This window comes from Cornus florida, unplaced genomic scaffold (assembly GCF_030987335.1).
Source record: "Cornus florida cultivar Cherokee Brave unplaced genomic scaffold, ASM3098733v1 CherokeeBrave_3.0.0_Hap2_Chr04, whole genome shotgun sequence".
NCBI lineage: Eukaryota > Viridiplantae > Streptophyta > Magnoliopsida > Cornales > Cornaceae > Cornus > Cornus florida.
This window is the reverse complement of record NW_026775574.1, coordinates 100479871-100539333: the sequence shown is the minus strand read 5'-3', so window position 1 is coordinate 100539333 and position 59463 is coordinate 100479871. Positions and strand designations below refer to the sequence as shown.

At 35.5% G+C, this 59463-nt stretch overlaps 6 protein-coding genes across 11 annotated transcripts; 5 read left to right on the top strand and 1 right to left on the bottom strand.

Annotated features, from left to right (window-relative positions):
- Positions 1 to 1536: 1536 nt before the first annotated feature.
- On the bottom strand, positions 1537 to 14746 carry LOC132304216 (uncharacterized). 6 transcript variants are annotated; one of them, XR_009481544.1, is made up of 10 exons: positions 14454 to 14746; positions 14198 to 14341; positions 6224 to 6282; positions 5817 to 6092; positions 5197 to 5257; positions 4346 to 4470; positions 3989 to 4051; positions 3657 to 3781; positions 2999 to 3055; positions 1537 to 2093 (listed from the first exon to the last, which is right to left on the bottom strand). XR_009481544.1 is itself a non-coding variant. In XM_059801791.1 (10 exons), the coding sequence occupies exons 2-9, from the start codon at positions 14286 to 14288 to the stop codon at positions 3000 to 3002; spliced, it is 936 nt and encodes a 311-aa protein (XP_059657774.1). In that variant the 5' UTR covers positions 14289 to 14353; positions 14454 to 14743; the 3' UTR covers positions 1537 to 2093; position 2999. The 6 variants fall into 6 exon arrangements, 5 of the variants coding, with proteins under 5 accessions (XP_059657774.1, XP_059657775.1, XP_059657772.1 ...); XM_059801791.1 differs by having other exon boundaries at positions 2999 to 3135; positions 14198 to 14353; positions 14454 to 14743; XM_059801792.1 differs by having other exon boundaries at positions 2999 to 3135; positions 14464 to 14743.
- A 2231-nt stretch (positions 14747 to 16977) lies between these two features.
- On the top strand, positions 16978 to 19001 carry LOC132302377 (GDSL esterase/lipase At3g48460-like). The gene is made up of 2 exons (XM_059799212.1): positions 16978 to 18149; positions 18241 to 19001. The coding sequence occupies exons 1-2, from the start codon at positions 17007 to 17009 to the stop codon at positions 18742 to 18744; spliced, it is 1647 nt and encodes a 548-aa protein (XP_059655195.1). The 5' UTR covers positions 16978 to 17006; the 3' UTR covers positions 18745 to 19001.
- A 3048-nt stretch (positions 19002 to 22049) lies between these two features.
- On the top strand, positions 22050 to 23974 carry LOC132305470 (GDSL esterase/lipase At3g48460-like). The gene is made up of 2 exons (XM_059803110.1): positions 22050 to 23120; positions 23223 to 23974. The coding sequence occupies exons 1-2, from the start codon at positions 22050 to 22052 to the stop codon at positions 23724 to 23726; spliced, it is 1575 nt and encodes a 524-aa protein (XP_059659093.1). The 3' UTR covers positions 23727 to 23974.
- A 4232-nt stretch (positions 23975 to 28206) lies between these two features.
- Positions 28207 to 30324, top strand: LOC132302375 (GDSL esterase/lipase At3g48460-like). The gene is made up of 2 exons (XM_059799211.1): positions 28207 to 29256; positions 29509 to 30324. The coding sequence occupies exons 1-2, from the start codon at positions 28228 to 28230 to the stop codon at positions 30013 to 30015; spliced, it is 1536 nt and encodes a 511-aa protein (XP_059655194.1). The 5' UTR covers positions 28207 to 28227; the 3' UTR covers positions 30016 to 30324.
- A 3681-nt stretch (positions 30325 to 34005) lies between these two features.
- LOC132305469 (GDSL esterase/lipase At3g48460-like) lies at positions 34006 to 36163 on the top strand. The gene is made up of 2 exons (XM_059803109.1): positions 34006 to 35040; positions 35215 to 36163. Exons 1-2 carry the CDS (start codon positions 34006 to 34008, stop codon positions 35719 to 35721), a joined length of 1542 nt encoding a protein of 513 aa, XP_059659092.1. The 3' UTR covers positions 35722 to 36163.
- A 6606-nt stretch (positions 36164 to 42769) lies between these two features.
- LOC132304215 (E3 ubiquitin-protein ligase AIRP2-like) lies at positions 42770 to 45378 on the top strand. Its single transcript, XM_059801788.1, has 5 exons — positions 42770 to 43042; positions 43612 to 43774; positions 44064 to 44130; positions 44226 to 44460; positions 44743 to 45378. The coding sequence occupies exons 1-5, from the start codon at positions 42960 to 42962 to the stop codon at positions 44948 to 44950; spliced, it is 756 nt and encodes a 251-aa protein (XP_059657771.1). The 5' UTR covers positions 42770 to 42959; the 3' UTR covers positions 44951 to 45378.
- The last annotated feature ends 14085 nt before the right edge of the window (positions 45379 to 59463 follow it).

The following is a 59463-nucleotide window of genomic DNA, read 5'->3' as shown; positions in this document are numbered from 1 at the left end:
CACGGGAGACTTTGCAGTGTAATGACATTCCTTTATCACCCAAAATATATTATGAGTTTGAATTTTTAAATAAGTAAATGAGTGCCTGAGTGATGTGTGTGTTCTTTTTGTCAATTAAAAAATAAATATAAATTGTGTTTGTTGTTCGAAATCTTTTGCAAATAAAAAAATTAAAAAATTGTTTTTGTTGTCGGCAATTGTATACTTTTCGAAATAAATGTCTTTTGAAAAAGTGAGTGTCTAGAGAGAGAGAGAGAGAGGTGTAGATTGTTATAATTCTATAAATTACCTATTTTTTTAATTACACGTAATTTTTTTTAAATATGAGAATTATACCCTCAAAATCACAAATTTTATATTCTCATATATATATATAAATTGAACTATCACATTTGAGTAACCAAAATAATTTTATTTTAGAACATTTTGATATGTTTTTTTTCCATATAATCCTTGCTTTACGGAGTTTTTCATACTCAAAACATGTTAACTTAAAAGGAAAGCTCATAACAATTGTCATGAGTTGCACCTCATGACACCTTGCTTAAAGGATAAAAATTTTCTATGTTTTCTTTATGTTTTGAAAACTTTTTCAAAAATATGTTTGGTTTATTTTTCTTTTTTTCCTTTTCTATATTTGGTTTGGTTTAACCTTATAAGCAACTTTTAAGAAATTTTAAATGGTAAAAAACTTTCTAGCCAACTACACTACAAAAATGAAGATTACGTCTTTTTTGAGGTGAAAATTGTCTTGTAAATGAGTTCTTCTCAAATCTCAAACTATTTATGTTTTTCAACTTTATATATTAAAAAATTATTTTGAAAATTGAACGTCCACTAATATTTTTTTAACTTCAAATAATAAGTTTCCTGAGCAGCAAAACTTTTTAGTTGCTTAGCAATAAGATTCAATTATAGGAAGAACATTTAAGTTGTGTGTGACAGCATGGACTTGGAATTGAAATTGAAGAAAATTTTGATTCAATTTTATAAGTTTTTTTTTTACCAATTCCAAAGCTCCAAATCCAAACATAGCATTAGAGTTTCATAATCCTTGTAGTTGTTTATTTAAAAATATATATATAAAGTTGAAGATTCAAGTATCCGTCGGGACAAAATTTAAAAGAAAATACCGGGAAAAACATGTATTATCATCAGTGTCCTGATATGCAAGGTCCAGGTGTATTATTGTAAATTTGTAACTATACTTTGCAATAAAGATCATGAACTTTTAACCCACTAAGATTAACATTAATTAAAATTACTCGTTCAACTCCAAAATAAAAGGTCCACGGTTTAAATCTCCATTCATGTAACTCCAAAATAAAAAGGTCCGGGGTTTAAATCGCATAATAGTGTGATTTTCCTGCCTAGAATATATATCACATTTCCCAAATTCATAGCCAATGATTTACTATTTTGTTCATGATTTTTAGGAATACTATTATACTAATGAAGCCATGATTAGTAGTCTACTTTGGTCAGAGGCGTAATTATCAAGTCTCACGAGACTCAAAAGACTTTAGTCCCATAAAATACTTAACAAAACTCATAAGATTTATTTCACAATATTTATCCAAATAATATCTAAAAAATACATATGTATTCATATCAATTCTGCTAGTACCATAATGAAAAGCAGAACATTAGCATTGGAAACAAAATTCAGAAACAAATACACATAACAAAGCCTTGAAAAACAATATAAAAGTTGTCAACTTATATAAAACAGTAAATCTGGGACTCCAATATTACAAAAGTCACAGAAAACTCGAGAGCTTTGGTCAGGCTTGTGGTCACATTGGTTCAAATGTGAACTTAAGTGGGTTAGTATTGGTTTGGGTTGGGTCATCTCCAGCCGAGGATTGCATTACATCTCTGCACTACGCACATTCAAGATAATATTGATTTCAACATCATCATCTAGATAATGAATATATATATATATATATATATATTGGCTCCATTCATGAATCTGCAGTGAGCACCAAGCACAAATTCCATCAATTTTCACCGCATTCCTCAATCGTGGACTCGTGGAATTTTATGTATGTTGCAGTAACAGCAAGACATCTTGCATTTGCTGGTGCATGCTGCTCATTCAAATAAATATACAGTTGTCAATCCACAAGTTCATCAAGAATCAAGAAAACAATAACATCACTATAAAGTATAAACTAACAGTAACTACAAAATGGTAACGTGGAGATCGATCCCTATTCGATGTAATTTTTCATTCTAAGAGCTGGTCAAAAAAATTTCTTTATCAGCATTATCATCCTTGCCTTTATCTCGTGTGGATGGGGTTGGCTACAACAGGTCAAACTAGAGAATAAAAATCGTCTGATCAAAACAGCTATCGAATGCACCTATGAGTTTGCTTAGGTTGTAGCTGAGGAGCATGGTTTTGTAGGAAAGGGCATTGATGAATTCTGATTGCATGCACTCTCTATTTGGAATTGCAATGAACTAAAGGAAAAACGAACCATCAGCTGTTTCATGGACTCGAGGATTTATGATTAATGGAAGGGGATCATCGGCAGAATCTACCTTGCTTAAGGCCAGAGAGACCACAAACACTAGCGTAGAGATTAATGCCAATGACTTCATCTTGATAGAGAGCGATAATTTCATTCCTCTGGCAGCTTTGTTTCATGAAGTAAAAAAAAAATTGACGTAGTTCAGAAATGATTCAATGAAGGGGTAGTCTCTGTCTAGTAAACCCCACCCCGAATCCTTTAAGTGCCAACGCAATATTTTCTCAACAGTTAGAATGGACATATTAGAATATGTTGAGATGCTTGACAAACAATCCATATTTTAAGGTTGGTATGCTCAGGAAATTCAGTTGGAGTTAGTGCAGGATTTAGCTTCATCTAACTTGCAATGCTAATGAAAATAAGGGATCAAAATTCTTGTATATATGTTTACCAATTCATAATCGTATTAGTGATTGACAAAATACGTGTCTATACCGCATTAGTCTAGGATTACATACTCTATTTTGATGATTTTGATGTGTAGCTCCATACAACCCCTCCAACAAGATTATTTGCTGCATGAGAAACCATAGGAACAATGATGCTTGAGGATACAATTGTCGCATAAGCATAAGCAAATCCAACAAATGTTGCCCTGAAAATAGATTCATCAATTAATTGTTAACCAAAAAATAAAAAAGAGAGATTAAAATATTAATATTAGATGTTCTAAGGGTTATTAAATAAATTCTAAAATACTTTTACATAGGGGTGGTTGTTTGGTGCAAATGGTACAAGTTCAGGCTGATGCAGACAGCATCTTTCTACTAATGCAGAAGGTAGGTTATCTTAAATCACCTACTCCCCACACCCCACATAGGTGGGACATACCCTGTGCAATGCACTTTTTAAGCATTCATACATCTACATGTTCTGAAACAAAGTTAACCAAAATATTATTGACTTCCATGACTGGCTACTTTACATGAATTCTTCTGGGGTTGCGCTGAGAAGACTACATCTGAAAGCGGGACCACACGGAAGTGCATTTGGAAACAAATGGATTTCAAACAATATTATGGCATGACATAGAAGCTCCTCAATGCCTTAATATTTGAATTAAAAATTTCCTGCATTTAGTAAAAGTTTCTCTATTAAGTCAATGAAGAAGAGTACCAGATCGCAAAGGAAGTTTTTCGGCCATTTCCCAGATGCAAAACACCAAAAAGAGCAGCAACTACCAAGGCACCTTTCCAATCGAGTCCAAAAAGTGGTAATAATGCACCACGAAAAAGGAGTTCCTAATCAACCATCACATCCATGTCAGAATGTAATATTATTATTTTTTTCGTTCTTCTCTCTACCAGTCAAAACCTTGACCTGGAACTTGAGAGTTAAGACCCAAAGCCACCAGTCAGAAAAGAAAAGAAACAAAAATAAGCGGGGTGGGGGAAGCAAAAGAAGCTAGGACAACATAAGAAAAGGAAAATAAACAAATTTATGCTTACTTCACTAACTCCAGGCAGAAATGCTACAACCATATAATCCAGAGGTTGTAATGGAGTAAGGATCTGAATCACAGAAAAATAAATAAAAATGAGAACAGCACAGAAGATAAGTAAAGAAACCAGGGAACAACAGAGACTTGCAGCCATATGGATGGTAAGCAAACAAGCAGATGTAAGTATCGTCCTGACTGAATGAACCTAAATATTCTGTAATGTTCACCAAAACAACCATCTTATGAATTTAATAACTTTTATCATAGAAAAGACACTAAATCGTAAACAACAAACTTGTACGAGTTCTTTCCATCTTTCCCTTTTTTCCCTTTTAGGTTTGGGCATAAAGTCGAGTAGAGCTACCTGTTGATTAGCAGCCTCACTAGACTCTGAGAAATCTGGCCATGTCTTCAATAGTAAGTACCGGCATGATGATATCAGTATAACTAATCCTGTAATCAACTGAAGATGCCACATCTCAAAACTAACTGTATGCACACACAAACAGACACAAATGGTCTCTTTAGAGAAATGAGACGGATTTCATCAACATAATGAGAAGAATAAAGGAAAATTAAGTAGCCAATTTACACACTTATTTTCTATTATGCTATACCTAAGGCCATTTTTTCATATTGTAGATAGCACACATGGATGACAAGATAGGAAGTCAGACAAAATGGCTTTATCACACGCAATAGAGATCAACAACTGCATAGACCGTGGAGTACGAATGAGCAATGGCATAACTAGGGCAAAGAGCTCTCTTCTTGGCTTGTGTAACTTAAGTGGCTAGCAGAAAACAGCTAGAGGGTACTCATCATCAATGCTTTGCAGTGATGTGAATGATGAGACAGCTAGCAACTTGATTGTATTCTTCTCAAAATCCAATGAAAATGAACCATCCAATTAAGTAGGTACAACTTTAAAACAAATGAATAATACTACATAAGATAGATGTGCCGATTTAGTGTGTATATATGATATACAGAGAAATAATTTGTATATAATTTTATTCGCACTCATTTTTTTGATAAATACACCTTCTTCCTTAATGTAAATGATAAAAATACCCTAATACTTGATCCTCTAATTCATTAGTTATGTTATTTGCATAAAATAAAGGAGTATATGTTTCTCTAATCCAAAGTCAACAAGTATTAAAACAACCAATTTGTGTAAAAGAATACGAGAACTGGAGTTATATAATATACATGATACTTCCTTTGAGCAGTCAAGGATTGGTAATCCTTCCATTGATGCAGTGTGAGAAACCTGCAAGTATCAATCAGGACATAAACAATTAAAATGAATATTATCAGCAGCAAAATTTTATACAGGAATTCTTGGTTTTGCTCTTATTGCATACAAGAAATAATAACATAACAGGGTGATAAGTCAGAACTAGAAACTAGAACTGGGCCTTCAAGGAAAACATTTCATTCATGCTTCACTTTCTTGCGACTGCAGAGAAGCACCTACCCCCTCTCCTTTCCCGTGACAAAAGAAACAAAAAATAAAAAAAATAAAAATAAGTAATAAGTACATTATGTATTTGATATGTAAGAATATGAGAAAGAGGGATGATTTGTTGTTTTATAATGTAATTTATTTTAAATTAGGGTGACAACAATTGACTCAAGTTAAGTAACAGCAAGCTTGGATCATAATTGCATAGGCTTAACATAACAACATACATATAATGAAAATAAAGGGAGGACATGATTTGCACAGACAATCAAAAATCAGAAGGACAAAGGCTTAAACATGAAAAGGTGGACATTCATTTTCCAATAGAACCAACTCTTTGCAAAATACAGAAAATAATGCATACCTGTCGGATGGTAACACCTAAAGCAGTTATCAATCCAGAAGTGACAGTGCATGCCTGAAGCACAGCACTCCTGGATGGGATGGTTATTGAACTCTGCCCATCCAAATTCTCAACAGAGGACATCTTATTGTCGTCCTGAGCATAATCATCTCCAGAGGGAGACCCACCTTCCAGTCTATTAGGCGGTGGATTTGCATTTTTTCGTGCTTCACTTCGTCTTTTCAATTTCTTAACTGAATTCCTACTTGCAAAAGCCCTTACTTTAGCTCCAAATCCCTACATAAAGAAGAATGAAAGAAAAGGAAGAGAGAGAGAGAGAGAGAGAGAGAGTTAGTCCTAGAAGCAACAAGATATAATACGAGAAGTTGATTTTGTTTGGTGGGAAGACAATGAAATTTAAAACTCACACTGCATAACTTAGTGACTACGAACTTTGGAGAATCATATGGGCCACTAAACTTCCTACCTAATCAAATGAGATGACTTTTGTACAGTCAAAACACATAGCAGACTATAACAAACAATTACTTAAACATTGCAAAAAAGATAAAAACATAAAATCAAAATCAATAAGCAATAGGTTTTCTAAGCGTGGAAAACGGGTACAATGTAACTTTTGTTCAGCAGAAGACCCAATCCAGGAAATAAGCAACAACGGAATTACCAATAATGTAATGCAAGGTTATCATGAGCCATCAATGGAAAGAAGTGCAGCAAATTGCTACATACACCCAACTGAGAAAATGCACCAATTTATGCCAATATTCATAATAGCCATATTATCTATTAAGCATTAGAAAGAGTACCTAGAGAAAGCTTATAATAGAGTACCTTAATATCTAATATAGAGAGTTTTAAGAAAGAAAAGAGTCGTATAGATAAAGGATATTGACATGATAAAGGATATGTACGATGAATTAGACTGATTGGAAGGAAACAAGTGAATCTCCAAATCTTGTAAGCTTATTTGAAGTGTTAGCATTAAACCCATACGTTTTTACTTTAATTATAGATGAACTGACGAGATGTATCCAGGATGAGATTCAATGGTATATGTTATTTGCTGATGAGATTGTTTTAATTAATGAAACTAGAGAAGGAGTAAGTGTTAAATTAAAGGCTTGAGAGGGAACTCTAGATTTAAAAGGATTTAAGTTAAGTATGAATAAATCAACATATGAAATGTATCTTTAGTAAATCTAAAAATACAAATAGGGATGCAGATTAAAGATCAAGAGATATCAAAAGGTGAACATTTTCACTAGTTAGTCTGAAATAGGAGCACTCGCCCATTGAAACATTGTCTTGAGTGCGTCTGAAATATTGTGAGATCAGCGTCTCTCTCTAAAGATATAAAGGAAAGTTCTATAAAACAATTATTAGACCCAGCAATTCTTTATTGAACATAATGTTGGGCAGCTAAGACAACACAAGCACAAAGTAAGAGTGATGGAAATGCAAATATTAAGATGAATGTGTGGCAAGACAAGACATGATAGAATTAGAAATATCCACAATCCTGTGATGGTTGGAGTAACACCAATTTTATATAAAATAAGAGAAATTTGATTAAGATGGTTTGGACATGTAAAAAGAAAACCATTAAATGCATCAGTTAGAACAGAGAATCGGTACCCATTGAAGATAATGTTAAGGAAAGTTGTTGTCATTATCATCATCATCATCATCATTACCTTGCTCCCATATGAACGGGGTTAGCCACATGAATTCTCTAGTCTCTATCTTTTCTACTACATGCCATTTCGCCTACTATATTTAACTTTTTAAAGTTATTTTTAATATCTTCATCCCATGTTATATGTGGTTGTCCTCTCTGTCTCTTATCTTCTATGATAACTAATTTTCACTTGATTGGCGCATCACTAGGTGTCCGATGTATGTGTCCAAACCATCTAAATCTACTCTCTCTAATTTTCTCGATCACTTCACGAACAATCTATCCCATTCGTAGTGACCCCCTTCCTTTCAAAAGTATAAAGATATAAGGAAGAAATCTGCTACTCTGATCGAAATGAGTAAACAGATGTTGTAACTGATGTTGTCTCTGAAAAATGAAGAGCATCACCCTAAAACACTCACGTGTATGTGTGTGCTTTTTTTTTTTCTTTTTTTTTTATAAGTAAAATTTTATAAAAGCGCTCAAAAGGGGAGCGAATCCCAAGAGAAAAACAAAAGGCCACAAAGGACCTCTAAGCCTTCAAAGAGGCCAAAAAATCTACAATTTCCTCTATAGAACTATGATCTCTCCGTGAAACCCAACAAAAAAGAGTGGAAAGAATAGAGAGTTTGAGAGTAGAAATCGACATTTCCTTCCCCTCAAAATATCTCCTATTCCTCTCGAGCCAAATACACCACCACACACAAAGAGGCGTAGCCCGCCAAGCATCCTGAATGTGAGCCCCCACAAGGCAACCTCTCTAAGACTCAATCAATCCTCCAATGGATCCAGGCATAACCCAATGAAACCCAAACAAGCCAAACATCAAATCGCAGCAGTCTCTGGCCATGGTGCAATGGAGGAGAAGACGATCCACAATTTCCTCATCCCGAAGGCACATATAGCAACGATTGACCACCACCTGATTCTTCCTCCTCAAGTTATCCTGGGTTAAGATCCTTCCCAGAACAGAGGTCCAAGCAAAGAAGCCCACCTTGAGAGGAGCCTTAGAGCGCAAAACAGCCTTCCAAGGAAAGCAAACTCCAGGATCATCTATGCAACATCTGAAAAAGGACCTAACCTCGAAACGCCACTGAGAGTTGGCTACCCAAGCCCAAGCTGCCCAACTATCTGAATCCCCAACCACAATCCTCTGGCGATACAACAATTCCAAAAAGCGAATGGCCTCCTTAATCTCCTAATCCAGAAAAAATCGCTTGAATCGAACATCCCAAACCAGTCTCCTGCTATCAAGATGATAACAGTTAACCACCAAGGCCTGCCTATCTGTAGCAATCCTGAAAAGTTGAGAAAAAGTGAGAACGAGAGGAGAATCCCCACACCAAACATCCTCCAAAACACTGACCTCCTACCATCCCTGATTCGAAAACGAACGTGTTTGGCAAAGTCATCCCATCCCTTTCGAATGACTTTCCATACCCCCACACCTCGAGGGCCATGCACCTCCAGAGAACACCACCCTCCTCTAGCCTCTCCAAAACGACTCGCAACGACCCTCCTCCAAAGCCAATGCCTCTCTACACCAAACCTCCATAACCATTTCCCAAGGAGAGCCTTATTGAAAGGCACCAGTTTTCTAAAACCCAAACCTCCATACCGAATCGGACTGCAAACCAGATTCCAACGAACCAAATGAAACTTGAACTCTTCACCTCTTCCCCCCTAAAGAAAATTTCACTGCAATCTCTCAATCCTCACCGCAACTGAAGAGGGAATCTGAAACAGAGAGATAAAATAAGTGGAAAGGCTAGAAAAGGTGTTCTTCATCAGAGTGACCCGACCTCCCTTGGAGAGATATTGCTTCTTTCAACCTGCCAGCCTCCTCTCAAACCTATCCACCACAGGGTCCCAAACCCCCACACATCTCAAAGGAGCCCCCAGAGGGGGTCTTAAGTAAGAGATGGGAAAGGACTAGTACGACAACCAAGAATATCAACAAATGACTCAATCTCAGGGACCTCTCCCACCGGCACCAAAACACTATTTCCAACATTCACCTTAAGACCAGAGACAACTTGGAACCAGATCAGAACACACCTCAGATATCTAAGCTGGGCCACATTCGCGTCACAAAGAACTAAAGTGTCATCCGCAAACATCAAATGGGAAACCTCCAACTGGGGAGCAGCATCCCTGACCACCCGGAAACCTCTCAAAAACCCCAACTCAACAATGTGCTAAGGGCCTCCATCACAAATAGGAACAAGAAAGGGGAGAGCGGATCCCCCTGTCTCAAGCCCCTCGAGTTACAGAAAAAAAAAAAACCCGTAGGAGCTCCATTCACAAGAATCGAAAAGCGAGCACTGGAAATACAAAAAAAAATCCATCTCATCCACCGATCACCAAACCCTATCCTCTCCACCAGGTAAATAAGGAAGCTCCAACTCACGTGGTCGTACGTCTTCTCCAAGTCAAGCTTACACAGAACTCTCGGGACCTCACTACACAAACGGAAATCCACACACTCACTAGCAATAAGAACTGAGTCCAAAATCTGACGGCTCCCACAAAAGCATTCTGAGAGTTAGACTGACGCCATCCAGGACTTTTCTTAACCTTGAAGCAAGGATTTTGGCAATCAACTTGTAGAGACACCCCACTAAACTAATAGGGCGAAAATCCCTAATATCCCCTTCCCCTCCCTTCGGAATGAGAACAATGAAAGTGGCATTCAAGCTCTTCTCAAAAGAGCCCTGAACATGGAAAGCATGAAAAGTACCCATCACTTCCCCTCTAACCACCTCCCAGCACTCCAGAAGGAATCTCATGGTAAAACCATCTGGCCTTGGGGCTTTATCCATATTACAGTTCTTCAAAGCAATCAAAACTTCCTCTTCAGAAAAAGGCTCCTCCAAACCCGAGCCCTCCTCACCAGAAATAGAGGCAAACTGAAGCCCTTAAGTAAAGGTCTCCAACCAACAGACTCAGTGAACAACTTCACATAAAACTCTGAAATGCCTTTGCAGACCTCCTCCTCCTTACAAAAAAGCTCCCCCTCCACCCGAATCCTCCCAATATGGTTGCCCCTTTTATGGGCATTAGCCAATCGATTAAAAAAATTCGTGTTACTATCCCCCTCCTTAAGCTACAAAGCTCTAGACTTTTGCCTCCACGAGATCTCCTCCATGATCGCAATCTCAACAAACTCTGCCTTACAATCCACCCTCCTAGCCTTCAAGGAGTCCACCAAATCCCCTTGACCCTCCATCCTGTCAATATCATCAATCTTAGCAAGGACCCGATTTTTCCTCCACACAAGATTCCCGAATACCTCTTTGTTCCAAATCTTGATACTTTCCTTCAAGAGACCAATTTTCCTGCAAGCGAATGACTTGGGGTGTCAACCACCCCAAATCCCTCCCACCAGAGTCGGACCTTTTCCAGAAAACCTTCAGCTCGAAGCCACATATTTTCAAATCTAAAAGGAGAACGCCTACTCCACAACCCACCACAATCCAACATCAACGGAACATGATCAGAGATAGGACGAGCCAAATAACCTGCATTACATCAGAAAACATCTCCTCCCACTCCCTGGACACAAGGAACCTGTCAAGTCGCGAAAGAGTAGGGGGAGAACGGCCGCTAGACCAAGTAAAAAGCCCTCCATCCAAAGGCAGATCAATCAACCTAAACTCATCAATAAACTCCGAGAAGGACTCCATATCTGAAGTCCACCTACCTCCCGTCGACCTCTCAAAAGGAGAACAAACAACATCAAAATCCCCTCCAACACACCAAGGAAACATCCAACATCATCGAACCTCCCCCAACTCCTCCCAAAGCAAATGATGCACACTGTCCTCTGTAGGCCCATAAACACCAGAAAAAACCCAAGGAACACCATCCTCCACCAAAGAAAGAACACATGAAACAGAGAAACTCCTAACATAAGAATCCACCTTAGACACCCATCTGTTATCCCACATGATCAGGATGCCACCCGAAGAGCCAATAGCATCCAAAGCAATCCATTCCACAAATCTCCCACCCCAAAGATAACGCACAATCCTATCCGACATCGAAACGAGCTTGGTTTCTTGCAAACACACCACATGACCTCCCCCTTTAAGAAATAACCGACTTCACCACTTTTCTCTTAACCAATTCATTGAGACCCCGGACATTCCATGAAAGAATTTGTAACTTCATAGAGAAATACCTGAATTAGCAAACCCTCCCCTCCTTCCACTATTTCTCTCCTTGGACCCCTTTCCTCCTTTCATAAGTGATAAAATCATTGGGACTCTGCAACAACATCTCTCCCACCCCATCCTGCCTTCTTCCCCTACCTTCCACCCTCTCCCTGACATGAGAATTAAGAACTTCATGGAACAATCTCATCGCCTCCTCCTCCCTCCCCTCGAAAGACACTCCCAACAAAGAGCCCACATCTATCCCCTTCTCCCTTACCCACTCCTCCTCCAAAACATTCACTCCTTCAGCATCAAAAGGACTTCTCATCCAATTCCCCTCCGGACGAACAACAGCTAAAAGAACAGCCAAGTCCATTGCCTGCCCAAGATTCTCCCACCGAACCAACCCCAAATCCCCATCAAGTGCAGAGCAAACAGCTCTCTCCCAATCATCAAAAGCAGAAGAGGAAAGGGAACAATTAGTCGTCTGTGTTTTAGGTTCCTCCTCACACTGAACAACTTTCGAAGCCAAAAGATCCCGAATTTCCTTCAACAAAACAATGGCAAAAGCATCATCAATCTTCACCCTCACATCCCGTCCCACACAAATCGTAACACCCTCACCATTAAGCTTAAAAAGCCGAGCGAGACCCAGCCTATTCACAGACCCATCGCCAGGCCCCACATCTGACTCAATCACCGAGTCACCTTCACCAACCGGAGCCAAAGAATTTGAAACAATGACCATTCCACCCTTCTCCAGCCCCGACGCCCTCTTCAGCCCCCCAACAGAAGAAGAAGAGGAAGAAGAGAATGAATGGAAAGAAGAAGACCCAGAAATGACAGTGGACTTACCCGGCTCAGGACCCGGCTGCAAAGGCAACACCCATTTCTGCTTATCTTTTCGTGTCCACCTTTTACGCAGTGCAGGAAGGAGGACTTTCTTCTTAGATAGACAATGACGTTGCATAGGCTTCCCTCGCCGATCATCTCTGCAAAACGCATTGAAAGAGCCAGAGGGAAGAGAAGAACTTTCGTCCACTGAGAAAGGCAAAGACAGAGGCCCAAACCTATTACTCAATCCAGGCCCAAAGCAAGAAGGGTCTAAATCCGGCCCACTTTTCGCCCAGAAATCCCACAAACTGAAACATCATTAAAAGGTTGGGAAACCGGCCCACAGACCATAGGCCCCTCACACAGCCCACCAGAAGATGGAGACACATCACTAACCACCAAAGCCCTATTCGCCGACCCAAGAACAAGCCCAACAACACGAGCAGGCTTCGGAGCCTTCCTAGCCCATGCGTATGCACGGAAGTTTGAAGAAGCATTTGAATTAAACTTAGATACAGCTGTATTCCACATAAAACGGCATTGGCCTGAGCACCAAGTTCAACCACGTGTATGGGTGAGGTTCCCCCCCCACCCACGCGCTTGCTGCACGTGGAGAGCACCACGGTGCCTTCATTAAAAATATATTTTTCTCTCAAAAATCTTTCTGAAAGCTCCAACAAGGGTGTAAAGTTCCTTCAAATATTACTAGGGTTGGAGATTAGAGAGGCTTAAATACCCTACAAGGTCCTCAAAATAGTTAGAAACATGTTTTAAAAACATTGTAGGACGTCTCAAGAAGTTTGGTTCTATAAGGAAACAAAATCTTACCAAAAACACAAAATCCCGCAACAATCAGGACAAGTGTGACCGGACAAAACTTTTTCTGAAGGTTCCAACCGAGACTTGTTGGAGTGGTCACCAAAAGTGCGACTAGTCGGACTCCTCAGGATTTGAAATTTTCAATTAAAAACATATTTTCCCTAAGTCCTAACCACCAAACTCAAAAAACCAAGTGTGCTCACTCATCACATATGTGTTCTAAGTGACATTTCATCCAATTCCACAGTATCGAGGCACCCGTCATTCAGCTCCAAAGACCGGGGCTGAAGATAAACCAAAAATTACAACTCAATCAACAAGTTTTGACACCGAAATTCGCCAACATAAAAACTAAATATCTCACATGGGTGCCACCCCTAATTTTCCTCTAACAATTTCATTAGCGACCCTGTCTCTTCTAGTAACTCCATTCATCCATTTTAACATCCTCATTTCTGCTACATGAAGACATTGTTCTTGTTTATTTTTTAGGGTTCAACACTCCACTCAATACAACATAGTCGGTGTAATAACAGTCCAATAGAATTTTCCCTTTTAGCCTATGTGTTATTCTTTCATCGCATAAGCTTGTCTCCATTTGGTTCAACCCACTCCAATTCTATTAGCTATATCATTATCTATCTCTCCATCCTTTTATAATCTTTCAGTTTTGAAGTGTTATCATTATATTATCAATGTCCGAATCTTTAATTAGATTTACACTAACATGTGGTTTGACCAATGATATGACTTTAGATTTTTTTTTATTTAAAACCTATACGACTTTAGATAGAGCACAGAGTAAAAAATATTGGAAAAGTTGTAATTGTTTTATGAAATTTATGAAAGACAAGAATTTGAAAAGAAGTTGGAAGAAAAGTAAGGGAACTCACATGTGAAAGTAGAATTTCTACTGGGAAATAAGGCTGCAGATACATAGATTGTTTTGGTCCTCCAGCAACAGTTCATAGCAAGCAAACCCATCAATAGCAATGGGTCGAAACCCTCTTCTATTCCAAATTTAACGACTTGGGTATCTGCTAGAAACACTTAATGCAGTAGTCAAAATAAATTAAAGAACTAATAAAAAATTAATCTTTAAGATAACAAGAGTAGATGAATAAGAATGAAACTCAGAGGAGCCAAAACCTGTGATAACCTCTGATGGGTGAGTTCTGAAATTAGAGCTTTTTGTCCACAAAGATGAGAAGAGAGCTGGAGCAGAGATGTCTAATGGAAAAGGTCAAAAAAAAAAAAAAAAAGGGGGATTTCCCAGAAATGGATACAATCATCAATTAATTTCATATTTCCCTCGGGTCTTGACCACTCAAAATTTGCCAAGTTAATCATCAAAGGGCAGTTTTAGAAGACCACTAAACCCGCAGCTGATTGAGAGCCACTAGTGGCAAGTGCAAGGCCTTTGCCTCCCGGTTCGGTTTGTTTTATCCAAAAAGGGTGCAAGGAGAAGAATATTATTCTCTCCCAAAGTAAATGTCCATATTTCTATTGTTTGTTGTCCCAATTTTTTTTTTTTTTGTTTTTTTTTTTTTTTGGATAAATTGTCCCAAAATATATATATTTTTTTGAAAGGTCACTATTTTTATTTTTTAGCATTACCAATTTATTATTATTATTATTTTTTGTAATAATTACCAATTTTACGTTATAACATTGAACTTATAAAAAATTCACTATGAACAAATTTGATAATTCATTCGTTATCAATATAATAAAAAAAATTATACATCAAAAAGTTAGATTCCCTAAAAGATAAATATATTTTTGAAAGGAAGGAGTACATGAATAGATTTTGAGGCTGACATATGCGCCCCAATGTGGCTTGAAGGTTAAAGTTTCAAGAAGGAACGTACAACCATTTCGTGTGCGATAAGACTATATACGTTTGCTCTTTGAAACCGTCAAATTTGATAATCGATTTTTTATTTATTAGGTGAATTTACGACTAAACATCTTTTTGTGAGGATGATACAATTTTGTATTTTTAAAAGAAAAATGATATGTAACCGTACTGTTGGATGTGATTTGAGAGTTGAGACCGAGCGTCAAATTCAGTATTAAAGTAATCACTTAAGCAAAATAATGACTAAGTTTATATTCACCTCATCTTGCGGACTCCTTCCTTGAGCAGTGGTTAGATTGCTCCCAGTTATTCTTAAGAGTCTGGCTTTAAACAATTAATTTCAAAAATTAAAGATAAATTTATGCAAATTTAATGAAAAATATGTCATCAAGTTAGTATGAATTTTTTAATAATTTATTTCAATAAGAAAAATAGATTATTAGATTATTAAGTGTAATTTAATAAGAAATAGCATTATAGTGATTTAATGAAATATAATTTAGGCGTTGGGTGCATTTGGTAACAAAATATGATAGTTTAGGAAGTATTATGTACAAAATATACTTTTAAGGGGGTTATTTGAAAAATCTAACATAGTTCAAGAGTAGTTTTTTTTTTTTTTTTTGGCAACTTTAACTATAATATATATATATATATATATATATATATATATATATATATATATATTCACCTCACCTCCTAAAATTCAAGAGTGGGGAAATATTCTGGGTATTGTCCTTTTTACAAGATGAGCAGTCACAGTCCACACACTCATTTTGCTTTACTTGGAACTTGGTGGCTTGGTTATATATGCCACTTAAGTCGGGGTATTTTGCAGAAGTCTGGATGGCAATCGTTGAACTAAACAGACTCTATCTTATAATCATATGGATTACCGTGTGAGAGTCCATGTTGGATAATGCTTATTGGAGTAGCAAAAAAAAAAAAAAAAGGATTCGGGCATCCATCATTACTCAGGTGATTAAGCTGTAATGAATTATTTCCTTTGGATTCATATTTGAAAGCATCTTTTTAGCATTACATAAAACCAAAGCAGGCATGTGTAATGATCTTACTACAACCAAAGAAATCAGAACTTGTAAATATTGATTGATGCTGGTCTAAAAATCATACAAATTATGTTGAGTTAGGATTGGAGGGGTTAAGTACTGATCAGTTGCTTAATGCTCGTCTTATGAACATCTGATCCACTAACCAAATGGAAAACAGATTAGATTAGCAGATTTTAAATGTAGTTTTGGGATATTTATGAAGGATTATAAGGTCTATTATAAATTTATAATGGTTTTTTTAATAATGCCTTTTAAATTGCTGAACAAATGCCAATGCAGCATTTGTCTCCTGATTTTTTGCAGGTTGGTACTTAGGTCTGCTAATGAGATCTCATAACCAAAAATAATAATAAATAAATAAAATAAAATACTAATGTTAATTTATTCATGTCCATTGTTAGGTCTTAGACAAGTCGATGCGTGATTTTATGGCTGAGAGAAATTGCAGAAAATATCTGGAATCAAGTGTCCTACGAACAGGGGGTAGCACCCAAATGCTAAGGGCGGTGTCCATGTTTGATGGTGAAAATGAGGCTAATACATGGTGAATATAAAGTCACAACCTTAGCTTTGGACACTTGGTATATGGTTGCCCCCATATTCAAAACATGACCACATATTTTCTTTCCTAAGAGTAAGGAGGACCTATAGATGATTTTCAAGAGCAAATTATGCTAAGAGAAATGTATAAATACCCCTGTAGGTCTACATTTCAAATCATCCAAACTAGAAACAACTGTATAATATCCTCTTCTGCATTAAAACAAAATGGCGAAACTCAATTCTCACTTCCTTTCTCTTGCACTCTTCTTCTTGTTCTTGTCTCCTTCATCTGCACACTACAAGGTCACTGAACCTTCTTCTGATCCTCCTGCTGCTGATCCTTTGTCTCCGTCTTCTTCTGATCCTCTTTCTCCATCTTCTTCTGATCCTCTTTCTCCATTGCCATCTTATGCCGATTCTCCTTTGCCATCTAATTCCGAGTCTCCTCCATCAACTTATACTGATACTTCTTCTAATTCCGATCCCTCTTCTAATCCTTTGATGGGTAAGTTCAAAGGCCTCTTCTCCAAAGTATTTGCTTTCGGTGACTCATACACTGACACTGGAAATGCTAACTTCATGGGTGGCGGCCCCCTGAGTGGCCTGATGGGTGGCCAGGGGGGAGGCATGGGTGGCCCCCTGAGTAGCATGATGGGTGGCAAGGGCCCCCTGAGTAACATGATGGAAGGCAAGGGCCCCCTGAGTAGCATGATGGGTGGCAAGGGCCCCCTGAGTAACATGATGGAAGGCAAGGGCCCCCTGAGTAGCATGATGGGTGGCAAGGGCCCCCTGAGCAACATGATGGAAGGCAAGGGCCCCCTAAGTAACATGATGGATGGCAAGGGCCCCCTGAGTAGCATGATGGGCGGTGGTATGGGTGGTGACATGGGCGGTGGCATGGGTGGTGGCATGGGTGATGCTATTAAACAAGGGTCCGATGCTATTAAACAAGGGATCAATAAAGGCCACAAGGTGGTTGATTACCTCTGTGATGCTTTTCAAATTCCCCACTTGTCACCCTATAAAGACGGTAAAGGAGATTTCAGTCATGGTGTGAACTTTGCATTTGGCGGTGGATTGCCAGGCCTTTCTGACCACTCTCAGCAGAATGACTCAATGCCTCACTCAATTTTGTTTCAAGGGGTAGCTAAGGCCTTGCAAACTCAGAAAGAATGGTTTCATGATTATGTCCAAAATATGGCATGCAAGGGGAAGGATGAGAAAGCCTGCAAGGAGGACATTGGAAAAGCCCTCTTCTGGATTGGTGCCACAGGTGTCAATGATTATACTCGGATTTCCAGTTTTAATATGTTTAACCTTCAGAAGCTTGCAGATAATTGTATTATTCATATCAGCCAACTTATGAAGGTATGCATAAAATAAACACAAATTTCATTCTGATGAATATATATATATATATATATATATAGAAGCTAACATAGCTTGTGTCATATGATAGGAATTGTTAAATATGGGTGCAAAGAACATTGTGGTTCATGGTCTACCACCAGTAGGGTGCCTTCCATCAGGTGTTTCACTATGTCCACTGAAAAATTTCGATAAATTGGGGTGTTCTTTGGCCATCAACACAGGAGTAATGATCCACAACAAAATCCTTCAAAGGATGATTGTGAAGTTTCATGATCAGTACCCTGATGCGAAAATCTTGTATGCTGATTACTGGAATGCATTCCTTAAAATTTTGACACATCCAAAAGAGTATAATTTCTTAGAGACCACCAAGGCATGTTGTGGATCTGGTGGTGGCCAAACCAACTTTAATGTGAATCAAATGTGCGGCGCGCCTGGCACATTCACCTGCAAGGACCCTAGCAAGTACATGAGTTGGGATGGGATCCATCTCACCGACGCAATGCATCAGCACATTTCTGATCTTTTCCTCAATCAGAACTTCTGCAAACCATCGTTCGCTGAGGCTTTCAAGAGTAAGATTGGCATGTAGATGTTTCATGTCCATTGTTGCCCTTTTTTTTCTTTTTAAAAATAAGTTACCCTGCTCCGGATGGCTTCATTCAGAGAGCAAGTGAATAAATCTCTGTCCCTAGAGAATTTTGTAGGTTAGTGACAATGTATGTCTACCTTATAGATTGTATAGTGCTGTCAGAGATCGATGTAGCTTGTGTAATGCTGTCAAAGACATCCATTGTATTAACTATTCTAAGGAATGTTATTTATAAAAGGCTACTATTGCTTTCTTTTCTATTAGTCACAAACCTTTGAGTTGGTGTATAGTGGACAAAAATGGACTTTTATGTGCTGCATCTCTTGTGGCAATGTTCGCATTTCAGAACCATTTTCCAGCTTTTGTTATTACTAATTACAAACAAAAGTGTAATATTTTTGAAGTGCCATTTCTTCCAGTGTTCTGATATAAAACTGCAAAGAGAAACATATTTATTACCATCTGTGTTATTCTCCTTGTGAAGCTATTCTGTCAGCTCGTGTTGGCAGCGCATGTTATTCACAATTCTCTTGTAGATGCAAGCATTGAGAACCAAATTTCACATGATGTCCTTTTAGGAGAATGATATCCACAAAACCCATATTTTATCTCCTTTAATTTGTGAATGGTAACCTTCGCTTCATCTTGGCATGCAAGAATCTTTTTGAGAACAAGGTCTCCTTCTTTGAATTGGAGAGGCTTCACCCTTTTTGTTGTAAGCCTTGGCAATACGACGTTGACAGTACTGGCCATGATAGTAGTGCTAGTGTTTCTTATGGTTCACAATACAATAGTGACTTGGGTTTGTTTCTCTCTGTTCGCTATAGTCCACTCCTTTAAATTGTTAACGGTAACTCCTTTAAATTGTTCTTAGACCCATGGTGGAAAGATAGGACTCCTAATCAAGCTTTTGGACACAATGTGGTTAAGACAGTTGAATCTTCCAAGGAATTACTGCATAAATGTGATCATTCACGATGGGAATTAGTCTAAGCCTTATTTTTTTGTTACCAGAAGCTGATAGCATTTGGAACCTTATATCTGCTACTTCAATTCAACAAAGGCCTGATGTTAATTCTTTAAAGAAAGGGATGTCTAGTTTCAAAATTTTCTGGAATCAGTGCAGGTTGCATTTTCCAAGGAAATATTGGGTTAATCTTATTTGGAATGGAGGTAGACCTGCTGCCAGTTGCACTAGGACTCTGATTCTGCATAATAAAATCCCTTCCACAGTCAACCTTCAAATAGTGATGTGAACTAGCGTGTTCAGGACGGGGCACACCTTTCCCAAACACATCCTACAAATAAAAATCTTTTCCCAAACCCGCCTCGCTCAGCACTGCATCGGAGTTGGGGTGGGTTCGGGGCGCTCCAATATACATATTTTTTAAAGAAAAACAATTCAAGTTTTAACTAATTTAAGATAAATTTTGCAAAATAATAATAATAATAATTAATTAAATTAAAGTGTAGTAAAATATTTAACAATTATAATAACAAAATTGTAGTTAAAAATTAAAATTATCATAGGAAATGAAGGGGGAAAAAAAAAAAAAAAAACTACAACTAATAAAATAATATTTATTATTAATTAGGCGGGTTCGAGGATTTGCAGGTTTTAAACTCTCTTCCCAAACCAACCTCTAACCCTATTAGGATGATTCCAAACTCGTCCCAATAGCGGTGGGATGGGTTAGATTAACATCCCTACCTTCCAAGGAGTGATTCTGTTGAACATCTGTTCTTTTCATGTCATTTTGCTTAAAAAATGTGGTCATGGATTGCTGATCTCTTTCACTGGAAATGGAGTCCGTTGGCTCTTTTGATCAAGTAGTACATTGGTTCATTTCTAGAGGCAATGAAAAACACCATAAGCTTTACAAGATTGTTTTTACAAATTGTAGTAGGAGAATTTGGTGGAATAGAAATCAAGTGCTGGGTGTTAGGGCAAGTTGTTGTTCAATCTGCTAGGATGGCTTTGTTTGAAGTTAAAGTCACCAAACATACATGACTATATGGAGGAGCAGGACTAGTTTCAATGCTTTTCAGATTGTATCTGCTTTTAATTATGTGTGTGTTCATTTTGTGTTGGTTTTCTGTTCTTTTTCTAGTCTTGGATTTAGTTTGTACACTTTGTTGCTAGCTTGGTAGGCTGTTGAATATCCTCTTGTTAGCTGGCTGTTCAGGCAGGTTTAATATAAATTTTTATTTAGGAAAAAAATTAAGGTTCTCCTAAAATCAAAATGGAATTATATGAAACATAACCATGTATATGGGTCAAATTGGTTGGCTCAATTCACACCATAATGGAGAATTCAGGTGTGATGGCAGCAAAGGGTAGAATGAGCTTCAATGCTACATCCTCAACAATTATGCCATGTCAAGGTTTCTTCGAGACAATTAATAAACTTAGGATAAAATTCCTTTCTCTTATTTTGTTTTCTTTTTTTGGTTTTGTTTTATTTGTTGGGGGGTCATGGCACAAGGAGTGCCTAGTTCCAAAGAGAATGGTTTATCAACAAATGTGATGTCCCACATTGCTTAGGGGAGATGTTCCTGGCATTTATGTGCCTGGAAACCCCTTAATTATGTAGACACGTTTGGAGAAAAACCGTGAAAAGTGTGCAAAGCGGACAATATCTACACAATTCGAGCAGGTCTTGACAGGTGGTCCCCACCCTTAACCATGCAGACCCTTTCTGGCTGACAGAACCTGCAGAAGAGTGGGTAGTTGCAAATAAAAGGGTACATCAACAACATTTTTTACCAGAGGTGATTTCGATCTTATAAGAGAGTTTTTTTTTTAGATTGGTACCTTGGTCTGCTAATGAAATTTCATAACAAACTAAAATACTAATGTTAATTTATTCATGTTCATTGTTAGGTGTTAGACAAGCCAACACATGATTTTTTGGCTAAGAGAAATTGCAGAAGACTGCCAGTTGCAAATAAAAGGGTGCATCAACAACATTCATTCCTTGAGCCTAGAGGTGATTCTGATGTTGTAACAGATTTTTTTGCAGATTGGTACATTTGTCTGCTAATGAAATCTCATAACCAAAATAAAATAAAATATTAATGCTAATAAAATAAAATACAACCTTAACTTTAGGAGATTCATGGTTGCCCATATTCAAAACAATGACCACATATTTTCTTTCCTAAGAGTAAGGAGGACCCATAGATTATTTTCAAGAGCAAATTATGCTGAGGAAGAGAAATGTATAAATACCCCTGTAGGTCTACATTTCAAATCATCCATACTAGAAACAACTGTATAATATCATCTTCTGCATTTTAACAAAATGGTGAAACTCAATTCTCACTTCCTTTCTCTTGCACTCTTCTTCTTGTTCTTGTCTCCTTCATCTGCACACTACAAGGTCACTGAACCTTCTTCTGATCCTCCTGCTGCTAATCCTCTGTCTCCATCTTCTTCTGATCCTCTTTCTCCATCTTTATCTGTTTCTGATTCTCCATTGCCATCTTATGCCGATTCTCCTTTGCCATCTCATTCCGAGTCTCCTCCATCAACTTATACTGATACTTCTTCTAATTCCGATCCCTCTTCTAATCCTTTGATGGGTAAGTTCAAAGGCCTCTTCTCCAAAGTATTTGCTTTTGGTGACTCATACACTGACACTGGAAATGCTAACTTCATGGGTGGTGGCATGGGCGGCCCCCTGAGTGGCCTGATGGGTGGCCAGGGGGGAGGCATGGGTGGCCCCCTGAGTAACATGATGGGTGGCAAGGGCCCCCTGAGTAGCATGATGGGTGGCAAGGGCCCCCTGAGTAACATGATGGAAGGCAAGGGCCCCCTGAGTAGTATGATGAGTGGCAAGGGCCCCCTGAGTAGCATGATGAGTGGCAAGGGTCCCCTGAGTAGCATGATGGGCGGTGGTATGGGCGGTGGTATGGGCGGTGACATGGGTGGTGGCATGGGTGATGCTATTAAACAAGGGATTAATAAAGGCCACAAGGTGGTTGATTACCTCTGTGATGCTTTCCAAATTCCGCACTTGTCACCCTATAAAGACGGTAAAGGAGATTTCAGTCATGGAGTGAACTTTGCATTTGGCGGCGGATTGCCCGGCCTTTTTGACCACTCTCAGCACAATCACTCAATGCCTCACTCAATTTTGTTTCAAGGGGTAGCTAAGGCCTTGCAAACTCAGAAAGAATGGTTCCATGATTATGTCCAAAATATGGCATGTAAGGGGAAGGATGAGAGAGCCTGCAAGGAGGACATTGGAAAAGCCCTCTTCTGGATTGGTGCCACAGGTGTCAATGACTATACACGGATTTCCGGTTTTAAAATGTTTAACCTTCAGAAGCTTGCAGATAATTGTATTATTCATATCAGCCAACTTATGAAGGTATGCATAAAATAAACACAAATTTCATTCTGATGTGTGTGTGTGTGTGTGTGTGTGTGTGTGTATTTGTAGAAGCTAACATAACCTTGTATCATTTGATAGGAATTGTTGAATATGGGTGCAAAGAACATTGTGGTTCATGGTTTACCACCAGTAGGGTGCCTTCCATCAAGTATTTCACTATGTCCACTGAAAAATTTCGATAAATTGGGGTGTTCTTTGGCCATCAACACAGGAGTAATGATCCACAACAGAATCCTTCAAAGGATGATTGTGAGGTTTCATAATCAGTACCCTGATGCGAAAATCTTGTATGCTGATTACTGGAATGCATTCCTTAAAATTTTGACACATCCAAAAGAGTATAATTTCCTAGAGACCACCAAGGCGTGTTGTGGATCTGGTGGTGGCCAAACCAACTTTAATGTGAATCAAATGTGCGGCGCGCCTGGCACATTCACCTGCAAGGACCCTAGCAAGTACATGAGTTGGGATGGGATCCACCTCACCGACGCAATGCATCAGCACATTTCTGATCTTTTCCTCAATCAGAACTTCTGCAGACCATCATTCGCTCAGGCTTTCAAGAATAAGATTGGCATGTAGATGTTTTTAATGCCCATTGTTGCCTCTTTTTTTTTTTTTTTTTTTTTTTTTTTTTTTTTTTTTCTTTTTAAAAATAAGTTACCCCGCTCCGGATGGCTTCATTCAGAGAGCAAGTGAATAAATCTGTAGGTTGATGGCAATGCATGCCTACATTGTAGATTGTATAGTGGATCAATGTCGCTTGTACAATGCAGTCAAAGACATCCATTGTATTAATTATTCTAAGGAATGATATTAATAAAAGGCTACTATTGCTTCCTTTTCTATTACAATTGTTTTTTTCCCCAAATCAGATACCTTTGAGATGAAGTGGAAGATGTTGAGTTGGTGTAGAGTGGACAAAATTGAACTTTTATGTGCTGCATCTCTTATGGCAATGTTGGCCTTTTATAACCATTTTCCAGCTTTGCTTTTTACTAAAAAAAAAAAGGTTTAATTTTTTTAAAGTGCCATTTCTTCCAGTGTTCTGATGTAAAACTACAACGAGAAACATTTTTATAACCATCAATGTTGGTTGTTGAATCAAATTTCACATGACGTCCTTTTAGGGGAATGATATCCACAAAAACACATATATAATTAAGGTTTTTATTAATGGTAAGTCTTTTAAATTGTTAATTGTAACCTTCGCTTCATCTTGGCATGTAAGAATCTTTTCGAGAACAAGGTCTCCTTCTTTGAATTGGCAAGGCCTGACGTTTTTGTTGTAAGCTTTGGTGATCCGACACTGTTAGTACTGGTCATGATGATAGTAGTGCTAGCATTCCTAATGGTTCTCAATACAATAGTGACTTAGGTTTGTTTCCCTCTGCTCGCTATGGTCCAATCCTTTAAATGTTAATGGTAACTCCTTTAAATGTTAATGGTAACTCCTTTAAATTATTCATTGACTTATGGTGGAAATGTAGCACTCTTATTCAAGCTTTTGGACACAATGTGGTTAGACAGTTGGATTTTCCAAGGAATTGCTGTGTAAATCTGATCTTTCACAATGGGAGTTGGTCTAAGCCTTGTTTTTTGTTGCCAGAAGCTGATGGCATTTGGAACCTTATTTCTGCTACTCCAATTCAACAAGGGCCTGATGTTATTTCTTTAAAGAAAGGGATGCCTGGTCTTAAAACTTTCTGGAATCAGTGCAGGTTGCATTTTCTAAGGAAAGACTGGGTTAATCTTATTTGGAATGGAAGTAGACCTGCTCCCAATTGCACTAGGACTCTAATTCTGCAACATAAAATTGTCAACTGATGTAGAACTGAATGCTAAAGCCTTTATGGCCCGTTTGGACCGCCAGAGGGCCAAACATTTGGAACCTTATTTCTACTACTCCAATTCAACAAGGGCCTGATGTTATTTCTTTAAAGAAAGGGATGCCTGGTCTTAAAACTTTCTGGAATCAGTGCAGGTTGCATTTTCCAAGGAAAGACTGGGTTAATCTTATTTGGAATGGAGGTAGACCTGCTCCCAGTTGCACTGGGACTCTAATTCTGCAACATAAAATTGTCAACTGATGTAGAACTGATTGCTAAAGCCTTTATGGCCCGTTTGGACCGCTAGAGGGCCAAACTGACATGTTGACAGATTTTTTGGATTGATCCCAAAGTGTGTGTTTTTTTACTGGAAACGGCCAACGAACAAGACTCACCACTATGCCGTGACATAACATGCTTTTTGGCGAAATACCATCGTTTAGGGCCTCAAAACGAGGTTTTTCGATCTGAAGAAAGCCTGTCGAATATTTCGGGATTTTTATTCATTGTCTAAATGAACTTGGATTGCATTCATATTTTATATTTAGTAGTTTCTTTCTTTATTTTTTTTAGATTTTTTAGAGAAACTTTAGGCTTATTTTCAGGTATTAGTATTCTTTTGGGATTAGGTTTCCTTATGTTATAAGGATTCACGTTGCAGTTAGTTTCCTTATGGATTAGGGTTTTCTTTCATTATAAATATGTGTAATACATAGATCAGAATCATTCATTCAATTATCAAATAATATATCAGATTTCTCTTAATTATCTTTTTGTTTTGTAGATTCAAAACACCCACCATATGGATTCAAGGTAACCTGTTCCTCGTGGACAAATTTATTACTTCCACTTACATCATCAACCTTCAAATAGTGATGTCAATGGGGCGTGTTCGGAACCGGCACACCTTTCCCAAACTCATCCCACAAATAATTTTTTTTTCCCAAACCCGCCTCATCCCGCCCTACATCGGAGTGGGAGCAGGTTTGGGGCGCTCTGATATACATATATTTTTAAGAAAATCAATTAAAGTTTAAACGAATTTAAGATCATTTTTGTAATTTTTTTTAATATAGTAAAATATTTAATAATTATAATAACAAAATAGTTGCTAAAATTTAAAATTATCATAGGAAATGAAGTAAAAAGAAAAACTATAGCTAATAAAATAAGTTTTATTCACCCCATCCTCCTCCCTCCCTACTCCAAGAGATTTAGGGATTTTAAACTCTCTTTCTACACCAGCCCCTAACCCCTATTAGGATGATTCCAAACCCATCCCAACCGGGTAGAACGGGTTAGATTGACATCCCTACCTTCAAAGAAGAGGCTTTATTGTAGCTGCTGTTTTTCATAAATGCATGCATGGGAGCAATTCTGTTCTTTTCATGTCAATATGCTCAGAAAATGTGGTCATGGATTTCTGGTCTCTTTCACTGGAAGTGGAGATCCTTTGACTCTTTTGATCAATTAGTGCATTGGTTAAATAAGAAAAATTAGTGCATTGGTTCAATTGTAGAGGCAATACAAAACACCATAAACTCTCCAAGGTTGTTTTTACTGACTGTACTTGGAGAATTTGGTGGAATAGAAATCAAATGCATGATGTTGGGCAAGATGATATCAATCTGCTAAGATGGCTGTGTTTGAAGATCTTGAAGTTTTGAAGTTAAAAGTTACAAAACACACATAAAACACACATGACTATGTCGAGGAGTAGGACTAGTTCGATGCTTTTCAGATTGTATCTGTTGTTTGTGTTTGTTCAATTTGTGTTGGTTTTCTGTTCTTTTTCTGGTCTTGGATTTGGTTTGTATGCTTTGTTTCTGGCTGCTTTAATAAATTTTGATTTAGGAAAAAAAATTAAAGTTTTTCTAAGATCAAAATGAAATTATATGGAACACAATCTTGTAAATGGGTAAAACTGGTTGATTCAATTCTGATGGCAGCAAAGGGTGGAATGAGTTTCAGTGCCTCTGAATTACATAGTCACATCCACAACCATTATCACATACCAAAGTCTCTTCAACACAACTTAATAAGCTTAGGACACAAGCCCTTATTGTTATATTTTCTTTTATTTTTTGGTTTTGTTTTATTCATTGGGGGTTCATGGGATAAGGAGTGCCTAGTTGCAAAGAGAAGGATGCATCAACAACATTCTTTACCAGAGGCGATTCTGATTCTGTAACAGATTTTTTGCAGATTGGTACCATGGTCTGCTAATGAAATCTCATGACCAAAATAAAATAAAATAAAATAAAGTACTAATGTTAATTTATTAATGTCCATTGTTCGGTGTTAGACAAGTCAGTACATGATTTTCTGGCTGAGAGAAGTTGCAGAAGAGTGCCTAGTTGCAAATAAAAGGGTGCATCAGCAACATTCTTTTACCAGAGGTGATTCTGATCTTGTAACAGATTTTTTGCAGATTGGTAACATGGTCTGCTAATGAAATCTCATAACCAAAATAAAATAAAATAAAATACTAATTTTAATTATTTATTGTTATGTCTTAGACAAGTCAGTACATGGTTTTCTTGCTGAGAGAAATAACAGAAAATCTCTACATGATGAATAATCTACTACTGCAGCTTAGTTTGGGCTGAAACTTGTAATCTCTTATTCTTCGCATAGTGAAATCTTTTGTCCGAACATTCACAATATACGGTAAATTTCACGCCGAACCGGGTTTGTATTCTTTGTCTGTGGCTTGTTTCTTGATTATGTTATTGGTTTGCTGTATTTGTTACAACAGAGTCAGATGGGTGAGAAAACCTTATGTTCATTCGTCTTTCGGTGTTTCTTTCCTTTTGCTTCTTTTCTCTTCTAGATTCTCTGTTCTGTTGTTTCCAAAATGTTGTTGCCTGTGGAAGCTTTCTTCCTTTGTGGTTGTAGTCTGTGTTGTTTTTTGAATGAAGTTCAATTAAGGAAAAAAAAAAAATTGACATTGCAAGAAAGATACTTGAATCAAGATCCCTACAAACAGGGGCTAGCACCCAAATTCTTTGGCAGTGTCCATGCTTGTTTGATGGTTAAAATGAGGCTATACATAGTCAATGTAAAGTCACAACCTTAGGTTTAGGACACTAATTGGTTCATGGTTACCCATGTTCAAAACAATGACCACATATCCTCTTTCCTAAATTATACTTCCCCGAGGAAGAGAAATATATAAATACCCCTTTACCTCTACATTATAAGTCATCCAAACTAGAAGGAACTTTATAAGATCTTCATCTGAATTTAACAAAATGATGAAACTCAATTCTCACTTCCTTTCTCTTCCACTCTTATTCCTCTTCTTGTTCTTGTCTCCTTCATCTGCCACCTACAACCATAAATCTCCTCCTCCTGCTCCTAATTGCCATCAACCTGCTACTCCTGTTTCGAACGATAAACCTTCTTCTCCTGGTCCGAGCCAAGGACCTTCTTCTCCTGTTCCTCCGAACCATAAACCTTATTCTCCTGTTCCAAGCAGTAAACCTCCTTCTCCTGTTCCTCCGAGCCATAAACCTTATTCTCCTGTTCCAAGCAGCAAGCCTCCTTCTCCTGTTCCAAGCAGCAAGCCTCCTCCTCCTTTTCCTCCAAGTTATAAACCTTATTCTCCTGTTCCAAGCAGCAAGCCTCCTTCTCCTGTTCCTTCACCTGTTCCGAACAATCAACCTTCCTCTCCTGTTCCTTCTCCGGTTTCTTATACTCCTACTTCTTCCTCTCCTTCTCCTCTTTCTGATTCCCCTTCTTCTCCCTCACCTCCTTTGGATGGTAGTTACAAAGGCTGCTTCTCCAAAGTATTTGCTTTTGGTGACTCATACACTGACACCGGAAATGCTCAATTCATGGGTAACATTGCCTCTTCTGGTTCTAAAAACCGGTTATCTAATGGCCGCATGGTCATTGATTACCTCTGTGATGCTCTCTCCATTCCCCCCTTGTCACCCTATAAAGACAGCAACGGAAATTTCGATCATGGCGTGAACTTCGCAGTAAGCGGATCAACATGTCTTCCAAAAGAATGCTTTAGCAATGGAACAATACCTCACACATTGATGTATAAAAGGACAACGACCGTGCAAACTCAGATAGAATGGTTCCATGAGCATGTTCAAAATGTGGCTTGTAAAGGGAAGGATGTGAACACTTGCAAGACCGAAATGTCAAAATCGCTCATTTGGATCGGTGCCATGGGTGTCAGTGACTATACTCGGGTTTCTGGTTCTTCTTCTTTCAACATTCAGAGGATTGCAGATATGTCTATTACTCACATGAGCAAACTTATGCAGGTATGCATCAAACAAACAAAATTTTTATTCTGATGTTTTTATGTGAACAATCATCTACTCTAAAAGTTTAAGCTGTTAGCCCTCCCACTGTGACCTTCTTTTGGTCCAACACGTGTTTTAAATTTTAATTATCAACCATATACTCTAAAAACTTAAGCTGTTAGAGAGGGTGTAACTTCAATACCTTATATCCTCTAACAATATATGATAGTTTGGTGAGTTCAAGCTAACATAGTTTGTATTATATGATAGACATTGTTGGAAAGTGGTGCAAAGAACATTGTGGTTCATGGTCTACCACCGGTAGGATGCCTTTCATCAGGTATTTCGCTATGTCCACGGAAGAATTATGATAAAATGGGGTGTGCCATGACTACCAACACAGCGGTGATGATCCACAACAGAATCCTTCAACGGATGATTACAAGGTTTCAGGGTCAATTCCCTCATTGTAAAATCTTGTATGCCGATTACTGGAATGCATACTTGAACATATTTACGCATCCAAAACAGTACCATTTTGAAGAGCCTTTCAAGGCATGTTGTGGAGCTGGTGATGGTAAGCTCAACTTTAACTTGAATTCAGTATGCGGCTCGCCTGGCACATCCAGCTGCAAGGACCCTAACAAGTACATGAATTGGGATGGGATCCACCTCACAGAGTCCATGCAGCACCACATTTCTGATCTCTTCCTCAACCAAAACTTCTGTCGTCCATCGTTCTCTCAGTTTTTCAAGAATAAGATGGGTGGCATGTAGATGTTTCATGCCCATTGTTGCCTTCCCTTTTTTTTTTTCCGCTCTTTATTTTTGAAAAAATAATTATCCCGGGCTCCGGATGGCTACATTCAGAGAGCAAGTTAATAAAGCTGCGTCCCTAGAGAATTTTGTAGATTGATAGTAATGTATGTCTACCTTGTAGATTGTATAATGCAGTCAGAGATCGATGTAGCTTGTATAATGCAGTCATAGATTGATGTAGCTTGCATAAAGCAGTCATAAGACATCCATTGTAATAATCATTCCAAGGAATGATATTAATAAGAGGCTACTATTGCTTTTCTATTAGAACTGTTTTTTTCCCCAAGCTAAATGTTCATTCTAGGCTGCATTTGTTTCAAGTCAACTGTACATATAAAAAATCTAGTAAAGGACATTGATGCTTAATGGATGAGGTGCATAATATAGTAACATTACAATCTCCTTTTGGTTTTTACTAATTACAAACACAATTTCAATAATTTTGAAATGTCATGCATTTCAGTGTTCTGATGTAAAACTACATCACATCTCACAAGATGTCCCTCTTAGCTGGGAGAATGATATACACACACAAATAAATAAAAGGTTTTTTCGAAAATCAAAATGGAATGCGATGCAACACAATCAATCATGTAGATAGGTCAAATTGGATGCCTCAATTCACACCATAATGGAGAATTCAGGTGTGATGGCAGCAAATGTGACAATGAGCTTTAGTGCCTCTGAACTGCATAATCACATCCTCAACAATTATCCATGTCAAAGTTTCTTCAACAATTTTCTTTTCTTTTCTTTTTGTTTTTTGTTTTATGTAATAATTCGGTTGGTGTTCATGGTACAAGAAGTACCTAGTTGCAAAGTGAAGGATGCATCAAAAAAATTCTTTACCAGAGGCGATTCTGATCTTGTAACAGATTTTCAGTCCTGAAAGACATCAGATTCATATGCTAGCTTTCCCAACAAAATGAGGAAATTTTTTTTTTTTCTCCCCGAAAGAGAACACTATGTGGAAGTTAGTGGACAATCTCCACTCCAAGCCTTTCTCTCGCCATTTTATGCATTTGTAAATCATGTAAAGTCAACAGCATCCAAGCCTTTCTCTCACATAACAAAATTGTGCTGCAATCAAAGTTCCTGTCAACAACAGAACAAAAAGACTCTTTGGCTTCATAAGAAAACCAATATGTCACATGCAAGCCTTTAGTGTTCTAAATGACATGAATAATGGACTTATTGTTTTCCCTATTGTCATTGTTCCCACAGATAAATTATTGGCGATAATTTTTTTCTTGTCAGATGGCTATACATGTTTTCTGCTGTTTGAGAACAGCATCGAATTAAAATTTTGGCGAATCGTATCCGTGGTTAAGAATCCTTTCTGAGATACTCAGATTTATGTTGGTAAATTTTGGTGTCAGAATTTGGTGATCGAGTTGTAATTTTTTATTTACCTTGTGTCTTGGTGGTTGGAGCTGAATTACAAATGCCTCGTACCGTGGAATTAGATAAAATATTACTTAGAATAGGTATATGAGTGAGGACACTTTATAATTCAAGTTTGATGTGGTAGGACTTGATAAAAACTTGTTTTATTGAAAATTTCAAAATCTGGAAAAGTCCAACCCGTCTCACTATTACCGACCGGTCACTCTTCAACATGATGGTCTTTCCTTGAAGTCTCTTAAAGTCCAACCAGTTGCACTTGTTGGAATTCCCAATTTTTGCCCTAGAAGACTTTTGATAAATATAGAATTATATTTTGCATTATTGTTGGAGCTTTGAGAGAGAGATTTTGGAAAAAAATATACATGTATGATTTTTCTTTTTGGGAGCACACACTTAAAACATTGAGTGATTTAGGATGATATTCTTCATCTAATGGAAAGGATTTTCAAATCAACATTGATTTATTTAATTCAGTCAGAGTAGAAGAATTCCTTCATCATTCATTGAAAGGAATGTGAATCAGATCAGTACAAAGGGAACAGAAATTTCGTGGAGCAATCATGTTCTTTCAGCTAGGTATGGCAACGGGACGGAGTTGGGGCGAAGTTGACTAAACCCTACTTCTCCCCGTTAGAAAATTCGTTATACCAACTCCATCCCTACTCCGGGACGGGTTTGTAATTGGTATACCATCCCCGCCCTTACTCCGAGAGACAAAGTACCGACTTCACCCCGCATTTTCCATTTAATGTGTATCTCTACACTACAACAAACGAGTGCATTTGTGACCAAAAAAAAATTCACTAATATTCGATATTTTGTCACTAAAAAAATTTAGTTACAAAAATATCATCACTAATGCTTTTAATTGTGACCGAATTTTTATTGTCACAAAAAAATTATTTTAGTGGCATCTCTTTATTCTGTCACAATGGAAATGTCCATTTGTGACAATTATCTTTAGGTGTCATAAATACTTTTATTTGTGACAACAAATTTTCGTTACCTATAATGTATTACTTGTGACACTATTTTACTGTTACAATTGAAGTATTCATTTATGACATTTCTTTTAAATGTTATATATATTTTTATTTGTGCAAGCAAAATTTTGTTACACATATTGTACTTGTGACAAAATTTTACAGTCACAATTACCCTCTTTGTCTTTTTTCTTTCCTTTTCTATTTTGATCTCAAATAATGCTATTTCCTAATTGTTATTTCTTTTTTGGATCTCAACTGTACTATGTTATTACCATTCCACACCCACAGATATTTGTTTCTAACTAAAGAAACAATATCAGTTGCACACATTGAAGAATGTATAGCATAGAAGTAGTTTCATTCAAGTTCTACAAGATAGAAGTAGTTTCATTCAAGTTCTAATGTACATTTTCATATTATTCTTCCTGAACAAAAACATCACAGAAATGAGCTAAAATATTTCCCAATGCTTCATGTTGCTTTATGTTCTACCATCACCCTTTTTACCTGCAAAAATAAAAATAATAATAATAATAATAGAGCATAAAACTATAATATTAGAACATGAACTAGAACATAACTCTCTTTCCAATCATGAACTAGAACATAAATCTAGCTATTTCAAAGCATTTATGTCATCTACAGTTTTTGTTCCCATTATGTTGCCATATGTTTTTCTAAAACATTCGTGTTTCCAAGTCAACCAAGATTGCTACTCCAAAATATGAAAACAAGAACTCACATCAAGATTACAAGATATCAGGTCACAGAAACGTCTTTGAGGGTGTCGATATATGGTGATGACGGCTTCTATTTACAGAAAATAGACTTCTACCAGAGGAGTTGGAAGCATGGAGCTTGTTTACTGTAAATATAAATGCAATTTCAGCTTGGCAAAGACACACACAGACTAAAAACGGTTTGCCTGTCCTGTTAAAGTGAGGTTATTTGCACATGTATTCTAGCAAGTCCACTTCAATTTTTCACAGCATTTAAAACAATTCTTGATTTTTATCAAGATATGAATTCCATATTTTTTGTCTTAGTAGCACTCATTCAATTTTTTTTGGCAAGTTCCATTATGTTTCTTTTTTTCAGCATGTGTACCCCAAATATAATCATATATTATGCGTCATTTAACTTTCAGAATATGATCACCAATTCACCTTGGCACACAATAGATGAACAAGTGGGACAATTAAAACCATTGAAGATTTGGGAGAGAAACCAATATTTGGAACATTTTGGTAATTTTGACATTTGAGTGGATGACAGAACCAAAAACGTTTGACAAGTTGATATTTTGATAATTGGAAATAAGGATCTGATTGAGAGGTTCTTAGCTTTTGGATACTTGGTTCATGGTTACTCTATTCAAAACAATGACCACATATCCTCCTTCCTAAAAACAAGGAGGACCTATAGATATATGACTTCCAACACCAAATTATGCTTCCCCTAAGGAAGAGAAATGTATAAATACCCCTTTACCTCTACATTGCAAGTCATCCAAACTACAAGGAACTTTGTAAGATCCTCATTTGAATATAACAAAATGATGAAACTAAATTCTCACTTCCTTTCTCTTCCACTCTTCTTCTTCCTCTTCTTGTTCTTGTCTCCTTCATCTGCCACCTACAATCATAAATCTCCTTCTCCTCCTGCTCCTGATTGCCATCAACCTTCCTCTCCTGTTCCGAGCGACAAACCTTCTTCTCCTGTTCCAAGCCATAAACCTCCTTCTCCTGTTCCAAGCAGCAAGCCTCCTTCTCCTGTTCCTTCAAGCCATAAACCTTATTATCCTGTTCCGAGAGACAAACCTTCTTCTCCTGTTCCAAGCAGCAAGCCTCCTTCTCCTGTTCCAAGCAGCAAGCCTTATTCTCCTGTTCCTCCAAGCCATAAACCTCCTTCTCCTGTTCCAAGCAGCAAGCCTCCTTCTCCTGTTCCTTCACCTGCTTCGAACAATCAACCTTCCTCTCCTGTTCCTTCTCCGGTTTCTTATACTCCTACTTCTTCCTCTCCTTCTCCTCTTTCTGATTCCCCTTCTTCTCCCTCACCCCCTTTGGATGGTAGCTACAAAGGTTGCTTCTCCAAAGTATTTGCTTTTGGTGACTCATACACTGACACCGGAAATGCTCAATTCATGGGTGAGATTGCATCTTCTGGTTCTAAAAACCGGTTATCTAATGGCCGCATGGTCATTGATTACCTCTGTGATGCTCTCTCCATTCCCCCCTTGTCACCCTATAAGGACAGTAATGGAAATTTCGATAATGGCGTGAACTTTGCAGTAAGCGGATCAACATGTCTTCCAAAAGACTGCTTTACCAATGGAACAATCCCTCACGCATTGATGTTTGACGGGGCAATTAGGACCGTGGAAACTCAGATAGAATGGTTCCATGAGCATGTTCAAAATGTGGCATGTAAAGGGAAGGATGTGGACACTTGCAAGACTGAAATGTCGAAATCGCTCTTTTGGATCGGTGCCATGGGTGTCACTGACTATACTCGGGCTTCTGGTTCTTCTTCTTTCAACATTCAGAGGATTGCAGACATGTCTATTACTCATATGAGCAAACTTATGCAGGTATGCATCAAACAAACAATTTTTTTTTGTTTCCTGATGTTTTTATCTTAACAACCACTAAGTTGTCAGCCCTCCACGTGTGACCTCCTTTTGATCCAACACATGTTTTAAATTTTAATTATCAATCATCTACTGTGAAAGCTTAAGCTAACATAGTTTGTGTTTATACCATAGACATTGTTGGAAAGTGGTGCAAAGAACATTGTGGTTCATGGTCTACCACCGGTGGGGTGCCTTTCATCTGGTATTTCGCTATGTCCATCAAGAAATTATGACAAAATGGGGTGTTCCATGACTACCAACACAGCGGTAATGATCCACAACAAAATCCTTCAACGGACCATCACAAGGTTTCAGAGTCAATTCCCTCAGTGTAAAATCTTGTATGCCGATTACTGGAATGCATACATGAAAATATTTACGAATAAAAAACAGTATCATTTCGAAGAGCCCTTCAAGGCATGTTGTGGAGCTGGTGATGGCAAGCTCAACTTCAACTTGAATTCAGTATGCGGCTCGCCTGGCACATCCAGCTGCAAGGACCCTAGCAAGTACATGAATTGGGATGGGATCCACCTCACAGAGTCCATGCAGCACCACCTTTCTGATCTCTTCCTCAATCAAAACTTCTGTCGTCCATCGTTCTCTCAGTTTTTCAAGAATAAGATGGGTGGCATCTAGATGTTTCATGCCCATGGTTGCCTTCCCTTCTTTGTTTTTCCCCTCTTGATCTTTGAAAAAAATAATTTTCCCGGGCTCCGGATGGCTACATTCAGAGAGCAAGTTAAATAAAGCTGTGTCCCCAGAGAATTTTGTAGATTGATAGTAATGTATGTCTAGATTGTATAATGCAGTTAGAGATGGAAGTAGTTAGTATAAAGCAGTCGAAGACATCAATTGTATTAATCATTCCAAGGAATGGTACTAATAAGAGGCTATTATTGCTTCCTTTTCTATTAGAATTGTTTCTTCCCCAATTCAAATGTTCATTCTAGGCTGCATTTGTTTCAAGTTAATGTTTGTAATTAGTAAAAAAAAAAAATCTTGAGAAAAGGACATTAACATAGCAACATTACATATCTCCTGTTAGCCTTTTAGAACCATTTTCAAACTTTGGTTTTTTACTAATTACCCCCCCCCCCCCCCCCCCCCCCCCCACAAAAAAAAAAAAAAAAGGGGAGACAGATTTATTACCATGAATGTTGATGGTTGAATCGAATCTCACATGATGTCCGCACAAAGTTTATGTCAACAACAGACCAAAAGACTCTTTGGCTTCATAAAAAAACCAATCTGTCGTAAGCAAGTCTTTGGTGTTCTTAATGACATCAATAATGGGGACATTAATACATATATTCTTCATGCTTATACAGATTAACAAAAAGCTGTTTTTACAGTCTAGAAGAACTTATAAATGGGATAAGAACAGCATCGAATAAATTAAAAAAAAAAAAAAATCTTCAAAAGCTACGCGAAGGACTTAAATCGAGCAGTGTGCTATGAATTCTTGCTGCTGCTTTACTGGTGAGATTATTGCTTTCTGATAAATTTTATCTTGTCATATGGCTGTAAATGTTTTCTGCTGTTCGAGTACAGCATCGGATTAAAGTTCTGGCAAATCATATCTGCGGTTAAGAAATCCTTCAAAATGGACTAGTAGACTGAAAATTTTTAGATTTTGTTCTCATGGATTATCTGATGAATGCTTAGATTTCTCTGTCAAGTAAATAAAGATAAATCAGAATTGTTATTAAAAAGGTGTAAAGGACTTGCATTTTTTTTTGGTTCTTAAGTGTTGGAAATAGTGGCCTAGTTATACACACAACACTATACTATTCGGAAGAGAATAGAAATGGAGGAAAATACTTTTTATTTCACTTGATAGAAAATGAGTACAATGCATATATAGGCCTCACATATGTATGTGTAACCATTACATTTAAATGCCCATAACTCTCCTATCTCCCACTAACATAATCTTCAATATGTATAACTCCCACTAACATAGTATTTGTTCGGCTTAACTCTCATGACTCTTTATTTTACATAACCTTAACTCCCACTAAGACAATTTACTACCCACTAACATGCTAAATTAACACATGCATCATGGATACAAAAATACTTGAAAATACTAAATACTAAAATTAAGTTTATTTTCAACACCCCCCTTTAAACTTGATTTTGTAACTTGAAAAACCTTCTTATTAATCTTGGGGGCTTGATCAAAAGTTATAGTTGATCTTCAATTCCACCTCCTTCAATAGCTTCAATCTTCTTGGCCATTTCCATTGATGTGTAGGGCTTGTGAAACTTCTTCAAATGCTTGTTTGATGTCTTCACATAATCATATATCATCCTCTTTATACAAGCACACCATTGATCTTTTTTCTTCTAAAATTTTTATGGATCTTCAACTTCACATATACTTCTTCTTTAGAGTCAAAAAATAATTCCATATTCACCCAACCTGTATCAATTACAAAATTCTCCAAACTATTTTTTAAAAAATAATATGAGAATTTCTTATCATCCTGGGCTTCAATTTCATACTTCTTTGGAACAACTTTCTTTAAAAGAAGTTCATCATTCTCCACAAAATAAGCATTATTTGATGAATATGAAGAAATAATAATTTCATCAAATAAGTCAAATATAACTTCTTTCAAGGTGAAATTTGTAACCATACCTGAAGATGTTAATTCACCAACTTGAACTTTTGCCTCTTCTTTAGCACTTCCTTCTTCTAAATCTTCTATTTTCACTTCATCCTCCTTCACTTTTTCAATCTCTTCTTTAACACATTTTCTTACCTCTTCCTTATTCACCATTTCAAATTCTCCTTCAACTTTTGAATCTCCAAAATCTTCAAGACTTTCATAATCATCTTTCGTAAACTCATCATTCTCAAAGCATTGTACCCAATACTCCATGGGTAGTGATTCACTTCTATGATTGGAAACGATGGTCTCGAGCATCTTCCAAATACAACTTGGAGTTTTGGACTCTCCAAAATACTCCCAAATTTCTTGATGTATTGCTTTTTGCAACACTATCAATGCCTTATCTTCTTTCTTTTCATGAAGCTTGTTGGACATGCCATTCTTTGGCTCTTCTCCAACAACATCCCACAAATCGCATGCTTTGAGGTATGAAGTCATGATGATTCTCATTCTCTTGTAATTAGAGAACATCATCTTTTCACTAAGAAAATACATTTTCTCCCCTTCATCATCATCAAGGAAAAACATGTTTTTCTCAAATGTTGAACCTTCTAGGATCGACTTCGTCTGGCCTTCAGGATCGTCTAGGCTCTGATACCACTTTGTTGGAAATAGTGGCCTAGTTACACACACAACACTATACTATTTGGAAGAGAATAGAAATGGAGGAAAATACTTTTTATTTCACTTGATAGAAAATGAGTACAATGCATATATAGGCCTCACATATGTATGTGTAACCATTACATTTAAATGTCCATAACTCTCCTATCTCCCACTAACATAATCTTCAATATGTATAACTCCCACTAACATAGTATTTGTTAGGCTTAACTCTCATGACTCTTTATTTTACATAACCTTAACTTCCACTAAAACAATTTACTACCCACTAACATGCTAAATTAACACATGCATCATGGATACAAAAATACTTGAAAATACTAAATACTAAAATCAAGTTTATTTTCAACATTAAGGGCATAATTGAGCTGAAAATCTCCCATTTCTAATAAGTTGGGATTCAATGGATGTAGCTAATTTCATACACACCATAGCTCCCATTTACATTCCGTGCTATATTCAAAATGACATTGTTTTAGATCGACATACAAGTTTCTGTTACAATGCATTATCCAGTGACCTAATTGGTAGAGCGCTCAGCTCCCCAAACCAATGTGTCCGTGTAGGGATCCCGACCCCCTAATTTGCGAAGAAAAAATAAAATTATACAAGACTACTGAAATTTTAAATTTCAGAGTGTCTTTCATCCCAAGTTATATTGACCTAGAAGTCCTAATACCTCCACAACCATAATCTACTATATTGATGAACTCTGTAATTTTTTGTAATTTTAACATTTCAGTTGATGATAGAACCAAGAATCTTTGACAAGTTAAGACAACTCACCCATCATTTCTCCACTTGTCTTTCACTTTATCATTGATGAGTTGGACAATGTTTATTCATGTTGGGATCTTTTGATAATTGGAAAAATGCTACTTCATGGAAGAAGAATTTTCAGGTTCACATTTATTGCTTTGGAAAATAATTGAGTACATGACATGATGTACCAGCTAAAGCTATAAAGTAAAATTAATAATAATAAAATAAAATAAAATAAAAAAACTTTTCTGATGTTTCCAATATATATATTGGTTTCTGTTGTTTATTATCATTTGAAGTCACTTAATTATAGTAAAACAGAAAGGAAATATTTGTGATAACATGGGAATGACACCTACATGGTAGTGAACATGCATATCTTTTTCTGATGAAAATGTGTGCTATGACATCCTTCTTTAATTTGTTTTCCATTTCTTTCCTTTCCTTTTTTTTTCCTCTTGGAGAAAAAGGGATAGAAAAGGAAAAAGGAGAATTTGGAACTTCTCCATTTCAAAAAAGAAAAAGAAAAAAAGAGAGTCTATTTTATGTCCATTTCAATAAGAGAGTCTATTTTATGTCCATTTCAATAACCATTCATTTATTTGGTTAGGTTTGATATTAAATATGTCAATTTACTTTCAATCCATATTAAGTTATTGAAATAGACAGTTTCAAAGCATGTAAAAAACGCCTCGTGACCTTTTTCCAATTTGCATTTTTTTTTTTCCAGATGTTGGATATTTTTTCTTCTCATCTACATATTCGGCTAATCTAGATGGTCAAGTATTAAATTAATTGTAAAAGTTGCTTCAAGTTAAATCAAACTTAATCTGAATTAGGAGTTTATGAAAAGAGGCCACCTACTTTATTCCAATTAGAAGTCCATGAAAAGAGGTTACCCACTTTGCAGTCCAATATTGAATTTTTTTTTTTTTCCTAATGTTATTTCTTTATACCTAAAAATAATAATAACTAAGAAAAAAAATAGAGAGTGAATTACTCCTTCTGTTTTAAAATAGTTAGGTACTTTAAAAATTATGACTTTTAATTTTGTAAGTAATATCTAATTATTTTGAAATAAAGCGAATAATATTTTAAGCAAAGATTAACATAGTCTATCAGTTGGGTTGCCTCAGGCTTGGTACCATTAACTTTTAATATAATATATTTTTTTTATAAATAAATAAATAAATAAATATATATATATATATATATATATATAGATTATAATCTTGTTTGTTTATTACTTTTTGATAAAAACAAAAGCTTTGGGCCCCACCAACTTGTCCTTGAAGGTTGAAAAAAAAGATGCAGTTGATGATGATGGCCCTTCCATGTGTGGGACATGGTATGTAAAGATGGCTCCAGTTGTACCTTCAACTAAAATTACTCTGACATAGATGGTCCCAATCTTTTCTGCCCTAAATTTTTGTGACAACCCTACTTTAAATAATTACATTTGCATGAAAAACAATACATATGCTATGTTATCTTATTGTTATTATTTCTGATGTTAAAATATATATATATATATATATATTGTTATGTATGGGCATATAATTAAGTAACATTATAATACCTAAAATGGGCTCACATGATATCTAATAAAAACAATTTAATTGTTCAAAACTGATCATTACAAGATGAGAATTAAAGAATATAAAACTAATCAGTGCTTAGATTGTTCAATGAGATTTATTATATAGTATATATATAGAATTGCGTATATATATCGCCCTGTGCCTTTAGACCAAGTCAACCCTGCTACAAGCTGGACATTATGTCAGAATTTTATTTCTTTATCGTATGATTATCTCATTTCCATGTTTCTGGTTTTTTTTTTTTTTTTTTCATGGACTTGCAGTGTCCATTAGTCCAGTGTTCAGTTATCAATTTTGAATTTTCTATAACATATGATTTTTATCCGTTTTAATTGACCTTATTCATTATATAGTGGATTTAGAAGAAAAAAAAAATTTATACATTTAAGAATGAGCGCTTCTACTTCAATCTTTTTATTTATAAAGTTGATCTGGAATTCATTTCAGATTTACTGTTAAACAAGTTCTCACATTCAAGTTCAGCTCAACTGACAATAAATATATTATTTTTCTATTTTTGTATTGTATTATACTTTTTTTTTTAATTTCTTTTATCAATTAATTGGTATGTGACTAGGTTACACAAGTCGAATTTATCATATTTTAAAATTCGGCTCCTTTTAACAAACAAATTTATAGTTGAGATTCGTTACTTTCAATGAACATAAGCCAAGGTTTTAACAAGTCAAATCGGAACTCTAAGTTCATTTTCAATTATAGTCCTATTTATATGCATACAACCGCTTTGGACTCAACCATATTTACAAAACCCAAGTACCACCTGTTCCCAGTGGTCCTATATATATATATATATATATATTTTTTTTTTTTTTGGAACTCAAAACTCCCTGGACAGGGCCTTTTTGGACCCATCCTAAATTACAAATCGAGGGTGCTACAACCGACCTCACAACGACAGCACCGTTAAATCAAAAAATATAATGAAGCATTGGGGAGTCGAATCCTGGACATATTAGAACCAGGGCCCTCTCCTTACCGCTGGACCAAACCCCTGGGGGGCTAGTGGTCCTATATTCCTTTCCCATTGTGTGAACCTAAAATTACAGGGGAAAAAAAAAAAACAAAAGAAAAAAACAAGTCTAGAGTTACCACCCAATTTTATTTTTATATTTATATGGAAACTTTTATTCACTATTTTTTTTGTTTTCAAAAGTTCAAGGAAAAATGCACACTCATAGTATTATTCCTAGTAGGAAAAAAGCTTTTAAGGTATCCAAGATACGAATGATATGGTATTACCCACTAACTAAACCAACAGTCATATATTTACTAAAACATATATATATATATATTTTTACTTATTACAGTTTATAACAAGGTATAATAATGACATGATACGCCATATATAAGGAAAATTTCAATAGGCCTCGAACATTTCTTCTTTTATAGAGAAAGATCACGCATTCTATATTATTGTCCATTCGCGAGCCTCTTATTCCAAAAATCATTACATGATTTCAGAACCATTCGCAAACCAATCTCTAGCTGATACGCAACTAAATGTGTCAGACTTATATTATTTTATTTTATTATTATTTTTTTTTTCTGGCACGTCATCATGTGATTTATTAGGATCAATAATCCAAACACCATACAATAATTTTACTTCTTATTCACTTATTAAGAATTTTACTATCTTATATATATATATATTCATGTCAAGAAAATTAGAAATTAATGATGAGTAAATAAGGGGTACGAAGACTCAAAGTGGAGCTCCCAAAACATTTGGAAACAACCCTACACTTGAACTACGAATCCCTTAGCCCATTATCTTACATTTTCAGCAATAGATAATGAATTGTCAAGTGTCTATGTGGTAGCCTAAGAAAAAAAGGGTAATCTCTATTTGTGTGAGAGAGATGAAAGTCATATAGTCCCCCAAATGCAAGCTCAGCAAAGTCAGACTTGGAAGTCATAGTCCCCTCCCAAGCAATTATTCTAGTAGCTAGGAAAGAAATGAAGGCAAAGATAAGGACACACGAGAGAGAGAGAGAGAGAGAGAGAGTGAGAGAAGAGATATCCCTTTCTTTTCTTGAAGTGGGGAAAGGTTACAGGTATAAGCAAACTAGCCCCATCCCTCTTTTTCATCAAACCCTTTAAATCCCCCCCTCCCAAAAAGCCCCCTCTTTTATCACTTTTTATTCCCTGTTCTTTCTTCTCAGAACTCAAAAAAGGGTGAAATTAAATGTGGCAAAAACAATCCCACAAATCTTCTTTCAGAGAATCTATCAAAGCCCTTGAAGCTGATTTACAACATGCCAATACCCTGTAAGCTTTTCCAAAATTCTCCTTCATACTGTTCTACTTTATATCACTTTTTTTTTTTTTTTGTGTGTGTGTGTGTGTGTGTGTGCTGTTTTTTCTTTGGTTTAAGAGTCAAATTTCATAGAAGCCATTTGCAGTATGATACACCCTGAAATGATCAATAAATTACACACACATACATATGTGTTTGTATTTGGGGTGAATTTAGATGGATTTAGTTATGGTGGTTAGGTAGGATGTCTTTAAGAAGGTAAAGTTTGTAAATTTGAAGATTCTTTTGGACATGGGAACTATGGTGAGAAATACCTCAAGATGAGATACTTTTTCAGACTATAACCCCTTTTTTTCTTTTTTAAAATTTCATCTCTTTCTGGGGTTATTCCACAAAACTTCAATTTGGATGCATTTTTTATTTTTTATTCTATTTTTGGGGGAGGAGTTTCAAGGTTTGGGTGATTATCAATAATTCAGTTTGTTCTTTTAATGCTGAGCTTGAACCAAGAAGGTGTGTTTGATTATGTTTTTATTGATTTATTTATTTATTTATTTTGGTTTCTGGGTGGGTTTCACAGGGCAGCTTCTCTTCCAAGAGATTATGATGGGGATTACATTCAGATGAAATTATCTTACAGCCCTTTTGCTCCATTCTTGCTATTTTTGATAGAATGGATGGATTGTACTTGTACAGATTCACTACCAGGCTACTTCGGCCTCCTTCATGTACTTATAAACAAGGTGGGCTGTTATTAATTCAGCTTTTTGTTTCCCCATTTATATAATTCCAAAAAAAATAAAAATAAAATAAATAAATAAATGTGGAAATCAAGTGGACTATTTAGATTGGGTTCTTTCCTTTGTTTCTGTTCTTGTTGATTCTTTTCCTCATACAAACGTTTTGCCCCGAATAGGGCTTGAACCCTCAACCTCACATTTGGAGAGATGGAAGAGATAGCATTGAACCCTCTTTTTCCACCTCAGTTTATTAACCAAAATCATTATCTACATTTTTTAATTTTTTGTACAGGTTTATGTTGATGGAATGCCAACAATGTCCTCACAAGAAAGGAGAGCCACTCTAAGGGAATTCTATGGTTTGATTTCTTTTACATTTTTCTTCCTTTTTTTGGTTTATGTACATGTATTCTTTCATTAGTAGATACTCATTTTAATTGACACATTTTTGCAGCTGTTATATATCCTTTACTTAAGCAACTGGAAGACGATACAATAGAATTGGAGGACGAAAATGAGAGAACTCGAAACTCGGAAATGTTGAACAGACAAAGGGTGGAAGGGAAGGGGAAACATTTTGTTAAAGATCCCGAGAGAGATGATGAATGCGGGATATGCATGGAAACTAGCACCAAGATGGTATTGCCTAATTGTGGCCATTCCATGTGCAATGTCTGTTTCCATGACTGGTATGATCCACATTTCCATTATTCACTTCTTTCTCAAAGTACCTTCCTAAGAATTTCATGGATCACTAATAAAAGTGTGTTGTTAACATGGATAGAGTTAGTAAAGAAATGTACGATAGCATGGGGATTGAATGAGGCTGTGGCCTTAAATAGAGCGGAATGGAAACATAGGATTCATGTAGCCGACCCCCTAGCAATTAGGAAAAGGCTTGATTGTTGTCATTGTTGTTGTACTAATAGAGGTGTGTTCTTAAAATGTACTAATTAAACATTGTATCGCAGGAATGTGCGATCTCAATCCTGCCCATTTTGCCGAGGCAGCCTAAAGAGAATTGACTCCAGAGATTTATGGGTTCTCACTAGTAACAGTGATGTGGTTGACGCGATTACTCTTGCAAAGGAGAACCTAACGCGATTCTACCTTTTTATTGAGAACTTGCCACTCACAATGCCGGACAGCCATTTGTTTCTATACGACTACCTGATCTAAATGATAGAAGAAAGTTCTCAACTATGAAACAAGCCAATCAGGCGACCACCCGTTGTATGTATATAGTCTAGTATATCTAGAGAAGTCTGATTATCTCATCTCTCGTGGCTGTATATACTTAACCGAACTACTGGATACCTCTCGGAGATATGTCACAACTTAATCATTGGATCAAGATCAGGCAGGTGGCTTTAAGGATTTGTGAAGTCCCATAATGAGCAGTGTAGATGAAAGTAAGGACTAGGGAGTCTGCAATTATGTGGTGAATCTTGTACTGTTGCACACAACTGAGCTTTTTAGAACCTGAGTGTTGCAATGGGAATGAAAATCTCCTAGAATTGCTTACTATGTGGATTTCTACTAGTTATTGTATGATTATGTATGACAGATCATGAATAAAAATTATGTATAATGTGTATCTTGTTGTCTGATGCATTTCTATCATGATATTATTGTACAGAAAGGGCCCTATATGTTCTTGTTTGGTTGAATGAATAATGGAACAATGGGCTGCATTATTAATTTTTTTTTTTTTTTTAAAGTTTTGAAGACTTGCATAAGAACCAAAGCCACCAAAGCAAAAGGGATTTTTGGAAATATTCATGATCATAATCTAATTTATTCCCCTAGTGTTGTGAGAGATTTCATTTGTAGGTACCTTGTAGTTGTGAATAAACACTTAGAATACCCATTACTGCAAGCAAAACTTCATGCTTATAATGTTAAACTACTTATGTTTTACACTTCATTGTGTATCTTCAAAACTAGTCTACATCTTTAATAACCTCTAGAGAATGGGTCTGACTCAGCCTGGTTTAATGTTCAAGAGCTTTTACTTCTTGTTTTAAGCTTTGGGCTGAACTTGATTATGGGCCTGTACTTTGATTCTCTTATTTAGACTACGATAACTAGGAGACTGTAAATTGGGCCTACAGTTTGACACTTTGAGACAGACCACCTACTCAGAAAGCTGCAAGGCAGGCCTGCTTTAATGGTGAGGCCCATTATTTATATTCTCTACAAATGACCCAATGGACAAAACAGAATCTTGACTAATAGATTTAAGCCCAAAATTATATTAGGGGGCCTCCCTCCCCCATTTTCACCAAGAAATGATGGAATTAAATTTCAAAAAAATAAAATAAAATAAAAATTGAAGAAGAAGAAGAAAATAAAAAGGAAAATGATATGAAGTCTGATTTGAGTGGAGGCTAATGTCATGATGTCAGTGGTAGGACTAACTTTAGCCCCCAGTCAAATAAAAATAGTTTGAGTGATACAACTGTCCACTACGCATCATTACTCAAACAAAAATCAAAGTTATGTTTATATATACAATCTACCTCTCCCAGCTAGTTTACGTGAGTGGGGGTTGATGTCATGATAACATCAGCCCCCAATCAAATAAAAACAAGATATTATTCCACAGTTGAATTCCGTATCATTATTTAAAGAAAAATCAAAGTTATGTTTATATACAATCTACCTTTCCCAGAACCCTAGTTTGGTTGAATTGGGGTAGGTCTCTATCTGCTCTCATGGGGCCCAAACTCAAAAGTATGGCATATTCTTGGAACAGAACACATGAATTAGTATTATGGCATCTTTAAGCTAGTTTTGAAGAATTGAGTTATTGAAAACAAAAAAAAAAAGGGAAAAATATTAGTGCATAACTACAGAATAACACATGAAGCATCAAATTGGAACATCTGTAGGTTGAAGTAAAATTCTCACCTTTTGATAAAATAAACAAAAGAAAGAGTCTACTTAAGAGTTGTTGCGTTGAATTCATCCTCCCAATTTGCTAATCTCCAATCATTCTTATCATCCCTTTAAGCACAAATAATTTATCTCTTGTAAGTGGGCATTTTCCTTTTAGAGCCCTTTTGAAAGGCCCACTCCCAAAAAAAGGTGTACCTTTATGGGACAGAAAAAAAATTCAAAGGCCACATCAACCTAGTGACAAAAGAACATGGAATAGATCCCACCAATGAAAGCTTAGACTGTACTTAGTGTTGAATCATGTCATAATGTTTTATATTGGAGGTCCTTCAATGTGGATGAGGAAACTTGCTCTTGTTGGTCACTAAACCTAAAGTGAATTTTTAGTGAAACAACTTCTTCCTTTCCTTTTTATTTCTTTCTTTTGTAATATATATATATATATATATATATATATATATATATATATATATATATATATTCTTATAAAAAGAAACTTAGAACTCAACAAGATGCAACCTTATTTAGAATTAATAGAGCAAATTATGGTATTAAGATGTCTATCAATAGCAAAGATTATTTAAGATGATTTACAAATGTAGTTGTTGTCCTCATAGAAAAAGTATAGAAATATCCATCATAGTTAAATGACAAATACTCTCACCTCACATCGTGTTGGTTGGAGGTTCAAATTTTTTTGAAGGTGTGTTCGATTGTATGAAATTTGAGACTTGAAATTGGAACGAGTGAAATTTGAAAAAAAGAACTAAAAAAATCGAATCAAATTTTTTTCAAATTTCACAAATTTTAATTCAATACAACCAAACACACCTAAAGATATTTTTATAAAAAAAAATTATTAAAGACTACATGGACAACATGAACGTCGTGATTGATTAAGAATGCTTTTAGAGGATTGATTAAGGATGCTTTAAGATGACTGAGACTACCATCATTGTGCCAAAAAAAAAAAAAAAAAAAAGGTAATAATAATAATAATGACCAAGTACAAATTCAAATGAGTTGCCTTTCATGCATGAATCTTTATACCAAAATAATAATAATAATAAATATATATAATAAAAAATAATGTCAATAAAAAAGAATTAAAATATATGCAAACTAAAGTGAAAGTTGTTGTTGAAAGCAACAGCCGTCAGATCCCTAATATTACCTGATAAGGGATGTTCTGTCTTACACTAATTGGATAAGAGATAGGTTCTGTCTTGAGTGTATTGGAGCTTTTACCCTTCAGGGAAGGGTTTGGAGTTAATATAATGCAATACACACACACACACACACACACACACACACTAATATATTGAACAGAAGAATCCCACTATATATAGTACTCTCCAAGTACATGGTGCTCCATAAGTATAAATTATTGAATTGTATGTGGCAACGTGGCATCTAACTCACCAGTTTCTCTATAGCCCCAAATTCCACTGCCCTCCAATTTCTTTTCAGTAGTCAAAAGAGTCCCTACAAGAGATTCAAACTTTCGATCTCTAAGATGTGAAGTGGCCTACTTTCTTCGGGAATGACATTAACTTGTAATTTTAAATTGACATATTATTTAGGATTAAATATAAAAAACTCTCCTAAATTATTATCTTTTTTCAAATAATATTTCTGAACTAAAAACTGTTCCTCTAAACTATTAATTTATCGTAATTAAAAACAAATTAATCATAAAAGTCTATTTTACTCTTTCTTATTAAAATTTTTATTTCTTATTAAATTATTTTTATTATCTTTTCTCTTATGTAAATATTAATTATACAATATACCTTAATTTTATTTTTAGTACCAATTTATCATAAAAATGAAAAAAAAAAAAAATAACTAGATTTGTAAGTACCATTTTCTAAATTGATTAACTTATTATTAAAATTTTATTATTTATAATAAAATGTATTATAACCAATTTAAACATTTTTATCGTAAAATAATATCATTTTTTCATACAATATATTGATTAAAAATTAATAAAATACTTTTGAAAAAAAAAAACCTTTTTTTCAGGTAATATATTCATTAAAAATTAAAAAATAAATTAATTTTTTAAAAAATTTGTACTAAATTTTTTTATTTAAATAATTAATTAAAAAATTAAAAGTAAATTTATGCAAATTTAATGAAGAATATCTCATCAAATTAGTATGAATTATTTCATAATTTATTTAGATAAGAAAAATATATTAAATGTAATTCAATAAGAAGGGACATTATGATCATTTAATAAAATATAGTATAGTATTTGGGGTATGTTGCAACAAAATGAGATAATTTAGGAAGTTTATGTACAAAATATAATTCAAGAGGGTTATTTACAAATTCAAACATAGTTCAAAAGGATTTTTTTTGTACTTTACTCTATTATTTATTTTCTTAAAAGACAATAACATAGAATTGTTTATATATATATATTTTTTTGGTATCATAGACAACTTCGCAGAAGGACCTCTACATCTCCTCGATTCCTATCTTTCACTGTCTTAGTAAAAGGACCTCTGCAACTCGTCAATTCCTATGTTTCACTATGAGAGAGATACAGAATATGTTATCTTTGGTGGGTTACACACACAGTCTTCATCATTGGTGGTGCATTTCTTAATCAAAAGTTACCCATTAATTCATGGATGGTGCATTTCACCCACTTAAGACCCACAATAATTCGTGTTAGCTTATACCTTGGTACCTTCAATTGCCAAAGTTACCCATCAGAATATTCTCCCTTTTTTTTTTTCATATATTTTCAATAATTTTGTTTTCCCATCAGTCGGTGTATTTTCTTTTTACAAAAATTAAAATATATATCTTATATATACACACACACATACATTACTAACGTGCGCCGTAGGGACCGTTAGCTCCTACCAACAGCCGGCGCCAATATTCCTTGTTCTCTTCCTCCCTTGAAAACCAGAACAAGCTCCTTTTTAAAGTCTCTTTCTCTCTCTCTTTCTCTTTCTCTCTCTCTCTTCTTTACCAATAATAGTGATACAAAATTACTATAGTCTATACCTTTGTATTCTATATTCTATATATGCCCTAGTGTCTAATCAAAGTCAAAGTATTCTTAAGACATGGCATGGCCTTGAAATGCCCATGTCTTCCCTTGGACAACCGTCAAGGGGTTAACACCTAGCTAGTTCAAGTGTTGTCTGTGCCTGAATAATCTTTCACAATTCGATCTTCACAGTCACATCGATCTGTTGGTTCATCATGGAATCCTCGGAGCGATGCCTTTCCGGCGGGTCTCCGTGTGCTCGTCGTCGACGACGATCCAACCTGGTTGAAAATCTTCGAAAAGATGCTCAAGAAGTGCTCTTATGAAAGTTTTCCTCACACCCTATTGTTTTTATTTTTATTTTTTTTATTATTATTAAAATTTTAATTTCCCCATCTCATAAGTAATTAATTGATGATACTAATTTAGACTGAAGAATTATTATTATTTATTGATTGATGATAGCAATTTATCTAATTTTGTCTGAAAAAGTGTTCTTTTGTGTTAATTATGAATTATATTGTGTTCTAATTTTGTGTATCTGAATGGTATATTGGTGTCATTATTTGTATTTATTAGACCCCTTTGCATCAAATTTTAATTGTTTGGAAAATGGGTAAATGTTTTTTTTTTTTTCCTTCTTAATTTTAAAATGGGTAAATGTTTTTAATTGTTTGGAAAATGGGTAAATGTTTTTTTTTTCTTCTTAATTTTAAAATGGGTAAATGTTCAGATGCATTGAAAAATAGATAAGGTATATTGTGTTCTAATTTTGTGTATCTGAATGGTATATTGGTGTAATTATTTGTATTTGTTAGACCCCTTTGCATCATTTTTTTTTTTTTTTTTTCTTAATTTTAAAATGGAATGTTCAGACGCATTGAAAAAAAGATAAGGTTTTCATGAACATGGTTGAATAAGCATGGATAATTAAGTTATTCCCACGATATTAGGCTTAAATCAGTGATTTAAAATATTAGTTGTATTGATGAGTTAAGGGATGGAGTTGACAGACACTGTGATTAGGATGTTTAACTTAATATGCCTGAAAGAAGCTAAGTGGGTAGGAGAGAGAGGAAATTTTAAAATACAAAATATAAATTCTATGATACTGAAAATGGAAAATATAGAAATGGAGTAAGAAGATAATTGATAAAAATTTAAAAGAACTCACTGTTATTGAAAAAGTAGATTTGATAAATTAACAAAACTTGTATTGGAAGAATACATAGTTAATTTAATTAGTGCTTATACAATTTAAGTTGGATTGGATAATGAACGAGGGTACTTTTTTTGGAAACATATTGATGAATTAATTCAATAAATATATGAAGGAAATAAATTATTAATAACATGGCCATATAGAAAAAGATTGTAGAGAGTATAATATGGGGTATAATGAACATGAATTTAGAGATGTGATTGATGCCGGGTAGGCTATCCTAAACTTAACAATAGCAAGATGAACATTTAACAACATTTAGAATAGACTGAATCCATTGATGTTCTCTTACTAAACGAGTAGATCATATTTAGTGCATTAGGATTAATCATCTTGGCAAAAGATCACTAGAGAAAGGTGAAGATTTCGTTTTGAGAAGCTATTGGATCAAAAACATATAGGGGGTTAAATTTAGAAAATTGTGATAAAATAGTAATAGTATTGAAATAAATTTACTTGCAGGATCAGGATGTGTTGAATAAAAAACGAATTGAGAAAGATGAGATAGGATGAGCTTTAGGAACAAATGGCAATCATTTTGAGGTTTGGAAGTGTTCTAGGGGGTATATTGGCATATCATGGTTAACAAATTTGTTTAAAAAGATAACAACTTGGAATGCAATATGAGTTATAGCAAAAGTATTTTAGTGTGCCATGTTTAGGGATAATGGGATATTCAAAATTGTCAAATGATAAGTAATGGGATATTCATATTTGTCCAAATCGTCACGATATTAAATGAATGTTAAAGTATGAAATTTCGAGAGAGTAGATGACCATTATAAGACTTAAAACAGTAAGGTTAGAATATGCAGAGGATGTCAACAATGAAAATTGTTCACTTGCTATGGAGGATGGAGTAATAAAAAAGATGCATAAAGTGTGAGATATATTTTTGTAATTGGCATATTTCGGTAACAAAACAAGTCCTAGTCGAGTTATAATTTTCGTAATTTTAGTTGCTATATCAGACTCGACATCGACTGCGGAATTCGAAAGTTGTTCAAAGAGGAAAGTACTATTGATCATCGAAAAGAAAAGAACAACACATTAGGACATCGTTTCCCACTTAGGACACAAATACCTATATGGTATAATTTCCGGAAGTTCCAAAATAGAAAATCTAAGTTTAAATTGGATTCTGTCAAGTAAGTTCCGGTACCTAATTTGGGAACCGGTTCCAGAAGTTAAGATTCGAAGAACTTCATTCTATCCTTTGGGAACCGGTACCAATGTGGAACCGGTTCCAGGAGTCTTGATTGCAAAATGTTTCCAGTTTGCTCATTCTGTTTGATACCTTTTTTATTCAACTTTCCTTCCAAGTCCTATGTATGATATTTTCTTTATTTTCAGAAAGAATAGGACTTTGCAAACCTCTATATAAACCATGTCATACACAAAAATTTATTCACGGCTTTTGATCTACAAATTCATTATTCTTCTTAGGAAGATTATTTTTGCAGAAAATCAGAGTTGATTTTTCTGTCATCTTTTTAGAACACATACACATAAACACATAGAGAGTTTAGAGTTGTGGTGTTCAAAGCCTGATCGTGATCATACAGTTGCATCTATATCGATCAGACAAAAGCAGATCTACTTCTACATCAAATTCAGACGATTGAAGAACAAAAGTAAAAGCGATCTCACTTTGAAAGGGTTGGAGCATTCGAGTAGTATTGTCTAATCTACCTGCTACTCTTCTAGAAATATCAAGCATAAGCCTGAGGTCAAGTTGCTGTTGCACGGGGAGTTGCAAAGCCAGAGGATTGTCAGCAGTTGGTGTTTGGTAGAACGATAGGGTGTGAGCCAGAGTCAAAGTTCAGTGTACTTTGTTTCAGGTATAGTGGATCGATTTACTTTGGACTACACAGTCCATAAGGCTTTTTCCATACAAACAGTTAACGTATTTTATCAACTGGGATTTCCTCGCTAAAATTCTGGTGTCATCTCTAACTTTACTTTGCTTTCTTTTATATTACATGATATTGATTTTATTAATTTCTAAAATAAAGAAAGTTGGAAAGACACAGATCTGTTTTAAAATAATCAAAACTTTCTAAGTATTTTTCGCTACGTACGACTCATAAATTGGTATCAGAGCCAATCTCTACTCATTGAGTTGATCCTTGCTGGAAAGTTTTTTTTTTTTTTTTTTTTTCAAAAATTGTTTTTAAAATCATGTTTTATGCGTTAAAAGAAGGGTTCTAATCAATGTGGTCCTTTATTTGAAGGAGATAATTTCAATTTTTAGAAATCAAAGATGAGAGCCTATTTGCAAAATTCTGGTGATAAAACTTGGGCAATAGTTGAATCTGGTTATACACCTCCTACAGTTGATACAACTGTGCATGGTAAAATAGTCAAAGAGTTAAAAGATACTTTTGCTTTTACTGCTATTGAAACTGAGTGTAATGATGTTAATGGCAAAGCTTTACATTCAATTATTAATTCTGTTATTCTATCTGAATATACTAGAATTTCTGATTGTAAAACTACTAAAGAAGCTTGGGATATTTTGCAAGTTACTCATGAAGGAACTTCAAAAGTGAAGTTGTCCAAAATACAGTTGTTTTCTCATAAATTTGGGAACATCGTGATGAAAGAAAATGAATCATTTTCTGATTTTTATTCTAGTCTTCTTGAAATAATTTCTGAACTGCGTCACGTAGGTAAAAAAGTTAGTGATAAGAAAATCTGCGAGAAAATCTTAAGGTCTTTACCTAAAAGATTTTAGATTAGAGTTGAAACCATCACTGAACATTGGGATTTGACTACCTGTAAAGTTGATGAGATGGTAGGTTCATTAAAAACTTTTGAGATGCAGAACTTTGATGTAAATTAAAAGGAGAAAAATCTTGCTTTAAAATCTACACAGGTTGAGAATTTTGTGGATGACAACTTTGATGGTGATCTTGCATTCTTGTCAAGATAATTCAGTCAGATTTTGCAAAGATAACAGAGGAGAAGGAATAACAACATGGCTAATCCTCAAAATTTTGACAAGATGTCAAAGTTTAGGTTTAATAAAAAGAAAGTAGAAGAATCAAAAGAAACTGAATTCATTTGCTGGAATTGTGGTGGCAAAGGTTACACATCTAATGTTTGTCCTAGTCCTAGGAAAGAACAAAAGGATAAAAATAAAGGAAAAACAATGAAAGTTTCTATGTTTGAAAAGTCTACTTTAAGTGATAATGATTCGCCTCAGGATAATACTAATGATTTTTTTTATGTCGCTTTTCTTGAAAGAGGTCTTCATGTCGTTAATTTATCTGACTCTAACATATCAGATAATGAAGACAATGAAGTTCATGATGAACATGTGGAAGAGGCGGAAAAGAACGATGAAAGATTGAAAAAGATGGTAAAAAAAACCATGGAAGTAAAACAGGTAATCAATAAGCTAGCAAAAGAGTTTATCCAAGCAAAAGAAGAAAATGGAGATCTAAAGAAACAGATTGATGAAGGTAAAAGGAAAGCATTTGAAAGCAATTTTGTCATCATTGTGCTTGAGAAGCAAATTATCATTCTTGAGGATAAGGTAAGTATTGCTAACTCATTGAAGGAATGTCATGCGTTGAAAAATGATTATCTTGAAATTGAATTGAAATTTGAACAAGATAAACTGAAAGGATTCAATTTGAGTCAGAATAATTTGAATAAGATAATCAATATGGGTAAGGATGTGAATGATAAAATAGGATTAGGATTTGTTAAAGATTCTTCTAGTAATCGAGGTAAAATAACTTTTGTTAAACCTGCTGTTATGCTTAAATCATGTTTGCCTGATGCATCAGATATGTCTTATTTGCCTAAATTGTTGCATTGTACTTTTTGTGGAAAGAATTGACATAAGTATAACTCATGCCTTCATAGGAAAAAGAAAGACTTTTCTAAAATTCATTCTCAAAATAGAACTGGAGATTACAGGAGTTTGCTTGATAAAGTTGATAGTAGATTATTGCATTGGAATACTATAAATTTATCTATAGCTGGAAGGCTGGAATTGATAAAATCAGTGTTGTTTTCTTATCTTTATCACTGATTTTTGGTCTTAAAGTTCCTTAGGCTGTTGTTAATATGTTGGAGAAAAAATGTAAACAATTTTTGTGGAGTGGCAAACTAAATACAAAGAAGATGGCTCAGCTCAAGTGGAGTCAAGTTACTTTGCCTGTGGAAGAGGGTGGTTTCAATGTTAGAAGAATCAGAGATATTAATTTTGCAGCAAAGTTAACTACGTGTTGGGATTTTATTCAGCAAAAAGATAAACTTTGGATCCAATAGTTGAAGGTAGTGTACTTGACTAAGACAAGTTTTTGGCAGGTTATTCCTAAGGTGTCTGATTCAATTGTTTAGAAATATATTTTGGGGGTCAGAGAGATGCTGTTAAAAAATGTCAAATTTCAAGTTGGGGATGGTTTGCAGTTCAAGATGTTGACAAACCCTTGGTGTCAAGATCAGTCCTTAATTCAACTGTTTGGAGCAAATAGATTCAGAGGTTTTGATAAACAAGTTAGTTTGTTTGTGTTAATACATCAAGGGAATTGGGACTTACCTGCAATCTTTTCTGATAAAATGAAGAATGTTGTTCAGCAGACTGGTATTCATGCAGGAAGCTACCAAATTCAGTGGAAACATGGGCACTTCTCATTGAAGGCAGCTTGGAATATATGTCGAGCTACTGGGAATAGATGTAAATGGACTAGATTGTGTTGGAAAAAATGTAAACTGTGGATTAGTATTTGTGTTATCATCATTCTTCATAACAAAAACCTATCCTTTGTGAATTTATAGAAAAGAGGGCTGCAAGTTACATCAATCTGTCACAATTGTTTTGTTGGGGATGATTCCAATGAGCATCTGTTTTGTCATTATAAATTTGCTTCAAAGATTTGGCAAGGGATTTTTTAGATGTTGCATATTCAGGATCAAAGTTTTACAAGTCTGAATCATATTGTTGACTGGTTTTTGCAGAATACTGTGTCTAAGTCTATTAAATCCAAGATATTAAATGGTATTTTTCTAGTTACCATTTGGAAGATATGGTCTAGTAGGAATGCTATGCTACATACAGGAATACAAGAGCAGAGCTCTCATGTGGTGCAGGCTATTATTTGGGATGTAATCACATTTCTAAATATTATTTTAGCTGATCTTTTGATTGTTTTTGACTTGTAATGTTTTTTATTTTGAGTTAAGTTGTTTGCTGGAATTGGAATGTCAATTCCTTTTTCAGAGTTAGGAGATCAGTTTCCTTTTGTAATTGTACTCTTTTGAATATTAAAAAAAAAAAAAATCACTCAAAATTCTCATGCTAAGAAAAAGGTACGTTTTAGGAAGAAAAAGAATGTTGTGACACCTAAGATTTCTAGAGCTAAAAATTTGCCTAAGAAAGAGGTAAAGAAAGATAGAGAATTTCAGGAAATGAGATTAAGAACTGTGTGGATCAAAAAATCTAATTTGATCAATTATGTGTCTATTGAGTCCATGGAACAAGTTTCCAAAAGGACTTCACCTTCAAACTGAGTCCTATGAAATTTAGTGATCATGGCTTGTGTTTAAAAGAAAATTTTGTTGCCATTTGATCACTTGTTAGGGTTTTGAGTTTCTGATCATAGTCTTCATGATATATTTGAGAGAATTATTCCATTGAATTTATGATCTATCTTTGAATGCAAATTTGGACACATGATTTTTGATTAAAAATATATTTTTGGTTTGTAATCTATACAATGAAAGTTGATTTGCATTGATTAAGGGATATTTAGATTTGAATCTTTTTAAGTTCATAACATTTTGTGCACTAGTTCAAATCTGAAAAATTTGATTGAAAATCTTTGAATTGTTGATTAGGGTATATTGATCACAAAAGTTATAAAGGTTATTGTCCAAAAAATAATAATAAAAATGAAAAAAAAAAAAAAAATAGGAGCTTGAAAAAATTGAATAAATTCAGCTTGAAAAGAAAAGAAAAATGTGAAAAGTGCTGAATTCTTAGGAAAATGCTACCTATTGAGATGTGTTCAAAAGCTCCCATTAAACTTTGAAGATGAGCTAAATGAGTAAAAAGAAAGGTGGAGACAAATTGAATTGGGGAATTGCTGGCTACTCTTTAGAGTGAAAGCCACCTTATTTGAAAAAATTGCTCAAAGACAATTTTATCTTAATATTTTTTTGATCAATATGGTTTGGACAATGATTTATTGAAAATTGATTAGATGGATTGCACACACATACTTGAACTTGCTGGATTAATTTTTAAATGTTTCATTAAAATTTGCAAATTAAAATTCGTGTTGTGATTATTCCCTGAGAATTGAAATTGATTGAATATTCTGTGGAGTCGAAATTTTCATTCATAGATATCTCTGAAAATTTTCTGGAAATTTGGATCATGTGTAGAATTGAATGACTTTGATTGACTGCTCAATGATTTGTTCTTAATTTTGTTTTAAAAATTAAAAAAAAAATTTTAAAAATGGAAAAACTAATAAATTCAAAAAGATTTTTGATTTTAGGTTATAGAATTTTTTTTTTTTTTTTTTTTTTTGGTTTTATCATTGGGTGATTCAAAAAGTCCAATATAAAGTTTTTCTGGAAATATTTCAAGTCTTTAGAAAACATACTGCCCAATTGCTACCGGTTCCCCAAGACCTTTACCAGTTCAAAGTCCCAAGTTGTAAGGTTATACCTTACTGGAACTTGGCTACCGGTACCACAAGTTTGGTACCGGTTCAAAAGTGGTCCACACTTTATGGTTGTTTACTGCCCAGTGGGAACCGGTACCCAAATGGGCTACCGGTTCCTGGCAGCTAGATTTTGTTTTAAGTAGCCTATTTTGACATATTGTTGGGCATTGCTTCATATTCATTTTCTCTCTCTATATGTAACTCTCTCTCTTTCTATATAACTCCATATATATATATCTTCATATTTTGTTTCATTCTTGCATCATTCTCATCATATATTGCAAGATTGAACATGCATCATCTCTTTGATCTTGGATTTGAAGATTGAAGGAAGTTGATGATTGAGATTGAGGAGTTTGGGTTTGAAAGAAAATTTTAAAGGATTTGGTTGAGTTTTTGGTGACAATGCTTAAGGATTGACATTGAAAACTTGGGTTTTGATCTTTTGACAATCCTTTGCTTGTTGTGTTGATTGTTGATTGGGGTTTTTGAAGATTCAAACTTGTTTATCCAAGAACAAGTATTGAAGCGCACGCCAAGTGTTTGACAAAATTACCGAGTGAACTTCGTAGCCTCAAACCAAAATTTACCAAACACAAAATGCCTCAAAAATTGTCTCGGAAAGCCAAAGGAAAGGGAATTGCATCACCTCCACCTCCCAAAAGAGCCCGAACAACGATTTCTATCTGGGAATGACAAGAGGGTTCACATGCTCCAAGGGACGAACCAACTTCTCCCGTGCATTCTTCCTCGCCTTCTACTGAAATACCGTCTGGGTATCTTTCAGTTTCTGACATTGGAAAGGTTGAATTTGCTCAAGAACACTTTTACAATGAGCATGCATGGAAGGTATACACTAAGGTGTATAAAGATGGTCCGATTAAGTCGGAATTGAATGTGAACTTGAAGAAGCTCAAAGAAAGTCCAGGGAAAAAGCTTGTTGACTACATTGAGAAACATAATTGGCTTTTCTTTACCAAGATTGAGAGTACCTACAGTCCAGATATGGTTCACTATTTTTACTCAAATTTTCGGAAAGTTCATGATTCTGGATATTTTGAAGTATCTTTATTTGGCAAGGACTATGTGGTTAATAAAGAGGTGATCGGGAAAATTCTTGGTATACCCAAGAGTTTTACAAGTATGGGTTATCATCTTCCACTTGATAAGTCCGGACTGAAGTGGGAAGATATTTGCAATGAGTTGTGTATTCTAGATTCGCCGAGATATCCCGATTATATACCATCTCGTTATCTCACGAATTAAGTGGCATTTCTGAATTTGTTTGCCATCTCCAGTCTTGGTTACTTCGGGAAGAAAGATGTTATCTCCTCAGATCGTGCAGAGGTATTATATTTGCTATCTATTGATGCACTGATACATCTTAATTCTTCTATCTATAGATTGATGGTAGCACACTGCAAGAACAATACCAAAAAGAAGTCATCTCCATTCCCTATGATCATCATGGGTTTGTATCGACAGTTTGAGATTCCACTTCCACCCCGTGCTCATCATATTGAGATTATGTCTGAGATGGATGTTAGGGCTTTTAACAAGTCTAAATCTGCAAGAGCTTCATCTAAGAAAGCTCGTAGGAGTTCAGCTGCTTCGTCATCCCTTCCTGAGATTACTCAACTCTTTCCGACTAAACGAAATTTTACCACACTGAATGCTAATCTGTTATACTCTCTGCTGCTTTAGAATCAGAAGGCCATGATGGACGTTGTCCTTGATCTCAAGGCTGAGTTTAAATTTCTGAGGGAGCAGAGGACTGGTAGTACTTCTGAAGACGTCTACAGACCAGCCCCTCCAAATCTGTCACTTGTTCCTGAGGATGACAGAGTTGAGAAAGATGAGACAG

Bases quoted from the DNA above. Each gene is read 5' to 3' on its own strand.
- LOC132304216 (XM_059801791.1), bottom strand. From the start codon at position 14,288: ATGGGTTTGCTTGCTATGAACTGTTGCTGGAGGACCAAAACAATCTAT. The intron at 6,093-6,223 runs GTGAGTTTTAAA...TTCTTTATGTAG, and splicing joins TAGTCACTAAGTTATGCAGT to GGATTTGGAGCTAAAGTAAG. The intron at 5,258-5,816 runs GTATGCATTATT...TGATACTTGCAG, and splicing joins TAGGTGTTACCATCCGACAG to GTTTCTCACACTGCATCAAT.
- LOC132302377 (XM_059799212.1), top strand. From the start codon at position 17,007: ATGGCGAAACTCAATTCTCACTTCCTTTCTCTTGCACTCTTCTTCTTG. The intron at 18,150-18,240 runs GTATGCATAAAA...GTCATATGATAG, and splicing joins ATATCAGCCAACTTATGAAG to GAATTGTTAAATATGGGTGC.
- LOC132305470 (XM_059803110.1), top strand. From the start codon at position 22,050: ATGGTGAAACTCAATTCTCACTTCCTTTCTCTTGCACTCTTCTTCTTG. The intron at 23,121-23,222 runs GTATGCATAAAA...ATCATTTGATAG, and splicing joins ATATCAGCCAACTTATGAAG to GAATTGTTGAATATGGGTGC.
- LOC132302375 (XM_059799211.1), top strand. From the start codon at position 28,228: ATGATGAAACTCAATTCTCACTTCCTTTCTCTTCCACTCTTATTCCTC. The intron at 29,257-29,508 runs GTATGCATCAAA...ATTATATGATAG, and splicing joins ACATGAGCAAACTTATGCAG to ACATTGTTGGAAAGTGGTGC.
- LOC132305469 (XM_059803109.1), top strand. From the start codon at position 34,006: ATGATGAAACTAAATTCTCACTTCCTTTCTCTTCCACTCTTCTTCTTC. The intron at 35,041-35,214 runs GTATGCATCAAA...TTTATACCATAG, and splicing joins ATATGAGCAAACTTATGCAG to ACATTGTTGGAAAGTGGTGC.
- LOC132304215 (XM_059801788.1), top strand. From the start codon at position 42,960: ATGTGGCAAAAACAATCCCACAAATCTTCTTTCAGAGAATCTATCAAA. The intron at 43,043-43,611 runs GTAAGCTTTTCC...TGGGTTTCACAG, and splicing joins TTACAACATGCCAATACCCT to GGCAGCTTCTCTTCCAAGAG. The intron at 44,131-44,225 runs GTTTGATTTCTT...ACATTTTTGCAG, and splicing joins CACTCTAAGGGAATTCTATG to CTGTTATATATCCTTTACTT.